Genomic DNA, 72,089 nt, shown 5'->3' with positions numbered 1-72,089 from the left:
TCTGACGTCATCCCCCCTTTAGCCCATTTTTTGATTGGATTGTTTGTCTTCCTGGTGTTTAGATTTACAAATTCTTTATAAATTTTGGTTATTAACCCCTTATCAGATGAATTGTCAAATATATTCTCCCATTGTGTAGTTTGTTTTTTATTCTATTCTTATTGTCTTTAGCTGTGCAAAAGCTTTTTAGTTTGATATAGTCCCATTTGTTTATCCTGTCTTTTATTTCACTTGCTCTTAGAGATAAATCAGCAAATATATTGCTGTGAGAGATGTCAGAGAGCTTACTGCCTATGTTTTCTTCTAAGATGCTTATGGTTTTGTGGCTTACATTGAAGTCTTTTATCCATTTTGAGTTTATTTTTGTGAATGGTATAAGTTGGTGGTCTAGTTTCATTTTTTTGCAGGTAGCTGTCCAAATTTCCCAACACCATTTGTTGAAGAGGCTGTCTTTACTCCAATGTATGCTGTTACCTCCTTTGTCAAATATCAGTTGTCCATAAAAGTGTGGGTTTATTTCTGGGTTCTCAGTTCTGTTCCATTGATCTATATGCCTGTTTTTATGCCAGTACCAGGCTGTTTTGAGTACAATGGCCTTGTAGTATAACTTGATATCTGGAAGTGTGATACCTCACACTTTATTTTTCCTTTTCAAGATTGCTGAGGATATTCGTGTTCTCTTTTTGTTCCATATAAATTTTTGGAATATGTGTTCTATATCTTTGAAGTAAGTCATTGGTATTTTAATCGGTATTGCATTAAATTTATAAATTGCTTTGGGTAATATAGACATTTTAATGATGTTTATTCTTCCTAACCATAAGCACGGTATATGCTTCCACTTGTTTATGTCTTCCCTGATTTCTTTTATCAATGTTTTATAATTTTTCTAGTACAAGTCTTTAATCTCCCTGGTTAAATTTAATCTCCCAGGTACATTATTTTTTTGGTTGCAATGGTGAAGAGGATTGCTTCCTTAATTTCTCTTTCTGACAGTTCATTGTTAGTGTATAAAAATGCCTCTGATTTCTGAGTATTACTTTTATATCTTGCCACTTTGCTGAATTCATTTATTAGGTCCAGTAGTTTTTTTACTGAGACTTTAGGGTTTTCTGTATACAATATCATATCATCTGCAAATAATTATAGTTTTACTTCTTCTTTTCCAATTTGGATGCCTTTTATTTCTTTTTCTTGTCTGATTGCTGTGGCTAGGACTTCCAGAACTATGTTGAATAAGAGTGGTGAAAGGGGGCAACCCTGCCTTGTTCCTGATCTTAAGGGGATTGCTTTTAATTTTGCCCATTGAGTATGATGTTGGCTGTGGGTTTGTCATAGATGGCCTTTATCATGTTGAGGTATGTTCCCTGTATTCCCACTTTGCTGAGAGTTTTGATCATGAATGGGTGCTGGATTTTATCAAATGCTTTTTCTGCATCTATTGAAATTATCATGTGGTTTTTCTCCTTCCTTTTTTTTATATGATGAATCACACTTATTGATTTGTGAATACTGTACCAGCCTTGCCTCCCAAGAGTAAATCCCACTTGATCATCATGTATGATTTCTTCCATATATTGCTGGATCTGGTTTGCTAATATTTTGTTGAGGATTTTAGCATATAAATTAATCAGGGATATTGGCCTATAATTTTCTTTGTTTGTGTTATCTTTGCCTGGTTTTGGAATCAGAATTATACTAGACTCATAAAAGGAGCTTGGAAGTCTTCCTTCCTGTTGAATTTTTTGAAATAGCTTGAGAAGGAGAGGAGTTAGTTCTTCTTTTAATATTTGATAGAATTCACTTGTGAAGCCATAAGGCCCAGGGCTTTTCTTTTTTGGGAGTTTTTTGATAACTGTTTCAATTTTATTTGTTGTCATTGGTCTGGTGAGGTTTTCTGATTCTTCCACATTTATTTATTTTTAAATTTTAATCTAACAGGCCTTGGCTTGTTGGCTCAGCAGTAGAGTGTCAGCCTAGTGTGTAGAAGTCCCAGATTTGATCTGTGGTCAGGGCACACAGGAGAAACACTATCTGTTTCTCTATCCCTTTCCCTCTTTTTTTTTTCTCTCTCCTTTTCTCTCCCCCACCTACAGACGTGGTCCTATGGTTTGAACAAGCTGGTCCCGGGTGCTGGGGATGACTTCATGGCCTCACCTCAGGTGCTGAAATAACTCAGTTGTCAAGCAATAGAGCAGCTTCCCCAGATGGGCAGAGCATCACCTGTATAGGGCTTGTTGGGTGAATCCCAGGTCAGGGCACATGAAGAAATCTGTCTCTCTGCCTCCCATTTCTCACTTAATAAATTTTTTTTTAATATAACAGTCTATTCTGGGGAGAAAAATATTGTTTTTGTGATTTTAGTTCTTTTTCAGAATTTTTCAGAGCAATGTTTACAACGTGAAAATATATCTGGTTAGATCTATTAAACTAGAACTAGATATTTGTAATGTAAAATAATGCCTGAAGGTTTTGGATGATCAATCATTTTTGATACCATTGATTTGGCTTATTTCATTTATAGATGTGAAAATCTTTCCACTCTCCCAAGAAGGCTATTTTATCTTTGTATAGAGCTTTCCAATTATTGTAAGCTCACTTTAAACCAATCTGAATCATGCTGCTTTCCAAGAACAGAATAAAGTAAAGCTGGGAAGAGGAAAGTAGTATGGCCTCGATGTTGCCGTTCCAGAATAGTCTATGTGAATGGTAAATCAACCATTGGTTCTGACACACATAGTGGCTCTATTTCTCCTCTTACTCATCTTTGTGTCCCCAGCCTTGTATGTGGCACACCTAAGGTGCTCAGTACTTCTGTGTCACTTAGAAAATATAATTAATGAAGGCATCATCCAAGTAAAAAGGTAAGAAACTTTTATCAGCAATCCAGTTTTTATCTCCTTTTTTTTTTAACCCAATGCTTCCTAATTTTAAGACACTAACATTATCTGCTTTTTCTATGGATACTGTGGTAGCATTTTGCTTTCTTTTCTTAAGTCCACTTTTGATCTTTTCTTATAGTTTCCATTTCTTAATGATTCCCTTCTTGATCTTCTTTCATAGGCACAGCTAATCAATTAGCCAGTCTCTCTTGAACTCCCCCAAAGACTCTGAATCCTTAGAGTATAGAAGCCCTCCTGATGCTGCTCCCAGACCGTGACCATGCTGGCAGAGCTTCTGCTCCCATGTGGCTCTATGTTTCATGACGAGAGCTACTAAAATGCAGGCAAGCACAAACTCTTAATTGCTTGCTAGTGGGCACTCAGCCAATAAGCTGTTAGCAGAATGAAACCCAATCTTAAAGAAAAAGTGCTGAACCCCTGCTCTGGATCACCCAGCCCCATATGGAATGCATGTGTTTTCTGAGATCTGGGCATGATGATCTTTTTTTCCACTCTTGCATGGGCATGTCAACCTATGGATGGCTAGAACATTTTATTCTTAATGTAATAATCCTGGCTGCAGACAACTTCAAGAAACAACTCTGCACCTCCTCTCCCATGACATGGACAATTAATATATTCTTATTGTTGTGTTCCTCTCTGAAAAGACTACTTTCAGTGCTATTTCCAACAAAATTGTTACTTTTAAGCATTTCCACTGAAAAATTTTTTTAAGATTGTCACTTCCTGGTTTTGTTGTTTGCTAAGTAGTCTTTGCTAATTAACCTCCATAAATCATAGTTTACTTATCTCTGTAACGGCAAAAATAATAATGCTTTCCTGGTATGTTGGCTATGAGGGTTGCATGCGATCAAAAGCTCTTGGCTTTGCTCAGCAAAAATAAAATGTCCAATAAACGTTGGATCTTAATACTATTGGTAAAAATAATAGACTAAAGCTTACTCACTGTAAAAGCATCTCAATATATAACATAAATATTTAACACATGCGTTTTGGTGTTTGGAGCCTCAGCCTTTTTCTCTTTGATCTGTCATAGTCAGGGTTACAGTCTGAAATGTTTCTATAGCATCCTTTTTTCTTTTCTTTCTTTCTTTGTTTTTTTTTTCTTTTTTTTTTGTATTTTTCTGAAGCTGGAAATAGGGAGGCAGTCAGACAGACTCCCACATGCGCCCGACCGGGATCCACCCGGCACGCCCACCAAGGGGCGATGCTCTGCCCATCCGGGCCGTCGCTCTGTTGCGACCAGAGCTACTCTAGCACCTGAGGCAGAGGCCACAGAGCCATCCCCAGCCTCTGGGCCATCTTTGCTTCAATGGAGCCTTGGCTGCAAGAGGGGAAGAGAGAGAGAGAGAAAGGAGAGGAGAAAGGGTGGAGAAGCATATGGGTGCTTTTCCTGTGTGCCCTGGCCGGAAATCGAACCTGGGACTTCCATATGCCAGGCCGATGCTCTACCACTGAGCCAACCAGCCAGGGCCAGCATCCTTTTTTCTAAAAAGATTAAGAACCTCTTTTCAAGTTACAGATAACAAAAAAATGGCAAATGAGACTTAGACAAATATTCGTCTCTAAACTTTCTCTAAATTGTAATATTACAGTGCTAAGCTCCAAAAGTTAAGGCCTGTTTCCCTTTTAAATCCTAGAATACTACAAATTTTTTATTACTGTTAGATGATCAAGATGAGGTGAGCATGAACTTTATTAGCTCCTGCAAGACTTGAGAGAATGGGATGTTCAAAGTAATCATTAAAACTTAGAGTGTTAGGGTACGTTTTGCATTTCACTTTAAATAAGATTCCCTCCAAGTTTGTAATAATCCTTTGCCACATATCTGTCTGGAAAGAATTGTTTCTAACAACCCAAGGCTCTATCCACCAGTATCAAAGTCCTCTTTTTCATTTCCCTCAGGAGTCTTGAATGTCTTAATGCAAACGGGATACCTGGTAGCCCACATCAATATACCAGAATTCTCCAAGGAGTAAAAACATTATACTTTTCCTAGGATAAGTTTTCCATTTAATATAATAAATTAAAACTAAAAAAAAAAAGCAATGCCAGTGGCTTCTATTGTCAGTTTATATAATATTAATTTATTTATTGATGTAGCAGTTTTTAGCACAAGGAGACCTCATCTCACAGTTCTCATTAATATCAGCTGCTCATACACATAAGTACTATATCCAACATCAAAAATTACCTTTGTTGCCTGACCAGGTAGTGGCACAGTGGATAAAGCATCCTACTGGGATGTGGAGGGCCCAGGTTCAAAACCCCAAGGTTGCCAGCTTGAGCACAGGCTCAGCTGGTTTGAGCAAGGCTCACCAGCTTGAGCCCAAGGCCCCTGGTTTGAGCAAGGAGTCACTCAGTCTGCTCTAGCCCCTGGTCAAGGCACATATGAGAAAGCAATCAATGAACAACTAAGCTGCTGCAACGAAGAAATTGATGCTTCTCATCTCTCGCCCTTCCTGTTCATTCCTCTCTCTGTCCCTCTCTGTCACAAAAAAAAAGAAAAAAAATTACCTTTGTCATTTTCTTGGTAAACAATAAGAATTAGATCTGATGAGAAAGACATCATCCATATGGTAATTTGATATCTTCAGAAATCAGGGAAAACCATTTAAATTGCTAAGTTCAATAAAATGTAATTAAAGATATTTTATTCCCTTCCTCTCAATCAATTTTAAACCTAAGAAAGGGTTACTAAGAAAGCCTGAATAGTGTTTTAACTTTGAATCAGATACGAATCCATGTATTTCTTCTAAAAATGATAAGAATTAATTATATTAATCTATAATCACATTGATGGGAAAATTAATATAATTTTAATAAAAATATAACCTTAACAGAATTTGAAATTGTCCTTTAGACTATAAAGCCAACACTTTATCCACTAAGCAACTAGTCCTCTGCTACCAGCTGATGAAATTATAAAAATTAACTGCAGAATGATTCTTCTTTTGTTCTCTATGCATAAGAGAAGAGGTTTGAGAACTAAAAAGAAAAAGACATTAAAAATTAAATTTAGACATTGACTAGCCCATTCAAAATTTTCACATTTTTAGATGATATATTTGTTAAGGAACTAGGATGCTTATTCTCCCAAACAGATTTTCTATTTTTAACCTATCAAGGCCTGCACTTGTATTTTTTACACTTATAGTTTCAGAAAATAACTTGACAATTCTAAATAAATAGGTCAAATTATTTGACAGAAGATTTGAGAACTATAAAATGACAGGTTGGTATTTGGTTCATTAAATAATTTTTTAAGGAAAAATTGCATATGTGCTAAAAATCAATGTAATATTAAAATTATAATTACAATGTTAAACCTTTTTTTTTCTGAAATATGGTCATATTCATTTTTTTCTATTTATTATATATTATATAATATTTACCAAACTAATCCTTATATGAGTCACTTATTAAGTAGATGAGTGAAAGTTGAATCTTTTTCAATATTTATTGAATGTTTATAACATTAGATACTATGCATTATACAGAATACAATATTATGTATAATATAGACTCTTATTTTCACTATTGTATTCATTTAGTGCTTATCAATATTTCAATGCCAGTACTGAATGTTAAAAGCTATTTTTCCTGGCATTATATCAGCCAGAAATCCTTATCAGAAAGCACTTCTGCATGGCTACAGAATAATAATATCTTAGCATTATAATGATAACCCTAACACAAACAAAATATCTTAAAATCCCTTTTAAATTATCAAAGAAAAAAGTAATATGAGAAAAAATATGGTAATAAGTAAATTTTTATTATAACCTATTAACTGAAAATTGATAATTCATATATATATATAGTTTCTCTCTGTAAAGCAAAATTTTTTATTAAAACAATGAATCCCTGACTACATCTAATGACAGAATTGACAGTCTTAGCATGATAATTAGACTCACTTGTGGATATCACAACAATGCAGGAACAAGGATCCTGACTTCTTTCCTGTTTATTATTACAATTCAAGTCATGTTTATAATCAGTGATGTGGTAAATAATCTTGACCCTTCCTTCCTTTCAAATACCTGATTTCCTGGAAGAAGACTCTTTATTTTGAAAGTGTTTGGGGATTGGAAAAGTAAAATTTACTCACTGTTGGAGGGAGCAGCTTTTGTCCTGAAGTATTCCTCAGTTTATATATATATTTAACACTAGGGAGAAATTAGCCCAGAGCTGTAGACCTCCAGGAGCCTGTGACCCAATAGGAACCTGTAGGAGCCAATTACTCTCCTCAATAGACTTAAGACCTTTCTCTTAAAAGTCTGGTATTATTTGACTCTTAATATTTCCCATTTAATTTTCTTGTCAATATAAAATGTGTGAAATAATATTTCAGATGCAACATGCTTACATACTGTAGCCATGACTGCAAAGTTAAGCATAAAAATGAACAAACATAAATGAAGTATACTGTGAGGCAAAATGTACAACGGGTGTCTGGAAACTAATACATATTGGATATTGACAAAGCCAAGTAATATAACTTAATTGGTTAAAAGAATACGTGTATATTCAAGAATTCATTCCGTTATATCAGTGATTCTCAAACAGGAGACATTTGGTTATCACAACTCTCTGGGGATTGGATGCTGGCTTCTAGTAAGTAGAGGCCAACCATGCTTCCAATCATCCTACAGTGCCCAGCACAGTCCCAACAACGAAGAATGATCCAACACACAAAATAATATCAACACAACTGAGGTTGAGAAATCCAGTTTTATACCCTGTGAATTTTGGATAAATCCCCCTAATGTTATTCATCTTCAATTTTCTGAATCATTTCTTTCTTGACTCAATTCAAATAAAGAAAAAAAATACAATATAGTTCTTCAAATTAAAAGAGCTTATGCATTACTTATTTTGCATGCAATATTGCTGTGTCTAAGAGTACACAAAAATACCTGAAACAGTTGTTCAATGTAAACCACTGTTAGCACTCTACCACAGATACTGCATGTGCTGCAGTCTGATACAAATAATAATGGTGGAGTGTTGTTGCTGTCTTGACTATAGTCATTACTGTGATGTTATTTTAGGACTAAGTAGTGTTTGCCCATTGGACCATAAAAAGTGTGTCATGTAAATACAGGTTTTAGAACACACAATAGTCTGTCCATGTGTAGAAATATGCAGAAAAAATGTCTCATAAAATGCTTTTTAATAGTATTTGCTGAGCATGTGAAGTAATTCCTTTTCAAAGTTAAATCACTTGGAAAAAAAGGGCCTTCTCTTTTCAAAGACCCCATAAGTAATTATACTGCATTATACATCATTCAGATGTCAATGCAAATTTAGTTTTTAAATGGAAGGAGTTTTGAATGACATAGTACCAAGCAAATGTCCAACATTAACCAAACCTTTTATTTATTTATTTACTTTCACCTGAATTGCTCTTTGAAATTGAATTGGGGGTAGGGGTTAGTATTTCTGTAGCCAGCAACCTCATATTTGACACTTTATCCTAAAATTAAATTCTGAACACTAGAATGTCTCATAGCCAAGAAATTTTAAATGACAACAACCTTCACACACACACACACACACACACACACACACACACACACACACCCTAGCAGCCATTGAGATACATTTTTCAGTAAATATATTCACACTGACAGAAAAAGAATAAAATGGGAATAATAAAGGGCCAACAGAGTATTTAAAAATTCTCTGCTTTGAATCACATATGTAAGTGTATACTTAGAAGAGTGTGATTATATTGTTGAAAGCTTGAAATCTATGCTTTGTTGAGTTTTCTTTTTCATTCTTATAATAGTAATGTACATTTTCATATTGAAATAAATTTATTATAATAAAAGTTAGAGAGCAAAATTTATATGATGTAAACTGAAACTCTCTACGTTGGACAAAGTGACTTGATGGTACACAGAACAATCAGAGTTATTAAAATGGTGGGTGGCCTAGATACCCTCAGATGTTTCTCAAAACAAATCATCTTGACAGTTAGAATGAAATCTTACAAAATGAAGTGTACATGCCTTCTAGTATTTGAAGACATTTTTACATTGAGAAACAATTCTAGAAATATATTTGAAGTTTTATTTTTTCAAAAATAAAAATTCATAGATGTTTATTAAAGTCAGAATTTATTTGATTCTAACATCTGAAAAAATGAGTGTGGAAGATATCAGGAGATACATTTTTCTTTTTCAGATATTCCTTTATCACTTAAAAGATAGGTAAAGCCACTCTAGTTAGAATCAGTTTTACATTTTACTTTATTAACAAATATTCAGGTCAAACTAGCAAGTGTTTCAAAGTGATTACTCAATTCTATTACATAGGTGTTTAAATTGAAAAGAAAATGTGATATGGATATCAGTTTACCTGAGTCAGTGACATACTCATAGTTATCAGAAATATGACCAATTTCATGAATTTTTATAACATGCATATGTTTCTTTGATGTCACACGAGAGATTACTGATAAGAATTTGACTCAAGACCTACTCCATAACACAATACTTTACATTAGAACTGGTTTTATTAAAGAAAAGTACCAACCAGTGGGAGCTGAGATTGTGGGTTCTAAAACAAAAATAGTCTCATTTAAATTCCAGTTTACAGCTTACCTCCTGTGCATCTTTAGATAAGGAACCACCTGTGATTAATTTTCTCATCTCTAAAGTGGTGATAACAAAAGTACCTGCTTCAAGGGATTGTGTAGGATTAAGTGACAATATATGTATATGAAAGTTTGTAACAGTACTTGGCAGATAGCACACTATATGATTGCCTACTTTTGAAACTAATTAATTTTTTTTTCATTTAAAGAATATATGTGTGATCTTTAGGTGGACTTATAATCTATTCATTTTGTATTTGCTATGTGTACCAGAATAAGTACCATAAGCAACCTGGGGTCCAGATATGTACATTTTTTTACTACACTAATAAAAACACTAGCAGTAAAATAATTAAATTTAGTTTTAAAGTTTGTGAAAATTTTAAAAACAAACCTTAAATAACCTTCAGGGTTTTATTTCCAAAGATTTCTGTATATTAAGTTTGTTCTTAACATGTTATAATTCACATAAGAGCAAGGGTATATAAAAGAATAAACACAAAGAATTTCCACTTTATAAACTTTAATTTAAGGTATGAGCATGTACACAAATATGAGATTTGTATGTGTTTCTTTTCCTTGTAATGTATCAAATATACTGTCTCTTTTCCAAACATTTTTTAAATTTTATTTATTTATTTATTTATTAATTACAGAGACAGAGAGTGAGTCAGAGAGAGGGATAGACAGGGACAGACAGACAGGAACGGAGAGAGATGAGAAGCATCAATCATTAGGTTTTCATTGCACGTTGCAACACCTTAGTTGTTCATTGATTGCTTTCTCACATGTGCCTTGACCACGGGCCTTCAGCAGACCGAGCAACCCCTAGCTGGAGCCAGCGACCTTGGGTCCAAGCTGGTGAGTCTCGCTCAAACCAGATGAGCCCGCACTCAAGCTGGCGACCTCGGGGTCCCGAACCTGGGTCCTTCTGCATCCCAGTCCGATGCTCTATCCACCGCACCACCACCAGGTCAGGCCAAACTCTTTATTTTAAAATTGTATAACATTAATTATGAAAGCTAAGTTTCTTTTTTTTTTATAAATAAATTTTTATTTTAATGGGGTGACATCAATAAATCAGGGTACATACATTCAAAGAAAACATTTCCAGGTTATCTTGTCATTTAGTTATGTTGCATACCCATCACCCGAAGAGAGATCGTCCTCTGCCACCCTCCATCCAGTTCTCTCTGTACCCCTCCCCCACCCCTCCCCCTCTCCCTCCTTCCCTCCCTCCACCCCCCATAGCCACCACACTCCTGTTCATGCCTCTCAGTCTCGCTTTTATGTCCCACCAATGTATGGAATCCTGCAGTTCCTGTTTTTTTCTGATTCACTTATTTCACCCCGCACAATGCTACCAAGACTCCACCATTCCGCTATAAGTGATCCGATGTCACCATTTCTCCTAGCTGAATAATATACCATGGTGTATATGTGCCCCATCTTCTTCATCCAGTCCTCTATTTTTTTTACAGTGATTAAAAGCCTTTAGGCAAACTCTTGGCCAATACAGCAAGAATCCATAAATGAGTAGTGTCCTTAACATGTTCCCCAAGTCCAAGTTGGCCCCCTCACCATGCCAAATCCCTGAAAAATGCAACCCAACCACAGTTCAGTCTGTTAGGAGCTGTCACAGGGAGCAGGAGTCCAGGAAAGTTCCCCACAGGAAAAGTCCGTATGGCACTGGAATTGTTGTCACCATTCTATACTTTGCAGCTCATGTCCAAGTCCCAATGACCGCTGCTTCTAGCTGGTAATGATTCAGGTAGACTGGAAAAAGCCATTTGCAGCATGCGTGGATATGGAGCTTCTATTCTCCTCTGCCTGGAGAGTTGAGACCAGGTTGCTTTTCCCTGGAGCTCTGTGACTGTGGCCTGGTAAAGAGAACCTTGGGATACACTAAGCTGGGTGGCAAAGGTAAATTCATAATACAAGTTGGCAAAAGGAGGAAAGAGATCTCTAAATTAAGAGTAGGTCCCAGCCTGAAATATGAGTGGGGCATTGAGGTAGGAGGAATAAAGGAAACACTATATATTAAGCAAAGCAGCAGAAAATAGGACTATCAACACCCACAACAGAGATCTTTGAGGGAAGAATAAAAAACCTGACTATTCAGGCAAAACAAGTTAAGTGGCCCTTGTGCAAATGAGATCAGTTTACCTACTTCTTGGAAGAAATACCCTAGTCTCGTCCACAGTGTCGTAGATGGGGTCGATGGCCCTGGGCACCTTCAGCCTTCAGTGGCAAACCCCAGCTTTCTGGGCAAGGTTAGGTCATAGGTGGCTGGAGCAGGGCTGGAAGAGACTGAACCCTCCCTTAGAGGAGCGAGGGGGAAGCCCACCTTCCAGTGTCCCTGTTTCCTCACAGCAGAGGTATGTAAGCCTGGCAGGCTTTAGCTCAATGACCTTCCTTTCCACTATTGAAGCAGGACCCAGATGGCATCCTATGAGACCCCTTTGAGGTGCTGGAGCCTTTAAGGGTGAATCCTAAAAGCTGGTAGTTCCCCCTGATCTCTATTGGGCTTTTTCTGCCTCTAGGTATCTTAAAAGCCATTCTCAGAAGATTTCGCTGAGGGGTTTGAGGATCCCCATCCACCTATATAAATCTTTTCCATATATCTGGAGCTATTTGGAAAAAAGAACAGTGTTATTAGCTAGATCTAATAAAGAAGGTAGATTTGGTGTCTCCTGTTCATCAGCTTTCAAAAGAAATGTAAATTTTTTTTTTTTAAGTAAAAAGCATGATATGGTAGACCCGTCGGAGTCATTGGCCTGGTGTGCAGGATTCCCGGGTTTGATTCCCGGACAGAGCACACAGGAGAAGCGCCCATCTACCTCTCCACTCCTCCCCCTCTCCCCCCTCCCGGTCCCTCTCCTCCCGCCCGCAGCCAAGGCTCCACCGGAGCAAATCCACCCTGGGCACTAAGGATGACCCCATGGCCTCCACCCCAGTTGCTAGAATGGCTCCGGTTGTAACAGAACAATATCCCAGATGGGCAGAGCATTCCCCCCAGTAGGCATGCCAGGTGGATCCCAGTCAGGCGCATGCAGGAGTCTGTCTGCTTTCCTCCCCATCCCCATCCTCAGAAATATACAAAAAATAAATAAATAAAAGAAAAAATACAAAAAAAAATACAAAAAAAAAGGGGGGGGGGCATTCCCTTGAGCTAAAGCTCCAGGAAGCATGGAGTGAGCTTGAGTATGTCCTATGAAACATGGAGCTCTATGTTTACTTATAAGTCTTTGAAGAAGGAGGAACTGCTGAAATAGTTTGTCAGCATTTGTCCCTAAGACAGCAGTCTTTATAGTGGGAACACCATACGTAAATATTTGCTGTCTGTCTATAGATTAAGGGGAAAATATGGCCAATGCTGAAAAGCTATGATCTTTGTGCCCCTCCCCTCCCCCCCACCCTGTAACCCCAACACTGTTGTTCATGTCTCTGAGTCTCATCTTTATGTCTCACCTATGTATGGAAACATATAGTTCTTAGTTTTTTCTGATTTACTTCTTTCACTCAGTATAATGTTATCAAGGCCCATCCATGTTGTTGTAAAAGATCCTATGTCATCATTTCTTATGGCTGAGTAGTATTCCATAGTATATATATACCAAAGCTTTTTAATCCACTCATCCTCTGATGGACACTTGGGCTGTTTCCAAATCTTTGCTATTGTGAACAATGCTGCCATTAACATGGGGGTGCATTTCTTCTTTTCAAACAGTGCTATGGTGTTCTTGGGGTATATTCCTAACAGTGGTATAGCTGGGTCCAAAGGCAGTTCGATTTTTAATTTCTTGAGGTATCTCCATACTGTTTTCCACAGTGGCTGCACCAGTCTGCATTCCCACCAGCAGTGCAGGAGGGTTCCCTTTTCTCCACATCCTCGCCAGCACTTATTCTGTGTTGTTTTGTTGATGAGCGCCATTCTGACTGGTGTGAGGTGATATCTCATTGTGGTTTTAATTTGCATTTCTCTAATCATTAGTGATGTTGAACATTTTTTCATATGCCTATTGGCCATCTGTGTGTCCTCTTTGGAGAAGTGTCTATTTATTTCTTTTGCCCATTTTTGGATTGGATTGTTTGTCTTCCTGGTATTAAGTTTTACAAGTTCTTTATAAATTTTGGTTATTAACCCCTTATCAGATGCTATGTCAAATATATTCTCCCATTGTGTAGTTTGTCTTTTTATTCTGTTCTTATTGTCTTTAGCTGTGCAGAAGCTTTTTAGTTTGATAAAGTCCCATTTGTTTATCCTGTCTTTTATTTCACTTGCCTGTGGAGACAAATCAGCAAATATATTGCTGCAAGAGATGTCAGAGAGCTTACTGCCTATGTTTTCTTCTAAGATGCTTATGGTTTCATGGCTTACATTCAAGTCTTTTATCCATTTTGAGTTTATTTTTGTGAACGGTGTAAGTTGGTGGTCTAGTTTCATTTTTTTGCAGGTAGCTGTCCAGTTTTCCCAACAACATTTGTTGAAGAGGCTGTCTTTACTCCATTGTATTGTCTTACCTCCTTTGTCAAATATCAGTTGTCCATAGAGCTGTGGGTTTATTTCTGAGTTCTCTGTTCTGTTCCATTGATCTATGTGCCTGTACTTATGCCAGTACCATGCTGTTTTGAGTACAATGGCCTTATAATATAACTTGATATCTGGAAGTGTGATACCTCCTGCTTTTTTCTTCCTTTTCAGGATTGCTGAGGCTATTCGTGTTCTTTTTTGGTTCCATATAAATTTTTGGAATATGTGTTCTATGTCTTTGAAGTAAGTCATTGGTATTTTCATTGGTATTGCATTTCATTGGTAAGCAATTTATAAATTGCTTTGGGTAATATAGACATTTTAATGATGTTTATTCTTCCTAACCATGAGCACGGTATATGCCTCCACTTATTCGTATCTTCCCTGATTTCTTATATCAATGTTTTATAATTTTCTGAGTACAAGTCTTTAATCTCCTTGGTTAGATTTATTCCTAGGTACTTTATTTTTTTGGTTGCAATGGTAAAGGGGATTGATTCCCTGATTTCTCTTTCTGACAGTTCATTATTAGTGTATAAAAATGCCTCTGATTTCTGAGTATTGATTTTATATCCTGCCACCTTGCCAAATTCTTTTATCAGGTCTAGTAGTTTTTTGACTGAAACTTTAGGGTTTTCTATATACAATATCATGTCATCTGCAAATAATGATAGTTTTACTTCTTCTTTTCCAATTTGGATGCCTTTTATTTCTTTTTCTTGTCTGATTGCTGTGGCTAGGACTTCCAGAACTATGTTGAATAAGAGTGTTGAGAGGGGGCAACCCTGCCTTGTTCCTGATCTTAAGGGGATAGCTTTTAATTTTTGCCCATTGAGTATTATGTTGGCTGTGGGTTTGTCATAGATGGCCTTTATCATGTTGAGGTATGTTCCCTGTATTCCCACTTTGCTGAGAGTTTTGATCATGAATGGGTGCTGGACTTTATCAAATGCTTTTTCTGCATCTATTGAAATTATCATGTGGTTTTTCTCCTTTCTTTTGTTTATGTGATGAATCACATTGATTGATTTGCAAATATTGTACCAGCCTTGCCTCCCAAGAATAAATCCTACTTGATCATTGGTGTATGATTTTTTCCATATATTGCTGGATCCGGTTTGCTAATATTTTATTGAGGATTTTTGCATCTAAGTTCATCAGGGATATTGGCATATAATTTCTTTTTGTGTGTGTTGTCTTTGCCTGGTTTTGGAATCAGAATTATGCTCGCCTCATAAAAGGAGTTTGGAAGTCTTCCTTCCTCTTGAATTTTTTGAAATAGCTTGAGAAGGATAGGAGTTAGTTCTTCTTTGAATATTTGGTAGAATATTGTGAAGCCATCAGGCCCAGGACTTTTCTTTTTTGGGAGTTTTTTGATAGCTGTTTCAATCTCATTTGTTGTAATTGGTCTGTTTAGGTTTTCTAATTCTTCCAGATTGATTTTTGGAAGATTATATGATTCAAGGAATTTGTCCATTTCATCTAGGTTGTCTAGTTTTTTGGCGTACAGTTCTTCATAGTATTTTCTTACAATATTTTGTATTTCTGTTGTGTCAGTTGTTATTTCTCCACTCTCGTTTCTAATTTTATTTATTTGAGTCCTCTCTCTTTTTTTCTTGGTGAGTCTTGTTAAAGGTTCATCGATCTTGTTTACCTTTTCAAAGAACCAGCTCCTAGTTTCATTGATCCTCTGTATTGTTTCTTTAGCCTCTATGTCATTTATTTCTGCTCTGATCTTTATTATTTCCTTCCTTCTACTAGCTCTGGGCTTTACTTGCTGTTCTTTTTCTAGTTCTTTTAGATGCAGGGTTAAGTTGTTAATTTGAGCTTTTTCTAGCTTCTTGAGGTATGCCTGTAATGCTATAAACTTCCCTCTCAGGACTGCTTTTGCTGTGTCCCATAAATTTTGGGTTGATGTATGCTCATTATCGTTTGTTTCTAGGAATTTTTTAATTTCTTCTTTGATCTCAATGTTAACCCATTCATTGTTTAATAACGTGCTATTTAGTTTCCAAGTGTTTGAATGTTTTTCAATTTTTCTATTGTGGTTGATTTCTAGTTTAATGCCATTGTGATCAGAGAAAGTGCTCGATATGATTTCAATCTTCTTAAATTTGTTGAGCCCGCTTTTGTGCCCTAACATGTGGTCTATTCTAGAGAATGTACCATGAGCGCTTGAAAAGAATGTATATTCTGCTGTTTTAGGGTGAAAGGTTCTGAAGATATCTATTAAATCGAGTTCATCTAATATGTCCTTTAAGTCTGCTGTTTCTTTGTTAATTTTCTTTCTTGAGGATCTATCTAATGATGTTAATGGGGTATTGAAATCTCCTACTATTATAGTATTGCTGTTGATCTCGCCCTTTAAGTCTATCAAAGTCTGCTTTATATATTTAGGTGCTCCTATATTAGGTACGTAGATATTTATAATGGTTATATCTTCCTTTTGGATTGCTCCCTTTATCATTATGTGGTGACCTTCTTTATCTCTAACTATGGTCTTTGTTCTAAAGTCCATTTTGTCTGATATAAGTATTGCTACCCCAGCTTTTATTTCATTTCCATTTGCATGAAATTTTTTTTTCCATCCTTTTATCTTCAGTCTGTGTGCATCTTTTGATTTAAGGTGTGTCTCTTGTAGACAGCATATGTATGGGTCCTGTTTTCTTATCCACGCAGCTACCCTATGTCTCTTGATCGGATCATTTAATCCATTAACATTTAAGGTTATTACTGATATGTAATTGTTTATTGCCATTTTTTTTTCTTTAAAACTGTTTTTCTCTTTTGCTATATTCTTTTTTTCCTTTGATCTGTTTACAACAGGTCCCTTAGCATTTCTTGCAGCCTTGGTTTGGTTGCAGTGAAATCCTTGAGGTTTTTTTTTGTCTGTAAAGCTTTTTATTTCTCCTTCAATTTTAAATGATAGCCTTGCTGGATAAAGTAGTCTTGGTTGTAGGTTCTTGTTCTGCATTACTTTAAATATTTCTTGCCATTCCCTTCTGGCCTCAAGTGTTTCTGTTGAGAAGTCAGAAGTCATCCTTATGGGGGCTCCTTTGTAGGTGATTGTCTTTTTTTCTCTAGCAGCTTTTAATATTTTCTCTTTATCATTTAGCTTTGGTAATTTAATTATGATGTGTCTGCCTTAATTGGGGGAAGTTTTCCGCTGTAATATGTTTGAACAAAGTCTCTATCCCTTGTTCTTTCTCTTCTTCTTCAGGAACCCCTATGATGCGAATGTTATTTCTCTTCATGTTGTCACAGAGCTCTCTTAGAGTTTCCTCAGACTTTTTGAGTCTCTTTTCTTTTTTCTGCTCTGCTTCCGTGCCTTTATTTATTGTGTCTTCTAACTCACTGATTCGATTCTCTGCTTCATCCATCCTGCTTTTAATTCCTTCCATTGTATTCTTTATTTCAGATATTGTATTTGTCATTTCTGTCTGATTCTTTTTTATTATTTCAATGTCCTTTTTTATATTTGTTATCTCTTTATTTAGGTTTTCGTAATGGCCATCTATGGTGGTTCTAATATCTTTGAGCATCCTAACAATCATTATTTTAAACTCTGCATCTGGTAATTTGGTTATATCTGATTCACTTAGGTCCTTTTCTGGGGATTTCTCTTGGTTTATTTGTGTTGTATTTCTCTGCCTCCGCATTTTCTCTTCACGAGAGTGGCTGTGATCATGTGCTCGGGTGCACAAGGGTTGGTGGCCTTGGCCTTTGCCCCGCCCCTGTGTGTGACGTTATGCTTGGTCCTGAGGGCACTGGCGAGCACCTTTGCTCAGCTGCGGGTCTCCGCCTGTTTCCAAGCTTTCGCCCTGCCTTTGCAGGATGATCCCACTCAAGGAACAGCTGCTAGCCTTGGCTCTACTGCCAGGCAAGGCTGCGTGCCCAAGCTCAGCTTCGTAGCAGAACTCCACCTCTTTTAGGCTTTTGGCTCTACCCTCGTGGGAGGAGCCATCTACCAAGTCAGACCGCAAGCCTGGGTTGCACAGGCGGGGCAGGGATGTGCTCCTCTGCCCTTGCTCCGGGGCTGGTTTCTACCCTTTCTGGGTTTCCCGCCCTTCTCCCGGAGGCTGGATTACAGGCTGCCGGCAGCTGAGTTTAGCCGCTTTTGCACGCCCCCTTCTCCCTAGCCGGGCAAGATTGAGCTCACACCTGAGCCCACTGGTGGCCAGCCAGCTTCTGCCCCTGCCAGCAGAACCACGCTTTTGTCTCCCCCTGCCGCCCGCTCTCCGGTGCGCCCTCAGCCACGTGGGTGGGGGCGTTGCAGCTCGGACCCTAAGACTCACTACTGTAGACCCGAAAGCTCCCTCTTTCTATGTGACTCTGCTCTGAATGCTGCGGGGGAGCTTGTTTGACTGCTTTCCTGCTTCCTTTTGCTGGTATTGCTGTTTCCGGGGGAAATATTCACTTCAGCTTTGGGGAGTGACTCGTCCCAGGGGTTAGGGTGGCTATCTCCCAAAAATGTTTCTCCCTATGCCCCCTAGATTGCACTCTCTTCCTGTTACTGTGGTTCTCTCCCCTCTCCCTCCGTCTCCAGGAGCCCCGGGTGAGTGTTTGTGAGAGAGATGTTCTGCATGGTCCCTTTAAGAAGGATCCTGGGTCTGAGAAATCAGACTCTCTCACAAACAGTATCCTGACTTGTTTCCAGCTAAATACTGTCCTTATGCTTCTTCTGGGCTCTGGGGCTGCAGGCTGGGGCTTTGTTCCTGGGGCTCAGGACCCTTTCCCCTCTGCTAAACTCACTTCCCGCCACGCGAGTCTCTCCCTGCTGCCGTTCGCTCCGAGGAGCTGGGCAGCCCTCTCGGCGTTTCCGCCTTTCTGCTTTTCCTACCAGTCTCTGTGTGGCTTCTTCAGCATTCCTGGATTGAAGAGTCCTTTTAGTTTAGTCCAAAGTTGGTTTTTCCAGCTGATAGTTCATAAAATTAGTTTGTAATCCACATTGGTTCTGGGAGGTAGATGCTGGTACGTCCGCCTACTCCAGCGCCATCTTGTCTCTCCTCAAAAGCTAAGTTTCTTAACTTTATTTCCCAATGAGGCTGAAGTCTGTGAAGTCAGGCATTATTAATTTTCAACGTTGAGTCACCTAGCAATGTGACTATTACATAAGTGTTAAATAAATATTGGATAAATTAATGAATATCAGAAAATGGGTTTGTATTTTTTAAAACTTCCCAGGTGATTTTAATATTCTAGATTTACAAAACAAACCATTGGAATAGCAATAGCTAGTGCTTTAGATTATAAAGACAATAATTAGTAAAGCTAATTTTTAGCTATTTAATTCAGTTATTATATAGTAATTAGGAACTCATAATATACTTATGAAATACATTCCTTTGCTGAAGGCTGCCTAACATTTGTACTGCTAGTGTTTTATTTTCTTTCAGATATCACTTTAAACTTGATGAGGGCGACCAAGTAGCCCTCCCTTTTTTTTTTTTTTTTTTTTTTGTATTTTTCCAAAGCTGGAAATGGGGAGGCAGTCAGACAGACTCCCGCATGCACCCGACCGGGATCCACCCGGCATGCCCACCAGGGGGCATCGTTCTGGCTGCAATCAGAGCCATTCCAGTGCCCGAGGCAGAGGCCACACAGCCATCCTCAGCTCCCGGGCAAACTCCGCTCCAGTGGAGCCTTGGCTGCGGGAGGGGAAGAGAGAGGCAGAGAGGAAGGACAGGGGGAGGGGTGGAGAAGCAGATGGTCACCTCTCCTGTGTGCCCTGGCGGGGAATCGAACCCAGGACTCCCACAAGCCAGGCCGATGCTCTACCACTGAGCCAACCGGCTAGGGCCTAGTCCTCCCTTTTTAAAGCTCAAACATGAACTACTTTACAGTGAACCAATTCACATATAATATTGCATTTGAGGACAGAAAGTATTTCCCAAGAAAGTGCTTCAATGCTTTCTCATTATCAGATTCTACAGAAGAACAAATTCTTTTCTACAATTTAAACATTGAGTATTTCTGTATGTTTAAGAACTTCAATTGGAATAAGATCATTTCATGGAGTGTTTTAACATTAAATTGCTTTTGTTTTAGATCAGAGGTTCTTGAAGTTCTATATACCTGGCTCTGATCTTTTTCTATCTAATTTCTGCTAAATTTACTTTTAATATCTTATTTTCCATCTCATTTGATATGGAATATTTTCTTATCTGTGTTCAGATGTTTACATCCATTTAATATTCATCTGCCTAAGCAATTTTGTTCTGCAACACATTCTCTAACATAACTTTTATCAAAAAAAGTTTATATTTTAAAGTATACTATGTTGACAGAGATAAATAAATAAATAAATAAATAAATTCGTTAACTACTATAGCATTCGGGGTCATGAATAATTCTCATATATGTTAGGTATTTTGTTGTTGTATTTTTCTAAAGTTAGAAGTGGGGAAGCAGTCAGACAGACTCCAGCATGTTCCCGACAGGGGCCCACCCATCATGCCCGCCAGGGGGCAAGCCCATCTGGGGCATTGCTCCACTGTGGCCGGAGCCATTCTAGAGCCTAAAGAGGAGACCACAGCCGTCCTCAGTGCCCGAGCCAACTTTGCTCCACTGAAGTCTTGGCTGTGGGAGAGGAAGAGAGAGATAGAGAGAAAAGGGGGGGGGAAGGGTGGAGAAGCAGATGGGCGCTTCTTCTGTGTGCCCTGACCAGGAATCAATCCCGGGATTTCCACATACCAGGCCAACACTCTACCGCTGAGCCAACTGGTCAGGGCCTTTAGGTATTTTTAATGAAATTATTTCGATAAAATTCTGTGATGATTGAGAAATGTGTATATGTATGTAGGCATGTATATATGTAAAGAAAGTTATGGATAACCATATATATAGATGAATAATGGTATACTTTTTATTTTTTTGCTCCAGTTAAAACTGCAATGTAAGTAGAATACTTAATTTACTATAAATAATTGTGTAAAACAATTTACTGGAGAAATTTTCTTATGTTTGCATATAATGTTTCTTATATTCTGCATATAAAGGGCATTAGCTCTAACACCTAAATTTCAGTATTTCCATTAATAGGTTGTACTCTCCTGTTTCTTTATGTATTAATATTTATCCTAAGTTGTAATCAAATTTCTATATTTATTCTCTAGCAATGCTGGAGGTTGAAAACCACAAGTATATATAAAGTTTTAGTGGTTGTTTTTAAAAGTGATTTTATAAAAGTTGAGGTATTTTTCTATTAGAGTACCTAATAGTTGAGTTCTATACTTAAATTAATACCATTGAGATTTATAGAAAATTTATGATCACAAATACTGATTTTGAATTATCCAGTTCCTACCTCCTCCTCAATGTGGCTGATATCTATATCTTCTGTTGCTGTCCCCATTGACTCTACTACATATTTAAGGGTTAGATATTTTGGCTTATTTTGCAGTTTCTTAATTGAATTGAAGCATATGTATCCAATCATTTTAATATGATTGTATTTTCTACAAAGGCAAGGTAATGTCTTATGTGCCTTGTATCTCTCACAATTTCTATCACAGGTCTAAACGAATAAATATTTAATAATTACATATTTATTTACTTCAGATATTTATGCAATCCCAACTTATTACACTGGAGAACAAAGTTTTTTTTCATTTTCTGTTGCATAAGGTTTTAGAACTGTTTCTATATATGTCTACATCGCTGATTCCAAATCTGAAATCCATTTTTTGATGCATGCTCTAGTTTTTATGCAATTTTAATTTCTTTTTGTTACAGATAATCTCATGCTTTGGTTTTAAATAGGAGTTAAAGGGCAACGACTCTTGGATTGAACATCAACACAAGGCAATTAATGTTTTACAAACATCACTTTAACATAATTGTAGTTGTTTTTAAATGTAAAAAAATATTATCTGATAAAAACACCCTCTTATTTCATTTTAAGATTGAATCATGGCTTCTTTGAGTATGCGGAAATGTAAGAATAGTCCTGACACCTTCTGTTATATATGTGGCTGTTACACACTTCAACATCAAAGGCGCAATATTTCATCATTTGTGACACGTGCATATATTGCCTATTTTCAAGTTCCCCTTGGCGATCAAGACAAGAATTGGGCTCCTCATATTGTGTGTCATAATTGTGAGGAAATGCTGTGTGACTGGACAAAAGGAAAATGCAAAGGAATGCCTTTTGGTATTCCCATGGTTTGGCATGAACCTAAGGACTACAGCAGTGACTTTTTTTTATGTGTGATCCATACAAAGGGCATTGGCAAGAATAAATGGCATATGATCGCATATCCTAATATTCCTTCAGCAATATGACCTATCCCACACTCTGAGACATTCCCGGTTCCAGTTTTCAATGGTTTTATTTCTTCTAATGATGAAGAAAGTGAACGTGGTGATCAAGTGTATTTTGATAAGATGCATGAGGAAATGGTTGTAGATTCTGAAGGGTATTCTTCTGGTGCCAGGCAGTCATTAACCCCTCAGCAGTTTAGCCAACCTGAATTGAATGACTTAGTAAGAGATTTGGGCCAATCAAAGAAAGCAGCTGAGTTATTAGCCTCCAGGCTTCAAGAAAATAATGTACTTTGCTGGTCAGCTAAAGTATCCCATTTCAGGAAGCGTGAACAAATTTTTGTGGACTGTTTTTTTTTTAAGACAAACACTTTGTTTACTGTCATGATATCAATAGCCTTCTCAGACAGCTAGGTGTTACCACTTATAATCCAACAGAATGGCAGCTATTTCTTGACAGCTCTAAATGGAGTCTCAAATGTGTTCTCCTACACAACGGTAATTTTTTTTTTTTGTATTTTTCTGAAGCTGGAAATGGGGAGAGACAGTCAGACAGACTCCCGCATGCGCCCGACTGGGATCCACCCGGCACACCCACCAGGGGCGACGCTCTGCCCACCAGGGGGCGATGCTCTGCCCCTCCGGGGGGGGTCGCTATGTTGCGACCAGAGCCACTCTAGCGCCTGGGGCAGAGGCCACAGAGCCATCCCCAGCGCCTGGGCCATCTTTGCTCCAATGGAGCCTTGGCTGCGGGAGGGGAAGAGAGAGACAGAGAGGAAAGCGCGGTGGAGGGGTGGAGAAGCAAATGGGTGCTTCTCCTGTGTGCCCTGGCTGGGAATCGAACCCGGGTCCTCCGCACGCTAGGCCGACGCTCTACCGCTGAGCCAACCGGCCAGGGCCACAACGGTAATGTTTATGCAGCAGTTTCAATTGGTTATTCAACTCATCTGCGAGAAGATTATAATGACATAAAAATTGTCTTCGACTTTCTAAAGTATGAGGAGCATAACTGGATTATTTGTGTGAATCTTAAAATGGTAAATTTCCTGCTAGAACAACAGAGAGATTTCAACGAAGTATCCTTGCTGTCTGTGTTTGTGGGACAGCCAAGTTCAGGAGAAACACTGGACACAGAAGGAGTGACCAAAATGTAAAGTAGGGATGCAAAATATTATGAATGAACCTGTAGTTAATCAAGACAGGATCATTTTTCCTCCACTTCACATCAAACTTGGCTTAATGAAACAGTTTGTTCAGGCTTTGAATAGAGAAAGTGAATGCTTTCAACATATTATTTCTGCTTTTCCTGCCATGTGTTTTGAGAAGATAAAAGCAGGTATATTTGATGGACCTCAAATTTGAACTTTCATACGTGACAAAGAATTTGGCAGGAAGATGAATAAGGAGGAGAAAGCAGCATGGTGGTCTTTTGTGGCAGTTATAAAGAACTTCCTTGGCAACAAAAAAGCAGAAAACTATGAACTTCTGGTTCAAAGGATGCTGTTGGCTTTCTGCAACATTGGAATGTAATGTGAGCATTAAGATTCACATCCTGAACAGTCACCTTGATTAGTTTCCCGAAAATCTTGGAGCTGTTAGTGATAAGCAGACTACTGGTGAAGCATCAAACGAGATTGTCCTCAACAAGTACACAAACACAATAGCTACAAATGCAAATTTTTGCCTGAATAAAATTTAAATAAGTTTTGTGCAAATTTTATGATTAAAATAAGTGTTTTAATATGTTTTATTTTGAAATTGTAGACAAATTCTGATGCAATCTTTTAGTGTATTAGTGTATTTACTGCATTATATAAATTATTATATTTTCACAAAAATGATGCTCAAGAAGACATTCTACGTCATTATGTTAAGCTAAATGTTGAAATTTTTACAATAAGATGAAAAACCTAAATATTAAATTTCAAAAAAACTATAGCTTACAGAGAAAAACTAATGTCAGATTTGAGATCAGCACACTCAAATTAGGTAAGAACAAGTGTTTTTGTGGATGCAACAAAAATTTTGTTCCCTAGTGTTATTAAGAAATATTATACATTTCATTTAACAGTTCTGTAGGTGATAAACTAGAAATAATCCTCTGTCATTGCCTAAAGGAAAATATTAATATTTATTTACTTAGGGGATCTATTTTGCTGGATCTTTACTCAGTATTAGATGTGATTAATATCCCATGACTGCTAATGTGAGAAATAAGATTACTATCATTCAGGTTGATTCTATTAGTTAATGGTATCATCACATTATGACTTCAAAATGGAATAAACAAAAATCTTGAAGCCAGGTACATTCCATCTTGTTTAACTCACCTATGCATCACAAGAAATGATGACTAAAAGGGGAAGCAGATTTCATATCAAACACTGAAATTCCACAATGTGAGGTCTTTGTCGTTTTTGGTACATTTTTTAAGAACATAGACTGGATTTTAATTTTAAATTACTAAACAAATATTCATTGAGTATTGCTCTATTAAGAAAGTGTTAAATTTTTATAGTATATAATACATTTCTCAATTTTAGATTATTTTAATGCTATAGATATTTGAAGGAACAAAAGCCTTCATCCTTAACTTGATCTTGATAACAACTGAGTAGTGAAAAATTGATGTTCCAAAGACATCAATGTTCTATCTATACAGCCTTTTATCATAAAATTGGCATTACAGTTTTAGGTATTCTACTTTGTCTTAAAAATAAATGTATATATTAGGTCTTGGGGAAGAACAAAATTTAGGAAAACATGCTAAAATATAGCAAATAACATTAATGATTATTTATCTACAAATCTTAAAAAAAGTTTTTTTCCAGTCATTATAACACATTTCTAACTGCCGAGGACCTGCTCTTAAGCTTGAAAGAATCTACAAGGGAATGATTACAGTTCTATTTCATGTGACGTGAAACCATTATTTTATATAAAAAATATTATTAGATTCTCAGCCATTTGAGTACTTTCCATTGCAAATTCTCAGGAAGTTCCAGCGATACTCTAGAGTGCATAGTGCTTGCACACTAGCTATGTAAAATATCATGAGATATAAAATTAAGGAAGTAATCTGAATAAACAAGGTTTCCTATATTGCAGTTGATTCTATCTAGAAATTATAGCAAAGACTAAACCTTTATTAAGAGAAACTTATACTTGAGAATCCCAGACCAGATGAAGAAATTTGTAAGGAAGAGTTTAAAGATATATGTTATATTATATTTAGATTTTTAATTAATTTATTTATTTTTTAAATTTATTGAGATGACATGGTTTACCAATATATACTGAAAAATGAGAAAAGTTTTCTGAGTCAACAAAACATTTATTTTATTCAGATAGCCTGAAATTCTATAAAATTAGGCATAAATAAATAAAGATAACCTTTAACTTTACCTTATTATTTTGCACCCCTTCTTCACTCTTATCTAGGCCTTATTAGAGTGCATTTCCAAAGTAGAGTAAACATTTCACTGATAGTTGAGAAGGTGAGTTTGGACAATGCATGATGAACATATTTTATTACCTAAAAGTTGAAGTAGTTGACATTTATTTTAACATACATTATATAAAACAGAATCAATGCATTAAAAACATGTTAGTTATTATTGTTTAGAAATGTATGTAATATAATGATTTAATGTTTTTAAAGAAGATGATTGAAGTAAAAACATTAAATAAATATTACTATAAGTGGTATATAGTTGTAGCAAAATGAAAAAGTGAAGGTGGAAATGTCTCAAATTGCAGAGACACTGTCCATGGTACTCATTGTTTTCCTTCTCAAAGACACGCAGTCTGATTTTGCATGCAGGTAGGTCTATCGTGCTTTGAATGGTTTTACTGTTTCAATAGAAATATTTTCAATCATCTCTAATGATGCAATATTCCAAGTCAAGTTGTTTGCTACATCAATAACTTTGATACTGTCAACTGCTATGTGATGGTAGAAAATAGTACTAGTGAAATATTTTGTCTTTCATCCTTTCTATTAGTAAAACCTATTAATTATTTTTTCTAAAACATGTGCCTCTATACATGTGCTGTGTAGATTTTCCTTTCCACCCTGGTTTTGAGATTTCATATATTCTGTCAATGGCTTCCATACAGATTAATCTTTAAAAAAATTCTCTTCTGCTGAAGCTCATTAAATATTTTAACAGAATTGTTGGCAGCATTGGCTAAATCCCAGGACCTAGCTAAAGCTTATCTAATTGTCATCATCTCCTTATACCAACCTTTGTAAATACAGATGATGAGAAAACTGGGACAATAAAAAGTCAAAAGTCAAGTGGTCACCCTGGAAATCACACTCAATCTCTTTTGAGAACCCAAAACTTTTGACACTACATTAAATTATTTTATATATAAATCTAATTTTAATAGGTATAGTGAAAATGTTTTCTTTCATATTTATCTTTAGAATATGTCACCATCAATGCTATTTCAATTTTGAGTACCTATTTTGCTTGGCCTTGTGACACTTCACCTTATTGGTTTTCTTTTCAGTTTTCTCAAAAATTATATTCTCCTCTACTGATTTATCTGTCTCATTGTTTCTATAAATGATCCTGGCACAGGATAACATAATTGACCTATATCTATACCCTGTATACTCATTATTCTTTAGATAATTAAAATCACCTCAACAACTGAAACAATAGAATAAAGATATTATGAAAATGAAGTTATTCACCTTTGCAGAGTCTGCAAAATAAATATGTGACTAAGGTTATCTTCACTTGGGTACAACATATTCTTTTTTGTTTTTTAATTAATCACTTAGGTTCATATATGTCTAGTAGAAACTAAAGACACTACTTTCCTTGTTTTACTGTACTTCTGAACATCTAGAGAGAGAGAGAGAGAGAGGGAGAGAAAGAGAGACAGAAAGGAGATATTAAAGGAGAAAGAGAGAGTAAAGGAGAGGGAGAGAGAGAGGAGAGTAAAGAAGAGAGACTAAATTATTCTTTCATTGCTACCTTAAAATCTATGCTAGATTTGAAACCACAATGCACAATGGCAGCAGTACTATTACTGGTCCTATTCTTTACTTAAGTCAAAGGACACTCCAATGTATGTTACTAAAGTTAAGATAAAATTTAATATTTGTTTATACTCAAAAGTTTATTCTTTCAAAACATGAACATTAAACAAGGGTCTCAGGACCTTCTGCCTCATCCCAATATGAACAGTTATATTCTAATTTCTGAGTCCAGTTTGCCACTTTATATTTCAACTTCTCACATGATAATTTTTTCTCTATGGATTGAGTATCCTTTCCAGGACAGCAAAATTTAATTAGGAATGTTACAGTCATTCAGAGAAGTCCAACAAGCATTTTTTCTCAAAAAGAAGTATGTCAGGGTCTTTATCATTGTCACTCAAGAGGCTCACGGATCATTATAAAATTATAACAAATTTTGTTTCAAATAGCAGAGGGGATTGATAGAGGAATGCTATGCCAGACACAAAAGATCCCATTACCTACTCCTCTGAGGCAATGGAAGTCATTCAAATGTTGAAGAAAAAAATCAAAGAATATCTGTTCCAATATGGTGGAGTGCATTTGCTCAGTATCTCTTAGCATTGTCTCTTGGAAAAAAAAATGTAACCCTTTTTTATCAAGATCTATCATAAAAGATTTATATCAAGTAAGGAATGCTTGTATTATACAGACAGCATTGTAATATTGACTGTCACCTTGGAGGTTTTCTTTATTGGGCTAACAAACTTTGATTAGGAAACACTTCAAAGACATACATTATTATAAATCAGGAAAAAATAAATAGATAAACTGCTCAGTTTTTAAAAAAAATTAAGATAAATTAAAAGGTGAATATGGGGAGTAAAAGAAGAGTTTTGGAGAGAATAGGTAAGCCATTACACTTACTGGAAGATTAGGGTCTCTGGTGGAATATAGCCTGATGAATGCTTCTACTCATGGAAATATCTGAAAACTTTTCTCAGCAATTTGTGCTGGAGAAAATTTGGAAAAATAACTCATTTTGTATTTCCCTTAAAGCAAAGCCTAAATGTAAAATACTTATGTCCATGTAGGTTATTTGTTTAAGATGTAATTCTAAGAAGTGAAAGTGAAGGAGCATGAAGAATGAGAAAATGAAGGGGAAAAACAATAAGAGTACATCACTGAAATTTTTATTGTAGGCTTTCATTTCTTCATGGTTTCAGAGAAATGTACAGGATGCCTCTGAAAGACTGAAATCTGGATTACTATGGCCACTAGTTCCTACTTTTCAACAATTAACAGTCAGTCCTAGAGATGTTAAATCTTCTCTATTCATGGACTGCACTTGTGTTTGGGTTAATAAGCCCCACATCATCAAAAAGATCTTGTGACAGTAGCAAAAAGAGTCAAAGTGGGTGCCTGGAATGGGACAATGACAACTTCTGGTGATGGTTATGGAGATGTGATGTGGATCCCAGAGATAAATTAGGATGAGTAAAGTTATCAAGATATGATACAGTATGGAAAAAATGACCAAGCATCAGGACATTATATGAATCAGTTTAGTAAAAGCAAGAATTCAGAAATAAATGTGTCTAGAGGAAATGTTAACACTGTGCATGAAGGTCTGTGGAGTTTCATTAAAATACTGGCTCTTGCCATCGTACCCAGCATGATGGCCATCATGAGTGTCTCTAACTAGGCGACATTCAAGTTCTCTAATTGTAGAATTCAGAGATAGTTTCTTTCTTCATACAACTCTTACTAGAAACAAGTAATTTTCTCTATTAAAAATAGATAAAAGGACAATTAGGGTCAGTGATATTTCTAAATTTATTATATCTCACTAAATAATCTGAGTTCCAAGAACTTTGAGCATGTCTCAAGTTCTACCATACTTCTAGTTCTGTATGTGTTGACTCATTTAATCCTCATAACAATCCTCTGAGGTAGGTGCTATTATTACTCCCACTTGTTCAGATAAGAAAATTAAGGCACAGTGAAGTTAACTAATTTGGCCAGCTAATAAGTGGCAGAGCTGGAATTGAGACTTGAGAATCAGAATGCACATCAACCTCTAAAACACTGCATGCTTATACCTCTTAGGACAAGACACAAAGTTCTTAAGACATCAAGACCCACATTCTTGTCTACTGTGTTTATTATAATACTACCCACATTTAAAAAAATACACCTAAATAATTTTGTTTTATGGTCAAAATATTAACTTTTAAATGATCTAATATTCCTCAGCAGATATACATGCAAAATGCACTTTCATTGATTTCTTTAAAAAAAGTAACAATACAAAAAATAGGTCAAGCACCTTCGTTAATTAACTCCATTTCATTAAAATCATGACCTCTGGTTTAAAATGCCTTTACTCTTGTGTGTTAAATTTATGTGAATGGTCCATAAACAGTCCCTAATTAGTCACATGTGTATTCAGATGTGGGCTCTTGTGTTATAAACTAACACTGAAGTGTATAAGGAACTGTCAGTCAGATCAAAAGTCAACTGAAATCATCCCGTTTGCAAAGCTGAGAGCCTGTCACAGTTAGTTAGTCATAAATGTTTAAAACAGCAACCAAACTTTTATTCTAATTGAGCATGAGTTGAAAGGCTACCCACTTTGATGTCTTTGCTTTTATCATTTGTATATAGCTAAAAGAAAAAAAACCCTACTATTATGCTTTTTTTTTAAATCCCCCCTTGGAGTGGTAGACATTACTTGGTTCTGAAAATATACAGGTAGATCAATCTATAATTGCAGGGAGTTTGTACAGTTTCCAGTTATGCCTATAATTTCCCACGTGCAAATGTTCAAAAGTAAAATTCTTTCCTCTCTTTTTTCTTCATTTGATCTTTTTCTCAACATATTTGTGATTCAAGACATACGGAACACATCTTTACAATGATATTTAGGGAGAAATTTTTTTTTCTATAGATGAAACACCAGATTCAGAAAGGTTAAATTATTTGCCCAAAGTCACATAGCCAATAAATGATAGAACAGGGAAACAAAACCAAATGGGCTTGGGTTTGAAGTCTTAGCTCTTAAGTACAAAGTGCTGTAAAGGGTTCTTGGTCTCTCTGCCTCAACTTCTCTAAGCTACTTCTTAAAAAAAAGTCCTGTATCCCAATGACACAGCAATTCTGTGGTCTCACTTATTTCTTCCTATTAATATTGAGCTGTATTACAACTAAACTATAGGTTCTATAGGTGGTGCTACTTTTCCAAATTGGTTACTTTGAGTGTAAACATGCTCAACTACACCTGTCTAGAGCTTCAGTTTAAAACCAGAATTTGTTCCAGATGGAGTGCAGCATTTTATGAGCATAGTATTCCACTTACTCAATTTTCTTCAACCTTCACAGAAGTTGAATCATAGATTTTTTTAAACACTAATATTGAACATTTTATTAGTAAAATTCAGGAACATTAATTAATGGCCTCATTTTGGAGACTTAGATTTTAAGACCCAGAAGTGAAGTATCTATTAAGGCCCTAGGGCATTTTATCTGGCAACATAACAAAGATCTCAAATTGTCAGGCTTGTAGACATTTCCATTCTTTTAGTTTAAAATTTGAGTAGAAGGCCTGCATTTATCCTATAATTTTCTTCCAAGATTATTATCAGGATAGCTAAATCTGGAAACACTGTCTAGACAAGCCAAAGGATCTCATTTTTGTATTTCATTGTTATAAGCTCCTCCATAAATTATTATTATTATTATTTGTACACATGCATGAGAGAGAAAGAAAGAGAGAGAGAGAGAGAGAGAGAGAGAGAGAGAGAGAGAAAGATACAAAGAATCAAGGCATAGTTATGGCACTTTTGTCGATCACTGATTTTCAGAAGTGCCTTCGCCAGGAGGCTCAGGCCAGCCAGTGACCCGTTGCTCAAGCCAGAGACCATTGGGTTCAAGTCAGTGACTACTGGGCTCAAGCTGGCGAGCCTGTGCTCAAGCCAGAAACCTCCGGGTTTCAAACCAGGAACTTTACTTTCCCAGTCAATGCTTTAACAATCAGATTTATTTTTCTTCTTGTTCAGTCAGTTATCCTTTAAAGATATTTAAACAATATTTTAAAATATTTACCCATGTGGTTTCCATTTTCTAACTGCTTTACTTTGTGTAAATCTTGACGTCCTTCTACCATCAGCTACCTTCTGTCTATAAGAATTACTGTAATAAACCTTGTAGGATGGGTCTGCCAAGTGATTATTTTTTTCATGTTTTATGTGTCTAAAAATGTTTTTATTTTGCTTTCATTTTTGAAAAATATGTTTGTGAGTTACATAATCTTAAATTGACAATCTGTTTTTCAATACTGTAATGTTCTAACTCTATTATATTCTCACATGCTTTATTTCAGATGAAAAATCTAATGCCATTTTTATTTTTGTTCTTTTGTACCTGTCATGTATATATCTTTTCTGCATGTTTTTAAGAGTTTGTTTTTATTCAAGTTTTCAGAAATTTTATAATAATATGCTTTAAGATAGCTTTTCTTCATGTTTGTTTTGCTTGAAGTTCTTTTGAGCTCCTTGGATTTGTGAATGTATGAGTTTTATTAAATATGACAATTTTGGGACATTTATTTCTTAAAATATGTTTTTTCTCTCCTCTCTTTATCCTTTGTATGGGATACCAATTATCCCAAACCAGGCCAATTTAACTTGTTCCACTGATCACAAATTATTTTTATTTTTTAAGTCATTTTTTCCCAGTGTTTTATTTTGAATAGTTTCTATTGCTAAGTCCTCATGTTCACTAATATTTTCTTTTGCAATGTCTAATCTGTTTTTAATCCCATTCTGTGCTTTTTATTTATTTTTTTCTTTTTTTAATTTTAAACATTTTAGCTTCCACCCCTTAGATGATATTCTGGATCTTCTTATATATTTCATGTGTCAACATAAAATTTGAACATGAAGTAGAGTTGTCATGACTGTGTTTTGGGTTTTTTTTTGTGGTAACATATTTTAATGACATTCCTATTAATGATTTGATACCCCTGTTTATTCTGGATACTTTAGTTGACAAATTACTTTTCTAATTATAGGTTATATTTTCTTATCTGTTGTATGCTTTTTGATATTTGCTTAAATGCCCAACATCATGATTTTTACTTTGTTGAACGCTGGATATTTTTCATTCCTATAAATTTGTGTTTTGTTCTGGGATGCCATTTAGTAATTTGGAAACAATTTGAATCTTTCAGTTCTTACATTTATAATTCATTAGTCAGGTCCAGAGGAGAACCTGAAGCAAGGCATTCTTAAGTCTTTTTTTTTTTCAGGGAAGTATGCAAACACTGTTCCCCACTACCACAAATTATACAGTCAAGTTTCTCACATTTGGGAAAATTGCAAGGGTATACACATATAGAAAGCTTGCTGTGGAAAAAGCACCTTCAAAATTATGTTATTTCCCCTGCTAGGTAGGTAGGAGTAATCTCTCTAATGCTTTGTGGATTAATAGTTTTCCCAGTCTATTCTAGGAGAACAAGCATTGTTCTTGTTTCTGTAAGCATACCAGGGACTGTTTCCTCTAATTTTTTTAGATGATTTTTTTTTTCCTGCAGCCTTGGGTGGTTTTTACATATGCATGTGTTGATCACTGTTCTGCTGAATCCTGGAGGAAGACCTTCTACACATGCCAGTGTTCTCTTTCTGTGCTACTTTCTCCTTCTGGTACTTTGTCCTATGAACTCTAATTGCCTTGGTTTCCTTGTACTCTCAGCTCAATAATTCTCTTGAGCTCTAACTCAGTTTTTCTTTATAAGGCAGTAAATGAGGACAAAATTTATGGCTCACTTGGTATAGTTTCTGCCTCTCAAGGAAATCTGACTTTCATCACCTAATAACCAGTGCCTTAAAGCTTATTGTTTCATTTATTTTGTCTGATTTTTTTAAGTTGTTGTGTATTTCATATTAGAGACTAAATCTAGTTCCTATTTTTTATCTGGTCTGAAGATGAAAAACATAAAAATGTATTAAACACTCACTATATCCTAGGCCAGTGGTTCTCAAACTTTTTGAAGTCAGGGTGCATTTAAAATCCTACAAATAATTGTAGGCTCACTATATACAAATTTCTGAGAAATATGTTTTAATAATTAAGTCAAATATTAAAGAAAAAATATAAAGTCCAAGCGTGCTTTTATGATAATTAAACAAAATAAATATGACAAAATTAAATTTATTCTGACATTAAAAAATATTTTTGGCCCTGGCCGGTTGGCTCAGTGGTAGAGCGTCAGCCTGGCGTGCGGAAGTCCCGGGTTCGATTCCCAGCCAGGGCACACAGGAGAAGTGCCCATCTGCTTCTCCACCCCCCCCTCTCCTTCCTCTCTGTCTCTGTCTTCCCCTCCCACAGCCAAGGATCCATTGGAGCAAAGATGACCCGGGCGCTGGGGATGGCTCCTTGGCCTCTGCCTCAGGCGCTAGAGTGGCTCTGGTCACAATGAGCAACACCGCAGAGGGGCAGAGTATCGCCCCCTGGGGGGCGTGCGAGGTAGATCCCGGTCGAGCGCATACGGGAGTCTGTCTGTCTCTCCCCATTTCCAGCTTCAGAAAAATACAAAAAAATATATATATATATTTTTTATGTTACATTTTTGTTATGCTCTTTAGAATTCGTAAAAAAGAGAGATTAAAAAATTAAAGAAATGACAAAAAAAGTTATCTTTTTATATATATAGATACTTTCTTAGTAAGATTTAGTAAATTCAGCAGGTCCTGGCACTAATGTGTTAAGTTTTTTCATTTTTGTGTTTATGAGATTCTAGCGATTTCTTCAATGTTTGGCCATATATTTGAAAGGCAAACTCTCATTTCTTCATCAATACATTGAAGAATTTTTCTGTTTTTACATAAATGGGATTTGAAAATTGTAGTAAAATGTTCAAAGCATTTTTAGATATTGCCAAATACTCTTCTTTTATAGAAATCCATAAGAGACAATTCCTTATGTTTAATCATCAGTCCACAATCAGTGAATATAGCTGCCAGTTCTTCTCTTAATGTTAAACTAAAATCACTTGAAGCTTCCATGAATGGGTTTCTAATCCAATCACATTGTTCCTTGTTAAGTGATGGAAAATGCTGTAAATTAAATTCTGCCCATCAGTCTTCAAGTCTTATTTTATTTACACCTAACTTTTGCTCACTTCCAGAATTGGATTCTTCAATATCATGCTTCTTTTTGAGAAATCTATCCATTTTATTTGGGTGTATTTATCTAAAAATAGTATAATGATGTATTAATAATAAACATAATAATGATGTGTTAACAAAAAGAGTGATATTTCAAAAAAAAGAGTGATATTTCCATAATGAAATGGTATAATAGAGTAACTATACTTATTTTTATATCTGGGCACATGCCGCAAACCAGTGCAGCTAGTAATTCCAGTTCCCGTGTGGGAATGGTGGGGAATTAAGAAAATATGCGGAATTAAGAAATTACAGGGTCAGGGGTTCCCTGTGATTGCTGCTGGCAAAAACAAAGCATGCCACAAAACTGCATCTTGCTTTATTTATAGGGCAAAAATGGGCCATTAGCAAATCATTGAGATCTTTGATCACGTATCCAAGGTAACGCAAGAATTTTATCAAGTGCAGAAAACACCCACCATACATATCATCAGAACTTTACACCAAACAAAGGGTAGAAGAAACTTGCCTCCAGTCTTTCTAGGGAACATGGGGGATAGTGTAAACAATCCAGCACCACAGCTTAATAGCCTTTTGCAACCTAATCATGCAAGCAAGGTGGGGGGTTGGGCAGACTGTCAGCTTACAGCCAATTTCCCACACCTATGTCCCCCAAAAATCTAAACTCCAAAAACTCTCTTGGTTTTTTGGTCCCCAACAGGCACATATTTCTCTGGAATACCATAGGTCGCACCTGGAAATCTTCTAGGGTACACCAGTGCACCCTGGCGCACAGTTTGAGAACCACTGTCCTAGGCATTGATCTAAATGTCTTACATATACTAACTCATTGAGTGCATATACTAACTCATGAGGTAAACATTAGTATTACCTCCTAGTGACAGACATTGTTGGTCATATGTACAATATCATTAGTACCTCCTTCTTCACTAATTATAAAAAAGTTCAGATTAATTCCTAGGCCATCATTTTGTTTCTGGTGTATTTCTATTGGAAATGACATCTACTCTTATTTAAATGCATATCTTATCTCCTAAATCTGTTCAATAGTATATTTCAGAATCTTAATGAAGAGAGCAGAATTTTTCTAAGATTATTTTTTAAAGGCAGAATAAAATCCTCAGGTGGTAACTTTTAGGAACCAGAATTACTGTTAAAGCATAGTCCTCAAAATCCATTTTAATATTATTTCTTAAGATTTGTGTATAAATGACATACAAATTTCTTTCTTATTTTTTAATCAAATTATCAGCTATTATCTTGCTTTTTAAAATATTTTTAAACTATTTTAACAAAATAACACCTTTTTAACACAAGATGATGTACTATATAAGCCATCAAGAAAGTAATGTTTTAGTGCTGTAAAATCTACTCTGACCTAATCCCACACTCTAAGACAATATATATCAATAACTATAAAAATGTAAAAGAGTTGAAAGATATACATTGAAACTTGCACCATTCTGATACCTATTAAACAACAAAAGTAGAGAAACAGAGATAGTAAGAAAAATATTAAAGTTCACCTGTTAATATTTGAAGGTGCTTTTCTGGTTTCTCCTTCTAGAAAACAACCTTAAAAAGAAAATCTAGAATAAATGCAGAATATCTCAAAAGAAAAAAATACCATAAACCAGTTAAAAAGATAATTTGTCATAAAATTAAATATATAGAGAAAACTTTAACAAAAATCATAAGGTAGATAATGTTAAATAATAATATAGAAAAATTGCTCAACAATGTAAGTCCCAGTGTGAAAATATTTGTTCAAAGCTTTTATATTAAATTTGTATATGTTGCATTTAAGTAAATGAAACAGGAAATTATATATAATTTTTGGAATGAATTGGTAGCTTCAGTTAAAATGACACCTGAAAAGAAACTATATATTCAGGAATTAAATGGTTTTGTGCGCATCACAGTCTTGCATTTGGAATTAAAATGAGAAGATTATAAAACTGTGACATAATATAGAAACAAAGATGATAAAAACAGAAATAAAATTACTTCTAAATTCTTTGTTATAAGGCTCTGATATTTATAAGTGTTGACCTTAGTCAATAATGAGAACAAATAATTTTTTATTACTAATTTTAATGAGGTGACATTGATAAATCAGGGTATACATGTTCAGAGAAAACATCTCCAGATTATTTTGCCATTTGATTATGTTGCATACACCTCATCCAAAGTCAAATTGTCTTCCATCACCTTCTATCTGGTTTTCTTTATACCCCTCCCCTCCCCCAACCCCTCCCTTTCCTTCCTCCCCTCTACCCCCCCCCCGCCTCCAGTAACACTCTTGTCCAAGTCTCTGAGTCTCATTTTTATGTCCCATCTATGTATGGAATCATACAGTTCTTAGTTTTTTCTGATTTACTTATTTCACTCAGGAGAACACATAATGTCTTGAAGAGAGATGCTGACTTAAAAAAAATGTTGACTTCTAGTCCCCTCTATTTATGAATTGATATGCTATGACCAAAGGCAAAGTGGGGTGTGTGATCACATTACCACACTTCCCTGCATTATCCAAGCCAAGTAAATCAGTTGCTTTACCGGCATGTTTACTTTTAGTGAAATTGGAGAAAAAATGACTCTGTTGCATCTTTCATCACCATAATACAAATATATAGGTAGGACTATCAATATTTTTTTTCTAAACAAGTGGGTGAAAGCTAATGAAGCCACAAACATGTAAAAGAAATGAAACTAAAACCGTGAGAAATATTGATGAAAAAGTAGTTTTATCAGTATTGAGTTTGTCTCTGGTCGAGATTCTGGATTTTTTCTGATTCAGTTTTCCTTTTGATTTAATGACTTAAGCTGCTCTGGTGTGAGTTGAATTTCTGTTACTTAAATTAAAAGAATTTTGGATCAAGAGAAAGCATGAGCTGAGTTGATCAATTTTTTACTCAATCAACAGCATGAAAATTTCTAGAACATTTAAGAATTAGAATTTTATAATAAACTGCTAATAGAATTCCGCTATGGACCAAGTCAATTTCAAGTAACTAAATATTATTCTAATGAATTTAATGTACGTGTTCTTCTGAAATCTACACATTTAGTGAATTGTATAAAACTTGAGAAATCAGGAACTAGAAATATAAACTAAATACATTATTTTGACGTGTTCTTTACATTTTAGCTGTACTAAAATAAAGGATTCATATACCATATAAATAGAAGTATTGTCTTCTACAATAGAGTTTTACACTAAATAATTATTGAAAAACATTATGTTCTGTAGGTAGTTAACTCTAGAGATTGAATAGAATTGTTAAGACAAGACCAAGGTTTTGTGTTGTTATATTTTTATCTCTCCACATCTCATTGTTCTTATGTGTAAGAGGAATCCTAGAAAAATTAGGCATGGTAATGTATGTGACTCTTGGTGCATTATAATATCCAGTTAAATATATTTTCCTCTCTTTATTCTAAGACTTTGTACTGGAGAAGTGCCTAATGGAATATGGTAGCTGGAAGAGATCAAAAAAAGATTTTTGAACTAGAAAAGATATTGCTAAACTGCTTCTATAAATTTATATACTGAAGTTCTTCATAGTAACAACAAAAGTGTTTGACTACTAAAACTGTATTTGAATATCTCTAGTTCCGGTCCAACCTTGCTTTACCTGTGAAACCTCAGCTCTCACTCAACCAATCTGTCATGACAGAGACAGATTAACTTCCCATTCAAGCCACATTCTTATTAATGAAAGTACAGCTTAAAACCAAACCTTGATCTTTCAATTTGCATAATATAATATAGAGAAAAAAAATAACATTTTAGCGGCACCCAAAATTGCTCCAAGGACAATGAATCAGTGTTAGAGAAGAGGGTAAATTTTAAATCCTGTTTGGGCTAGGGTTTTTGTTGTTCAGATTGTCCTCTGGCTTATTGGCCTTATGCCTGTCTCCCAGGGAAGTGGGAGGAGATTATGAAGCTTGAAAGCTGAAAGAATTTTTCATAATAATCTCTGAGAGATTTTGGAAGCCCAAGGAAATACTAGTACTTTAAAATCTCTGTCCTAGTGGGATCAAAGGGGATAGGGGTGGATAGAAAAGTGTGGAGTATTTTTCCTATTCAGGGTTTCTATTGAGCATGAAAATGTAACACAGTGCCTGAACAGTGGATCAACTGACAACTGGAATGCAGAATTGGAGATGATATTTACTGTGGCGAGTCTTGGATATTTTGTTGTAGCACTGAAGATCTGGGATAAACTCAGAAACATAGTAGGTAGTTGGAGATGGAGGACCTTACAATGGCTTTGACATCACTGAAAAATGTATAACAATAGAAAATGAAGTAGTGATATAAGCAGTAGCTGTGAGGACTTCTTTGCACAATAAGATAATTTGAGACCTATTTTGGAGAAGTGATTATGTTGTAAAGGGTCTGTGATCCACTAAAGCCCCGAAGAAGTTGAATTGTGTGCTGGGACAAAAAAGAATAAAATCCCATGAATATTCAAAAGCAAGAGCTTTAGCAGAATTTTGCAGAAGCTGGAGTTGGTGGAATTCAGAATTCTTAAAAACTGTTAAGACGTCAATTTGGGCATCTTTACTGAAAAGCCTCCAAATTTAAATTATTGTTCATATTCTTAAGGATTTCTTATTTCTATCCCACCACCAAGTAGATTTCCCTGATACAGAAACTTGTAGTGGTTAAGAACTCAGTCTCCTCATCAGACAAATTTGGGTTTGAATACTAGGTATCTTACTTACAAGCTCTTGACATTGAGTTAATCACTTACAGCTGTGAGATTCCACTTCCTCATCGCAATATATGAAATTATCATTTTACCTACAATGCAGGATTTTTGTGAGGGTAAAAAGGGGTCGAGTATATTATAAATGCTCATTTTTTTTTTTTTTGAGAGAGAGAGAGACAGAAAGACTGGAACATCCATCGAATTGTTCCTCTATGTGCCCTGACTGGGCATCTAACTGGCACCCTGTATGCTTTGGGAAGACGCTCCAAACAAACAAGCTCTCTGGCCAGGGCTTTTGGGTCTTTCTTACCTTTTCTATATCATAATCTTTCCATTTCTTTCTCACTAATGAATGTGACAATGATTCTGTATTTTTTACTTTATACTTATAAAAGAAATTGTGATTGGCTTGAATCATATTTTCAAGGTTCATAAATGACTTATTTTTGAAATAGCTTGGCAGTTTCTTAAATTTATGTAATTACTCATAGTGGCAATTAAGTGAGAAAAATGTACATATATGTATTTTATTATGTATTTCAGGGGTCCCCAAACTTTTTACACAGGGGGCCAGTTCACTGTCCCACAGAACGTTGGAGGGCCACCACATACAGTGTTCCTCTCACTGACCACCAGTGAAAGAGGTGCCCCTTCCAGAAGTGCAGCAGGGGGCCGGATAAATGGCCTCAGGGGGCCGCATGCGGCCCACGGGCCATAGTTTGGGAATGCGTGAATTCATTGTTTAGATCTATGTATCTCTATTTATATCTATCTACTTATCTATCTTCTTTTTTTTTTTTATAAATTTTTATTAATGGTAATGGGATGACATTAATAAATCAGGATACATATATTCAAAGAAAACATGTCTAGGTTATTTTGTCATTAAATTATGTTGCGTACCCCTCGCCCAAAGTCAGATTGTCCTCCGCCACCCTCTATCTAGTTCTCTGTGCCCCTTTCCCTCCCCCTAACTCTCTCCCTCCCTCCCTCCCATGTCCTCCCTCCCCCCACCCCTGCTAACCACCACACTCTTGTCCATGTCTCTTAGTCTCATTTTTATGTTCCACCAATGTATGGAATCATGTAGTTCTTGTTTTTTTCTGATTTACTTATTTCACTCCTTATAATGTTATCAAGATCCCACCATTTTGCTGTAAATGATCTGATGTCATCATTTCTTATGGCTGAGTAGTATGCCATAGTGTATATGTGCCACATCTTCTTTATCCAGTCTTCTATTGAAGGGCTTTTTGGTTGTTTCCATGTCTTGGCCACTGTGAACAGTGCTGCAATGAACATGGGGCTCCATGTGTCTTCACGTATCAATGTTTCTGAGGTTTTGGGGTATATACCCAGTAGAGGGATTGCTGGGTCATAAGGTAGTTCTATTTGCAGTTTTTTGAGGAACCACCATACTTTCCTCCATAATGGTTGTACTACTTTACAGTCCCATCAACAGTGAATGAGGGTTCCTTTTTCTCCACAGCCTCACCAACATTTGCTATTACCCGTCTTGTTGATAATAGCTAATCTAACAGGGGTGAGGTGGTATCTCATTGTAGTTTTGATTTGCATTTCTCTAATAACTAATGAAGCTGAGCATCTTTTCATATATCTGTTGGCCATTTGTATCTCTTCCTGGGAGAAGTGTCTGTTCATGTCCTCTTCCCATTTTTTTATTGGATTGTTTGTTTGTTTGTTGTTGAGTTTTATGAGTTCTTTGTAAATTTTGGAAATTAGGCCCTTATCTGAGCTGTTGTTTGTAAATATCATTTCCCATTTAGTTGGCTGTCTGTTTATTTTTATATCAGTTTCTCTTGCTGAGCAAAAACTTTTTATTCTGATGTAGTCCCATTCATTTATCTTTGCCTTCACTTTTCTTGCCATTGGAGTCAAGTTCATAAAATATTCTTTAAAACCCAGGTCCATGATTTTAGTACCTATGTCTTCTTCTATGTACTTTATTGTTTCAGGTCTTATATTTAGGTCTTTGATCCATTTTGAATTAATTTTAGTACACGGGGACAGGCTATAGTCGAGTTTCATTCTTTTGCATGTGGCTTTCCAGTTTTCACAACACCATTTGTTGAAGAGGCTTTCTTTTCTCCATTGTATGTTGTTGGCCCCTTTATCAAAGATTATTTGACCATATATATGTGGTTTTATTTCTGGGCTTTCATTCTGTTCCATTGGTCTGAGTGTCTATTTTTCTGCCAATACCATGCTGTTTTGATTATCGTGGCCCTATAATATAGTTTAAAGTCAGGTATTGTAATGCCCCCAGCTTCATTCTTTTTCCTTAGGATTGTTTTGGCTATTCGGGGTTTTTTATACTTCCATATAAATCTGATGATTTTTTGTTCCATTTCTTTAAAAAATCTCATAGGAATTTTGATGGGAACTGCATTAAATTTGTATATTGCTTTGGGTAATATGGCCATTTTGATTATATTTATTCTTCCTATCCAAGAACAAGGAATATTTTTCCATCTCATTGTATCTTTTTCGATTTCCCTTAACAATGCTTTGTAATTTTCATTATATAGGTCCTTTACGTTCTTTGTTATGTTTATTCCTAGGTATTTTATTTTTTTTGTTGCAATCGTGAAGGGGATTATTTTTTTGAGTTCGTTTTCTAATATTTCATTGTTGGCATATAGAAAGGCTATGGACTTTTGTATGTTAATTTTGTATCCTGCGACCTTACTGTATTGGTTTATTGTTTCTAATAATCTTTTTGTGGAGTCCTTCGGGTTTTCGATGTATAGGATCATATCATCAGCAAAAAGTGATAGCTTTACTTCTTCTTTTCCGATATGGATGCCTTTTATTTCTTTGTCTTGTCTGATTGCTCTGGCCAGAACTTCTAGCACCACGTTGAATAAGAGTGGAGAGAGTGGACAACCCTGTCTTGTTCCTGATTTAAGGTAGAAAGTCCTCAGTTTTATGCCGTTTAATAGGATGTTGGCTGATGGTTTATCATATATGGCCTTTATCATGTTGAGATATTTTCCTTCTATACCCATTTTGTTGAGAGTCTTAAACATAAAATTGTGCTGTATTTTATCAAAAGCCTTTTCTGCATCTATTGATAAGATCATGTGGAATTTGTTCTTTGTTTTGTTGATATGGTGTATTACGTTAACCGTTTTGCGTATGTTGAACCATCCTTGAGATTCTGGGATGAATCCCACTTGATCATGATGTATTATTTTTTTAATATGTTGTTGTATTCGGTTTGCCAGTATTTTGTTTAGTATTTTAGCATCTGTATTCATTAGAGATATTGGTCTGTAGTTTTCTTTCTTTGTGCCATCCTTGCCAGGTTTTGGTATGAGGGTTATGTTGGCCTCATAAAATGTGTTTGGAAGTATTGCTTCTTCTTCAATTTTTTGGAAGACTTTGAGTAGAATAGGAACCAAGTCTTCTTTGAATGTTTGATAGAATTCACTAGTATAACCGTCTGGGCCTGGACTTTTATTTTTGGGGAGGTTTTTAATAGTTTTTTCTATTTCCTCGCTGCTGATTGTTCTGTTTAGGCTTTCTGCTTCTTCATGACTCAGTCTAGGAAGGTTGTATTGTTCTAGGAATTTATCCATTTCTTCTAGATTGTTGTATTTGGTGGCATATAATTTTTCATAGTATTCTACAATAATTCTTTGTATATCTATGATGTCTGTGGTGATCTCTCCTCTTTCATTTTGGATTTTATTTATTTGAGTCCTGTGCCTTTTTTCTTTGGTGAGTCTTGCCAAGGGTTTGTCAATTTTGTTGATCTTTTCAAAGAACCAGCTCCTTGTTTTATTGATTTTTTCTATAGTTTTTCTGTTCTCTATTTCATTTATTTCTGCTCTGATTTTTATTATCTCCTTTCTTCGGCTGGTTTTGGGTTGTCTTTGTTCTTCTTTTTCTAGTTCCTTAAGGTGTGAAGTTAAGTGGTTTACTTTAGCTCTCCCTTAAACAAGAGAGATAGGCCTGAAGTGATATGAACTTTCCTCTTATTACTGCTTTTGCTGCATCCCAGAGATTCTGATATGTCGTATTTTCATTTTCATTTGTCTGTATATATCTTTTGATCTCTGCGCTTATTTCTTCTTTGACCCATTCATTTTTTAGAAGAATGTTGTTTAGTTTCCACATTTTTTTGGGTTTTTCCCCCTCTTTTTTGCAGTTGAATTCTAGTTTCAAGGCTTTTATGATCAGAAAATATGCTTGGTACAATTTCAATTTTTCTAAATTTGCTGATATTGTCTTTGTGGCCCAACATATGGTCAATTCTTGAGAATGTTCCATGTACACTAGAGAAAAATGTATACTCTGTCGCTTTGGGATGAAGTGTCCTGTAGATGTCTATCATATCCAGGTGTTCTAGTATTTCATTTAAGGCTGCTATATCTTTATTGATACTCTGTTTAGATGACCGATCTAGAGCCATCAGCGGTGTATTGAGGTCTCCAAGTATGATTGTATTTTTGTTAGTTTTTGTTTTAAGGTCAATAAGTAGCTGTCTTATATATTTTGGTGCTCCTTGGTTTGGTGCATATATATTAAGGATTGTTATGTCTTCTTGATTCAACTTCCCCTTAATCATTATGAAATGACCATTTTTGTCTCTGAGTACTTTTTCTGTCTTGTAGTCAGCATTATTAGATATGAGTATTGCTACACCTGCTTTTTTTTGGGTGTTGTTTGCTTGGAGTATTGTTTTCCAGCCTTTCACTTTGAATTTGTTTTTATCCTTGTTGCTTAGATGTGTTTCTTGTAGGCAGCATATAGTTGGATTTTCTTTTTTAATCCATTCTGCTACTCTGTGTCTTTTTATTGGTAAGTTTAATCCATTTACATTTAGTGTAATTATTGACACTTGTGGGTTCCCTACTGCCATTTTATAAATTGCTTTCTGTTAGTTTTGTATCTAGTTTGATTCTTCTCTTTTGTTTTTCTATCATTTGTTTTTGTTTGTTTGTGTTCCATACTTCTTTCCTCTGTTGCTACCTTTTTTAAGTCAAGTGTTTTTGTGGTGGTTTTTTTAAGGGTGGTTACCATTAAGTAATGAAAGGGGTACCTACCATATTCATTGTAGTACCCTATCTTATAAGTATTTCTGCACTTCATCGTCCTTTGCTACTGTTAATCTCCATCCTCTCCCCCCTTTTTTTCCTTTGTTGTCACAGTTTAAGTTTGGTTTTATTGTGTTCTTGGTGGAGCTGTTACTTGTGGTGTTGTTTTCTTTTGTTCTTTGAATCTGGTTGGAAAACCCCCTTTAGTATTTCCTGGAGTGGGGGCTTTCTGTTGATAAATTCTCTCATCTTTTCTGTATTTGTGAATGTTTTTATATCTCCTTCATACTTGAAGGATAGCTTTGATGGGTATAGTATTCTTGGCTGAAAGTTCCTCTCTTTCAGGGCTTTAAATATTGGGGTCCACTCTCTTCTAGCTTGTAGAGTTTCTGCTGAGAAGTCTGATGATAATCTAATAGGCCTTCCTTTATATGTTGTACTCTTCTTTTCCCTGGCTGCCTTGAGAATTTTTTCTTTGTCATTGGTTTGTGTCATCTTTATTATGATGTGCCTTGGAGTGGGTTTGTTGGGGTTAAGAAAACTTGGTGTTCTGTTTGCTTCTTGAATTTGAGGCTTTAGTTCTTTCCACAGGCTTGGGAAGTTCTCGTCTATTATTTGTTTGAGTATATTCTCCATTCCATTTTCTTTCTCTTCTCCCTCTGATATACCTATTTTTCTTATGTTATTCTTTGTGGTGGAGTCAGACAATTCCTGTAGGGCTTTCTCATTTTTTATTATTTTTGAGTCTCTTTCTTCTTCTCTCTGTTGTGCCTCAAGTTGTTTGTCTTTTATTTCACTAATCCTATCCTCAATCTGGGCTGTTCTGTTAGCTAAGCTTGTTACCTCGTTTTTCAGCTCATGAATTGAGTTTTTCATTTCTGTTTGATTTGTTTTAATAGTTTCAATTTCCTTGGACATATATTCTTTGTGTTCATTGAGTTGTTTTCTGATCTCCCTATATTGCCTTTCTGTGTTTTCTTGTATATCTCTGAGTATTTTTAAGATTTCTATTTTAAATTCACTGTCATTTAGCTCCGAGGCTTCCAATATGTTAAGTCTTTTCTCCATAGATTTTTCCACATCTATTTGTGTTACCTCTCTTTCTTTTGTATCCATAATATTCGATTTCCTCTTTCTTATTGGCATCTGAGGGTGGTCTTGTTGATAGCACTAATTAGAATTAATAAAGAGTAAAAAGTAAAAAAAAAAAAAAAAAAAGGTAAAACACCCCACCAAAATACAGTAATAATTTATTATTTCCCTCTTTTTTTCTTTCTTCTCTTTCCCTCCTCTCCCCTCCTCAGGGAAATATCATGCCTATAATGGAGGGCCTGATTTGGGGTGAAGAGTTCAAGGGGCAAAAAAAGGGAGTAGGGACCTACTAAATGCAAAAAAAAAAAAAAAAAAAGGAAGAAAATTTTAGACAAGCATAAGATGATTTGCTTGTAAGTGATGGTAAGAGATATAATGAGAGGGATAAGAGGGAACCAGAAAAAAGGACCAAAAAAAGAATAATAAAGAAGAAAAAAATAAAAATAATAAGTAAAAATCTGTTGTATTAAGTGGAGCGAAGACTAAATACAATGGAGACCTTGGGTTGGGAGGACCCAAAATGCCACAAAAATAAACAAACAAGAAAAAAACAAAAACAAAAGCAAAAAAGAAAAATAAAGCCAAAAAAAGCCTTGAGTCCCAAATTAACTAATTTGTTCGTGATTGAGGATTAAATGGGAGGAAAGTAAAACGAGAAAAGAAAAAACGAATAGAAAGGAAAAAATAAGAAAAAGAGAAAAACGAAGGAAGTAATAAAAAAGGAAGAGAAAAAAACAAAATAAAGCAAATCAAAAAAAACAAAACAAAAGAGGAGAGAGTGAGAGTTAAGTGTTTTGGAGTATAACCTTAAAGGAGGGTGAGGATGAAGAAGAGAAATAAAATGTAACAGTTATGGGTAGTGTAGTTCAAGAAAAGGGAAGCATAAGATGGGCAGAGAATAGAAGGACCGAGGTGGAGGAAATAAAGGCAATAAGATAGAAGAAACAAACAACAACAACAAAAAAATTAGTGGAACAAGTTGTAAAGTTTGTGGATTTTTCTTGATTTTGAGAGGTTAACTTCTTCCTTTTTCTTTTCTCTCCCTCTTCCTGGTCGGTGACTCTGTACCCCAGGCTCTGCCCCTGTGTCACACTTAGGTAGGGATTTGCAGTTGATGGGATTCTATGGCAATGTCATATAATTGGCTTTAGTCTTGCTGGTAGTCAAGGCTTGTTGGCGTTTGCAGGGACCAACGATGAGAGAGTTTGCTTTCCTGAATTCTCTCTCCTAGTCCCCCCTTCCTGAATTAGCAGCCTGGTGATCCAGCTATAAGGCTGCAACTGCTTCTGCCTGGGGAGTAAAAGGCTCAAAGAGCTGGGAAATCCCCACTCTATCCCCACTCAGTGCAAGGCTTTGGGAAAGGCTCTGACAGTCAGGGCCTCCAGTATAATCAGGCGGGGGTGGGAGTCAATTGTTGTCAAGGTGACTGTTCAGCGCCTATCATTTAGTTGGACCTCTCAACCCAGGCTTTCCACACTTTGTAGCCTGTTTTGGCTGGGAAGAAGAGGCACTAGTCTCTGCTTGCAACTAGTGTAGTATAGATCTTATTATCTGCCAAGTCCCTCTTGTTAGCATTTATCCCTGAATATGGAGGCTCTATCAATCAGAAGTTGCCCCCGCCCCTTTAGCGAGAGGCACTAAAAAATATCACGCCTCTTGTCTTGGGTAGCTGAACTGAGAGAGATCTTATCAATTAGAACCAAGGGTGCGCAGATTTCATGGGTTAAGCTAATTTCAGTGATTGGGTCGCAGCTGTGCTCCCGAAGGTATTTTAGGATGCCTGCGCGCGCCCCTCCCCCAACGCTTGATTGTTAGCTTGAATGGCTGGGTGAGGTGCCCCGCCCACGGAGAGAATCTCCCAAGTAGAAGACCACCCTGGTGCCTCTCCCGCTCGCCCTGCCGCTGGCGGCTGAATCGCACCAGGTGCAGGATAATGGGGCACCCTGGGTGTGCGGGCCAGTAAGGCGCTCTGGGCGTGTGGAATGCCCAGGGCACGCGCGCGAATGGGGTGCTCCGGGCACCGGTGGCTGGCGAGTCTCACTCGCAGTGCGCGGGCCGCTGGGAACGTTAGCGGTGCTCGCTCTGCAACCGTACCGGGCGCGCGCCCGAGGCTGCTCGCGGCTCCTGAGTGTGGGCTGACTCACCACAGGCGCACTCCCTCGCGGCTTGAATGAACGTCACTGCGGTAGCTTCCTCCACACCCTCGTCTCTCAGATTCAAGTGATAACAGTCCTTTCGCTTTCAGTTTGTGTGGAACTCTGGAATGCTCCGAGGATAAATTTTTCTGTTTCTAGTTGATAAATTTGTTGTGATTTAGGGGAGATCTGTCGGACGCGCTGCTCACGGCGCCATTTCCGTGACGTCACTCTACTTATCTATCTTCTATCCATCTCTCTATCTTACTGCTTACCTTAATGGTCAGCAAGCCAATATTTATTTTGTATTAAGTAATATACTAAGTCCAAGGGATATAACTCTGAGCTCAAAGTACAGTGTGTCATCCTGGTCAATTTGGGATACATATTTAGAGTACTTTTAAACATTGTTGTTAATTTGATCTTATAACCCTGCAAGCACTGGTGACCTAGAGAAACAGATTTCATTTTACAAGGTTGAGGAAGAGTGTATTCTGAAGAAAGAAAGGTTTGTGTTTGGAACATTAAGGCATGAACTCAGAAGAGCATGCTTACACTTGAACATTGAATGAGAACTTGGACAAAATGAGGCATAAGACTCATGGCTCTAGAGGAGAAAAGTGATGAAATTGGGACTTGCGATGGATAATACTATAAAATTTTGCTAGTATTTAGAGATGTGCAAGTCTCTAAATACTATTAGTGTCTAAAGAGTAGTAAAAGACATGTATTTTGTTATTGGTTAATATATGACAAAAAAGTACTATTAAAAAAATATATCAACACATTATTTTTTATGGAATATACTAGAGTAAAACCAGCTCTGGCTTCCAATTGTTTAAGTTAATAAATTTTGCAAAATAAACTAAACTATATTCTGCTAGTTTACTAATTTAAAAAATATCTCAGCAATTCTAACAATATTACTAGAAGAATGACTGGATGTTCTTATGGCATAATGAGGTGAATAATATATCAAAAAATTAAATGACTTAAAAAAACAAGATATACTCAAATTTTAGGATCTGATTTGTTTTATTTTTATAGAATGCATATTTGTCATTCATAAAAGATTTATTTACAAAAAAAAAAACTAATAAATATACAAACTAACCCAATATCAGGATGACTTAAATGCCAAAATGTTTGGTATTGTCCACTGCTTCTCAAAACTTTATATTCACATCAATTGGGAGACGATTTTGTAAAAGTTCAGTTTCTAATTCAGTAGGTCTAGGATCTGGCCTAAGACTCTGCATTGTAAGCATGCTGCCAGGTGATGCTGGTTCACTGATCATAATTTTGTTTTATTAAATTTTTTATTCTATATTCACATACATTTGTAAGAAATAATAAACAAAGAGCTCATATACCTTCTATCCAGATTGTCTCAACAGTAACATCTTGTACCTTTTTAAAAAATCAGCTGGGGATATTTACATGGGCTTATTTATGGATTCTCTCTTCTATTTTATTAAACTATACATTTTTTCCTTCATCAGTATCATACAACCTTGTTTACTGTAACTATGGAATAAATCTTGAAATTGGGTAGACCGATTTCTCCCATTTTTATCTTGCTTTTTCAAAGTTGCCCTAAGCTATTCTAGTTTTTTTACTATTTCAGATACATTTTAGAAAAAATATTGTCTATATTTTAAAAAAATATTTTCTGATATTTTGATAGAATTTATATCAAATCTATTTAAGGACAGTTTACATCTTTAGTTTATTACATCTTCTAAACCATAAATACAATGTGTCTTTATTTATTTAGAGCTTCTTTGACTTCTTTTATCAGAATTTTGTAGCTTTAAATATAAAAGTCTTTATGTAATTTGTTAGATTTATACCTAACCATATCTTTGGTTTTTATGAGCAATCATAAGTGGTATTGTATTTTTAATTTCAGTATTCACTTGTTGTTGGTAGATTATAGAAATACTATTAATTTTTGTATATTTATCTTATATTGTGCAGCCTTGCTGTAATCACTTATTAGTCAAGATTTTTTTTTTGGAGATTCTTTGAAATTATCCAATCATGTACCCTGGAAACAGGAATATTGTACACCTCTGTATGCCTACATCTATATGCCTTTTCTTTCTTTCCTTTCTTATCTTTTAACCTGGTTTTACTGGCTAGAATTTCAGAACTATGTTGAAAAAACAAATGGTAAGAGAGACATACTGTCTCATTCCTAGCCCTAGGGGTAAAATGTGCAGTCTCTTACCATTAAATATAATATTAACTATAGATATTTTATAGAAGCTTTTGATAAAATTTAATAAATTTGCCTCTCTCCTTATTTTCTGAGGCTTGAGGAGTCCACAAAACTTGTCCAAGGCCATACTTGTAAATGTTAGAGTCTTATTGAGAACATATTCTTTCTCTTCAAATCCCATTCTCTTCAGGATTCTATTGCATTTGTAAAACTAAGAAGGTTTAAAAAATATAGTCAGAAAGTGGTGGGTATATGATATGGCTAAAACATAAGTGTGTCTATGAATGTAGTAGTGGAGAGTTCACTGCTTATGATTTCTAGTTAGTTCTAAATAAAATTAACTTTAATATCTTCAAAAAATTACTTAGGATAGAAGTAATAACTGTAACAAATACACCCATACATTTCAGTTCTTGAACAGGAGAGATTATTTTTGACTGTATAATAATAGCCTAGTGTTCATAGTTAACATTGTAGCTTTCTGCTATGATATGATTCAGAAAACCAGGCTGCTTGTAGAGAAGGGCAACCAGTCTGTGGAACTGGAAAGAAGAAGGAGAACCAAATTGCTTCTCACAAAGCTTTGGCCAGGAGGTGACATGAGTGACTTTTAAACGTATTCCATTTTCTCAAACTCAGTTACATGTTCATATATAGCCACAGAGGAGACTAAGAAATACATTTCATGTAGTGCCCAGGGTGTGGGTGGGAAAGGGATGTTGAGTGTGGTAGCAGACACAGTTTTTGGGAAAAGTATTTGGAGAGAAGTCTTTGCCACAAAAAAAAGAAAGCAAGAAAGGAAGGAAGGGGGGAGGAAGGGAAGGAGGAAAAGAATGAAAGAAAAGAAAGTAAAAAATTTTCTAGAACATATAAATTCCCCAAAATCTAAAGAGTTATTGTTTTAGCACATATGTTAGTTTCCTGTTGCTGCTGCAAATAATGCCACAAACTTGATGGCTTAAAATGACACATTTATTACCTTATAGTTCTGAAGGCCAGACATTAGACATGGGTCTCACTGAGCTCAAATCAAGGTGCTAGCAGAGCTGCAGTCCTTTCTGGATATTTTGGGGAGAGTCTGCCCTTTCTGTCCCCCTTCTTAGGCACCCATGTTCCTTGGCTCATAGTTCTCTTTCATCTTAAAAACCAATAATAGCTGGTCCAGTCTTTCTCATGATGGCATCTCTCTGGTTCTGACTTCTGTTTCAATCCTGCATCTTAAATTACCCATGTGGTCATAAACCAATCAGGAACATCCAGGATAATTTTCCTATTTTATAGATACATGGTTAGCAGCCTTCATTTCATCTAAAACTTTAGCCCCTCCTCCTTGCCCTAACATGTAATTTATGAAATATTCTGAGGATTAGTGCATTTTGGGGATTACAACATTAAGACATGTAGATAGTTGAGTTTTATAAACAAATATAAATGATTATTATCACTTTATTATGTTTTCTATCAAATTAGAATATGCAGCCTTGTACATAAAAAAAAGAGTTAAGTAGCTGTGCACCCAAATTTAGTAACCATGTAAGCTTATTAGTTCAGGTAAAATATATAACATCTGCCTATTTTCTTATATGTGAAAAAAGGGATAAGTAATACTTTTACCATAGATATGTTGTTAGGCTTAAAAGTGCTACCATATGTTTGTGTTACTTCCTGACATATTGTTTATTAAAAATAAGCTGATTAATTTCAATGCACTTATTTTTATCCAGGGTTAGAGAAGACCAGTAAAGCCTTAAATAAAGGCAACATTATTTTCAACTTTGAGCTTCAAAGCTGGCTGTTTTTGAATTCACAGTGAAATGGTGGTTACAAAGAGTCAAGAGACGGAAAGGCATCTAAACTTCAAAGCACCTTTTACTTATCAAATGCATGTGGTCCTAAACATAGAAATTAAGAAACCTAGAAAGTTTCTACCCACTGGGAGGGACGTTAGAATGCCTTGGAGCTCTGGGTGGGAGGGAAGAACTGTGCCCTGTGGGAGGAAAGACTTGGAATATTAAGAATCAGATGAAGATGATACTAGTCATTCAAGGAGGTTGTCTCCGATAGGAAAATTAACAATTTTAAGAGAAAGTAGAACATTTTCTATCTCCACATTCATTGGAACTCTGAGATAAAATTGTCTTAGATTGTATCCTGATGCTTTGCCTTGTAGGAGGTAGACATTAAGCAATTCTTGCATGCCTACACTAGGAAGGTAGTATTTAGATTCACCAGTAGCCCATGAGATCTTTGTGGCAAGGGGTAAATTAACAGGCTAAAGTCAAGGACTAGTTGGAGAATGCATTACCAGTGAAAGTGGAGGTGCGAGTCAACAAGGTTGGGACCTCTGCACCCAAATCATGCTAAAAAACAGACTTCTCATTATATCACCAGTGAGAACTTAAGCAGTAACTACAATTAGAACAGAGTCAGCACCAAAGACAGAGAAGAGCAGCTACATCCAGAGATCAGTGGAAACCATCAGACATGACTTGTTCGAGTTAAAATCATGGCTGTCATACAAACATAAAATAAACATGTGCTAAATATTTTATTTAATTAATTACTGAGGGAATGAGGAACATATTACAAGTATTTGAAGGAAGAATTCAAAAAGCACACAATTTTGGCTCAGCGGTAGAGCGTCGGCCTAGCATGCGGAGGACCCGGGTTCGATTCCCGGCCAGGGCACACAGGAGAAGCGCCCATTTGCTTCTCCACCCCTCCGCCGTGCTTTCCTCTCTGTCTCTCTCTTCCCCTCCCGCAGCCAAGGCTCCATTGGAGCAAAGATGGCCCGGGCGCTGGGGATGGCTCTGTGGCCTCTACCTCAGGCGCTAGAGTGGCTCTGGTCGCAACATGGTGACGCCCAGGATGGGCAGAGCATCGCCCCCTGGTGGGCGTGCCGGGTGGATCCCGGTCGGGCGCATGCGGGAGTCTGTCTGACTGTCTCTCCCCGTTTCCAGCTTCAGAAAAATGAAAAAAAAAAACCAAAAAAACAAAAAAAACACAATTATTTAAGTAATCAGAGTGGCTGAAATGAACGTGAAATAAATGCCAAACTCTTCAATACTGGGGCAATAATCGATTTCATTCCACCAGACAAAATATAATTTTACAAAATTTGCATTTTTATGGACAAGAAACATTCACATTGCTATCATTTTCTACAAGTTACAGGGTTACAACTCAAACACAATGGACTGACGGGTGTGGGGTGTTACTGAATCATATAACCCAGAAAGGTGTACTACACAGAACAGGTACCCAAGAATATTTTTGGCCATTTCCATGTCATTTCTTTAACAGTCTTGCCTGACTGACAACACACAGACTACTTTCGTGAAATTTTGTCAGTTTTCTCCAACACATAATATTTTGTCAATTTTCTATGCATGATCATGAAAAAAAATATGAGAGTAAGAGATGCTGAGTCTGAAGAGACTGTGTCTCCCAGAAGAACACTTGTTTAAATGAAAATAAAATAGCATTTCTTGGCCCTGCCTGGTTGGCCCAGCGTTAAAGCGTTGGCTCAGTGTGTGGATGTCCTGGGTTCGATTCTCGGTCAGGGCACACAGGAGAAACTCCTATCTGCTTCCCCACCCTTCCCCCTCTCACTTTATTCTCTTTTTCTCTGTCTCTCTCTTCTCCTTTCCTCCTACAATCATGGCTTGATTGGAGATAGTCGGTCCCAAGTGCTGAGGAAGGCTCCATGGCCTCTGTCTCAAGTGCTAATAAATCGCTCTGGTTGTAATAAAGCAAGAGCCCCAGATGGGCAGAGCATCGCCCCCTAGTGGGCTTTCTGGGTGGATGCCAGTCTGGCCGCATGCAGGGCTCTGTCTCAGCCTCCCCTCCTCTAACTAAATAGAAATAAATAAATAAATAAATAATAAAAATAAAATAAAATTTAAAAAATGAAAACAGTATTTCTTTTTTATTTTTAATAAATTTTTATTAATGGTAATGGGATGACATTAATAAATCAGGGTACATATATTCAAAGAAAACATGTCTAGGTTATTTTGTCATCAAATTATGTTGCAAACCCCTCACCCAAAGTGAGATTGTCCTCCGTCACCCTCTATCTAGTTCTCTGTGCCCCTCCCCCTCCCCCTAACTCTCTCCCTCCCTCCCTCCCATGTCCTCCCTCCCCCCCCCCACCCATGGTAACCACCACACTCTTGTCCATGTCTCTTAGTCTCATTTTTATGTTCCACCAATGTATGGAATCATGTAGTTCTTGTTTTTTTCTGATTTGCTTATTTCACTCCTTATAATGTTATCAAGATCCCACCATTTTGCTGTAAATGATCTGATGTCATCATTTCTTATGGCTGAGTAGTATTCCATAGTGTATATGTGCCACATCTTCTTTATCCAGTCTTCTATTGAAGGGCTTTTTGGTTGTTTCCATGTCTTGGCCACTGTGAACAGTGCTGCAATGAACATGGGGCTACATGTGTCTTCACGTATCAATGTTTCTGAGGTTTTGGGGTATATACCCAGTAGAGGGATTGCTGGGTCATAAGGTAGTTCTATTTGCAGTTTTTTGAGGAACCACCATACTTTCCTCCATAATGGTTGTACTACTTTACAGTCCCACCAACAGTGAATGAGGGTTCCTTTTTCTCCACAGCCTCTCCAACATTTGCTATTACCCGTCTTGTTGATAATAGCTAATCTAACAGGAGTGAGGTGGTATCTCATTGTAGTTTTGATTTGCATTTCTCTAATAACTAATGAAGCTGAGCATCTTTTCATATATCTGTTGGCCATTTGTATCTCTTCCTGGGAGAAGTGTCTGTTCATGTCCTCTTCCCATTTTTTTATTGGATTGTTTGTTTGTTTGTTGTTGAGTTTTATGAGTTCTTTGTAAATTTTGGATATTAGACCCTTATCTGAGCTGTCGTTTGAAAATATCAGTTCCCATATAGTTGGCTGTCTGTTTATTTTGATATCAGTTTCTCTTGCTGAGCAAAAACTTTTAATTCTGATGTAGTCCCATTCATTTATCTTTGCCTTCACTTCTCTTGCCATTGGAGTCAAGTTCATAAAATGTTCTTTAAAACCCAGGTCCATGATTTTAGTACCTATGTCTTCTTCTATGTACTTTATTGTTTCAGGTCTTATATTTAGGTCTTTGATCCATTTTGAATTAATTTTAGTACACAGGGACAGGCTGTAGTCGAGTTTCATTCTTTTGCATGTGGCTTTCCAGTTTTCCCAACACCATTTGTTGAAGAGGCTTTCTTTTCTCCATTGTGTGTTGTTGGCCCCTTTATCAAAGATTATTTGACCATATATATGTGGTTTTATTTCTGGGCTTTCTATTCTGTTCCATTGGTCTGAGTGTCTATTTTTTTGCCAATACCATGCTGTTTTGATTATCGTGGCCCTATAATATAGTTTAAAGTCAGGTATTGTAATGCCCCCAGCTTCATTCTTTTTCCTTAGGATTGTTTTGGCTATTCGGAGTTTTTTATACTTCCATATAAATCTGATGATTTTTTGTTCCATTTCTTTAAAAAATCTCATAGGGATTTTGATGGGAACTGCATTAAATTTGTATATTGCTTTGGGTAATATGGCCATTTTGATTATATTTATTCTTCCTATCCAAGAACAAGGAATATTTTTCCATCTCATTGTATCTTTTTCGATTTCCCTTAACAATGCTTTGTAATTTTCATTATATAGGTCCTTTACGTTCTTTGTTATGTTTATTCCTAGGTATTTTATTTTTTTTGTTGCAATCGTGAAGGGGATTATTTTTTTGAGTTCGTTTTCTAATATTTCATTGTTGGCATATAGAAAGGCTATGGACTTTTGTATGTTAATTTTGTATCCTGCGACCTTACTGTATTGGTTTATTGTTTCTAATAATCTTTTTGTGGAGTCCTTCGGGTTTTCGATGTATAGGATCATATCATCAGCAAAAAGTGATAGCTTTACTTCTTCTTTTCCGATATGGATGCCTTTTATTTCTTTGTCTTGTCTGATTGCTCTGGCCAGAACTTCTAGCACCACGTTGAATAAGAGTGGAGAGAGTGGACAACCCTGTCTTGTTCCTGATTTAAGGTAGAAAGTCCTCAGTTTTATGCCGTTTAATAGGATGTTGGCTGATGGTTTATCATATATGGCCTTTATCATGTTGAGATATTTTCCTTCTATACCCATTTTGTTGAGAGTCTTAAACATAAAATTGTGCTGTATTTTATCAAAAGCCTTTTCTGCATCTATTGATAAGATCATGTGGAATTTGTTCTTTGTTTTGTTGATATGGTGTATTACGTTAACCGTTTTGCGTATGTTGAACCATCCTTGAGATTCTGGGATGAATCCCACTTGATCATGATGTATTATTTTTTTAATATGTTGTTGTATTCGGTTTGCCAGTATTTTGTTTAGTATTTTAGCATCTGTATTCATTAGAGATATTGGTCTGTAGTTTTCTTTCTTTGTGCCATCCTTGCCAGGTTTTGGTATGAGGGTTATGTTGGCCTCATAAAATGTGTTTGGAAGTATTGCTTCTTCTTCAATTTTTTGGAAGACTTTGAGTAGAATAGGAACCAAGTCTTCTTTGAATGTTTGATAGAATTCACTAGTATAACCGTCTGGGCCTGGACTTTTATTTTTGGGGAGATTTTTAATAGTTTTTCCTGTTTCCTCCCTGCTGATTGGTCTGTTTAGGCTTTCTGCTTCTTCATGACTCAGTCTAGGAAGGTTGTATTGTTCTAGGAATTTATCCATTTCTTCTAGATTGTTGTATTTGGTGGCATATAATTTTTCATAGTATTCTACAATAATTCTTTGTATTTCTATGATGTCTGTGGTGATCTCTCCTCTTTCATTTTGGATTTTATTTATTTGAGTCCTGTGTCTTTTTTCCTTGGTGAGTCTTGCCAAGGGTTTGTCAATTTTGTTGATCTTTTCAAAGAACCAGCTCCTTGTTTTATTGATTTTTTCTATAGTTTTTCTGTTCTCTATTTCATTTATTTCTGCTCTGATTTTTATTCTCTCCTTTCTTCGGCTGGTTTTGGGTTGTCTTTGTTCTTCTTTTTCTAGTTCCTTAAGGTGTGAAGTTAAGTGGTTTACTTTGGCTCTCTCTTGTTTGTTCATATACGCCTGAAGTGATATGAACTTTCCTCTTATTACTGCTTTTGCTGCATCCCAGAGATTCTGATATGTCATATTTTCATTTTCATTTGTCTGTATATATCTTTTGATCTCTGCGCTTATTTCTCCTTTGACCCATTCATTTTTTAGAAGAATGTTGTTTAGTTTCCACATTTTTGTGGGTTTTTCCCCCTCTTTTTTGCAGTTGAATTCTAGTTTCAAGGCTTTATGATCAGAAAATATGCTTGGTACAATTTCAATTTTTCTAAATTTGCTGATATTGTCTTCGTGGCCCAACATATGGTCAATTCTTGAAAATGTTCCATGTACACTAGAGAAAAATGTATACTCTGTCGCTTTGGGATGAAGTGTCCTGTAGATGTCTATCATATCCAGGTGTTCTAGTATTTCGTTTAAGGCCACTATATCTTTATTGATTCTCTGTTTGGATGACCGATCTAGAGCCGTCAGCGGTGTATTGAGGTCTCCAAGTATGATTGTATTTTTGTTAGTTTTTGTTTTAAGGTCAATAAGTAGCTGTCTTATATATTTTGGTGCTCCTTGGTTTGGTGCATATATATTAAGGATTGTTATGTCTTCTTGATTCAACTTCCCCTTAATCATTATGAAATGACCATTTTTGTCTCTGAGTACTTTTTCTGTCTTGTAGTCAGCATTATTAGATATGAGTATTGCTACACCTGCTTTTTTTTTGGGTGTTGTTTGCTTGGAGTATTGTTTTCCAGCCTTTCACTTTGAATTTGTTTTTATCCTTGTTGCTTAGATGTGTTTCTTGTAGGCAGCATATAGTTGGATTTTCTTTTTTAATCCATTCTGCTACTCTGTGTCTTTTTATTGGTAAGTTTAATCCATTTACATTTAGTGTAATTATTGACACTTGTGGGTTCCCTACTGCCATTTTATAAATTGCTTTCTGTTAGTTTTGTATCTAGTTTGATTCTTCTCTTTTGTTTTTCTATCATTTGTTTTTGTTTGTTTGTGTTCCATACTTCTTTCCTCTGTTGCTACCTTTTTTAAGTCAAGTGTTTTTGTGGTGGTTTTTTTAAGGGTGGTTACCATTAAGTAATGAAAAGGGTACCTACCATATTCATTGTAGTACCCTATCTTATAAGTATTTCTGCACTTCATCGTCCTTTGCTACTGTTAATCTCCATCCTCTCCCCCCTTTTTTTCCTTTGTTGTCACAGTTTAAGTTTGGTTTTATTGTGTTCTTGGTGGAGCTGTTACTTGTGGTGTTGTTTTCTTTTGTTCTTTGAATCTGGTTGGAAAACCTCCCTTAGTATTTCCTGGAGTGGGGGCTTTCTGTTGATAAATTCTCTCATCTTTTCTGTATTTGTGAATGTTTTTATATCTCCTTCATACTTGAAGGATAGCTTTGATGGGTATAGTATTCTTGGCTGAAAGTTCCTCTCTTTCAGGGCTTTAAATATTGGGGTCCACTCTCTTCTAGCTTGTAGAGTTTCTGCTGAGAAGTCTGATGATAATCTAATAGGCCTTCCTTTATATGTTGTACTCTTCTTTTCCCTGGCTGCCTTGAGAATTTTTCCTTTGTCATTGGTTTGTGTCATCTTTATTATGATGTGCCTTGGAGTGGGTTTGTTGGGGTTAAGAAAACTTGGTGTTCTGTTTGCTTCTTGAATTTGAGGCTTTAGTTCTTTCCACAGGCTTGGGAAGTTCTCGTCTATTATTTGTTTGAGTATATTCTCCATTCCATTTTCTTTCTCTTCTCCCTCTGATATACCTATTATTCTTATGTTATTCTTTCTGATGGAGTCAGACAATTCCTGTAGGGCTTTCTCATTTTTTATTATTTTTGAGTCTCTTTCTTCTTCTCTCTGTTGTGCCTCAAGTTGTTTGTCTTCTATTTCACTAATCCTATCTTCAATCTGGCCTGTTCTGTTAGCTAAGCTTGTTACCTCGTTTTTCAGCTCGTGAATTGAGTTTTTCATTTCTGTTTGATTTGTTTTTATAGTTTCAATTTCCTTGGTAATATATTCTTTGTGTTCATTGAGTTGTTTTCTGATCTCCCTAAATTGCCTTTCTGTGTTTTCTTGTATATCTCTGAGTATTTTTAAGATTTCTATTTTAAATTCTCTGTCATTTAGCTCCAAGGCTTCCAATATGTTAAGTCTTTTCTCCATAGATTTTTCCACATCTATTTGTGTTACCTCTCTTTCTTTTGTATTCATAATATTTGATTTCCTCTTTCTTATCGGCATCTGAGAGTGGTCTTATTGATAGCACTAATTAGAATTAATAAAGAGTAAAAAGAAAAAATAAAGGGTAAAACACCCCACAAAAAAAAAACAGTAATAATTTATTATTTCCCCCTTTTTTTCTCTCTTCTCTTTCCCTCCTCTCCCCTCCTCAAGGAAATATCGTGCCTATAATGGAGGGCCTGATTTGGGGTGAAGAGTCAAGGGGCAAAAAAAAGGGAGTAGGGACCTACTAAATGCAAAAAAAAAAAAAAAAGGAAGAAAATCTTAGACAAGCATAAGATGATTTGCTTGTAAGTGATGGTCAACTAAGAGATATAATGAGAGGAATAAGAGGGAATCAGAAAAAAGGACCAAAAAAGAATAATAAAGAAGAAAAAATAAAAATAATAAGTAAAAATCTGTTGTATTAAGTGGAGGGAAGACTAAATACAATGGAGACCTTGGGTTGGGAGGACCCAAAATGCCACAAAAATAAACAAACAAGAGAAAAAAAAATAAAAACAAAAACAAAAAAGAGAAATAAAGCCAAAAAAAAGCCTTGAGTCCCAAATTGACTAATTTGTTCGTGATTGAGGATTATATGGGAGGAAAGTAAAATGAGAAAAGAAAAAACGAATAGAAAGGAAAAAATCAGAAAAAGAGAAAAACGAAGGAAGAAATAAAATAGGAGGAGAAAAAAACAAAATAAAGCAAGACAAAAAAAAACACACAAAAAAACAAAAGAGGAGAGAGTGAGAGTTAAGTGTTTTGGAGTATAACCTTAAAGGAGGGTGAGGATGAAGAAGAAAAATAAAATGCAACACTTATGGGTAGTGTAGTTCAAGAAAGGGGAAGCATAAGATGGGCAGAGAATAGAAGGACCGAGGTGGAGGAAATAAAGGCAAAAAGATAGAAGAAACAAACAACAACAACAACAACAACAAAAAAATTAGTGGATCAAGTTGTAAAGTCTGTGGGTTTTTCTTGATTTTGAGAGATTAACTTCTTCCTTTTTCTTTTCTCTCCCTCTTCCTAGTCTGTGACTCTGTACCCCAGGCTCTGCCCCTGTGTCACTCTTAGGTAGGGATTTGCAGTTGATGGGATTCTATGGCAATGTCATATAATTGGCTTTAGTCTTGCTGGAAGTAAAGGCTTGTTGGCGTTTGCAGGGTCCAACGATGAGAGAGTTTGCTTTCCTGGATTCTCTCTCCTAGTCCCCCCTTCCTGAATTAGCAGCCTGGTGATCCAGCTATAAGGCTGCAACTGCTTCTGCCTGGGGAGTAAGAGGCTCAAAGAGCTGGGAAATCCCCACTCTATCCCCACTCAGTGCAAGGCTTTGGGAAAGGCTCTGTCAGGGCCTCCAGTGTAATCAGGTGGGGGTGGGAGTCAATTGTTGTCAAGGTGACTGTTCAGCGCCTATCATTTAGTTGGACCTCTCAACCCAGGCTTTCCACACTTTGTAGCCTGTTTTTGCAGGGAAGAGGAGGCACTAGTCTCTGCTTACGACTAGTGTAGTATAGACCTTATTATCTGCCAAGTCCTTCTTGTTAGCGTTTATCCCTTAATATGGAGGCTCTATCAATCAGAAGTTGCCCCCGCCCCTTTAGCGAGAGGCACTAAAAAATATCACGCCTCTTGTCTTGGATCGCTGAACTGAGAGAGATCTTATCAATTAGAACCGAGGGTGCGCAGATTTTATGGGTTAAGCTAATTTCAGTGATTGGGTCGCAGCTGTGTTTCCGAAGGTATTTTAGGCTGCCTGCGCGCACCCCTCCCCCAACGTTTGATTGTTAGCTTGAATGGCTGGGTGAGGTGCCCCGCCCACGGAGAGAATCTCCCAAGCCTCTCCCGCTCGCCCCGCCACTGGTGCTGGACCGCACCAGGCGCAGGATAATGGAGCCCCCTGGGTGTGCGGGCCAGCAGGGCGCCCTGGGCGTGTGGAATGCCCAAGGCACGCATGCGAATGGGGTGCTCCGGGCACCAGTGGCCGGTGACCCCCACTCGCAGTGTGCGGGCCGCTGGGAACGTCAGCGGTGCTCAACCCGACCGGGTGCGCGCGGCGGCTCGTGGTGGCCGCTCGCGGCGGCTTGCGGTTCCCAAGTATATGGGCTGACTCACAGCAGGCGCACTCCCTCGCGGCTTGAATGAGCGTCGCTGCTGCGGTAGCTTCCTCCACACCCTCGTCTCTCAGATTCAAGTGATAACAGTCCTTTTGCTTTCAGTTTATGTGGAACTCCGGAATGCTCCGAGGATAAATTTTTCTGTTTCTAGTTGATAAATTTGTTGTGATTTAGGGGAGAGCTGTTGGACACGCTTCTCACGGCGCCATTTCCGTGACGTCAAAACAGCATTTCTTAAATGAGTAAATGTAAAGTTTTGTGTTCCTCAGTGAAATTTGGGTCTTTTAGAAAATGTAATTCAGTTATAGAGAAATAATGAAATTTATAGATTTTGTACATTTGGATGGAGACCTATAAATTTTAAACCTGATAAACATGTCAATGGATAATATAGCATGTCACAAAATAAAGTGCTCCAACAAGAGTATCTTATCATAGTGGACTCAGGAAAGACAGACTCTGGTCCCTCATGAGTAAGGATGCAGATGAGTAGAACTATGTTTGAGAAAGTAATAGGATTATTCCTTTTTTTTTTAAACAAGTCTCTTTTACTGAGTCAAAATAGCAATATTTTGTATTATTCTGCCACATAATTAAGTTCTCTCTACAGTCCAAAGTGTGAATTTAATTCTTAACAATCTAGAAGGGACTACGACTCGGCGAACTTTGGAAACAGTTGTAGCACTTTCTTTCTCTCTCTTTGACATTCTTTTTTGTCTCCACCTTTCTTGTCCCACAATAAAATAAAACCCTTTATACAGCTTTCAGATTGCCAGAATTAACCAGAGACACGAGCCATCAATTACTTGTGTTTTTAACAGCCCTGTTCATTCACACTCTTCTACAGTATGATCCACAGCACCAGACATAGGTTAACTTTCAGTTTTCAAATGGTGTATAAACTTATTCCACTACAATAAGAATGACGGATAAGAGTTTAAAGGATTATTCTAAACTGCAAATAAATGTAAGATGAAGAAAATAAATTGTTCTGAAGGGATGAAATCATAATGGTATGTTCTGGAAGGCATAGGCTAGAGAGGATATGGAGGATATTTGTAGTATTCTGTGGACTCTACAGGTGATGCTTAAATCACAAATAGGCTCTGTCATTCTCTGATGTGCAAGAATAATCCATAAACTGTGTGGGTATTTAAGTATCACACATTACATGAGGATACTTCCCATTAGCTAGACCATGGATTATGTGGTGAATCTATAGCTACATCATCCTCAAGAGCAAAGCTTGTATGTGTTTGCCAGATAATTAGAAAATGTTCCACTGCCTCAAAGTTCTCCTATATAACACATAGTTAAATGATTATTTTGGAGCTTATTTTGGAGTATTATTACCTTTGAGAAAGCATTGTTATTGGGCACTTTTTTCTAGAAGACATTAATGTCTATAATTAAAAACATACAATTCAACCTCTCTGCAGGACATCTATGAAACCATTTACGGGGTTTTTTTCTTGTCCTTCTAGGTGTTGCTGACTGTGGGCTCAAAGTAATGAGAAGAAAGTTATTTTTAGGTTCACATAAGTGTTTTGGTTTTTCTAAACTAAAAGGCCTTATTTAGAGTTTGCATACACTACTACGGTACATTGTGTTTTATACAAAGCTAATTGCTTTCCTTAGTGTTGCCATTATCCTTTTTTTTTCTAATAAGCCTTCCACACTAAAGAAATGAAATGGAGTCAATTTGTATTTCTTGTTGGGGAAAAATTAAAATGTTCAAAGTAAAACAATATATTAAAAACATTTCCCTACCAGTACCAATGCAGTTTATAAAAACTTTACTTTTCCATCTGTTCTAAAAATAAAATATATATGCTGATGTGACTAGATAACAAAAAATGATCATTAGCTCAGTGGTAGAGCATTGACCTGGTGTGTGGATGTCTTGGGTTCAATTATGATTAGGGCACACAAAAGAAATGACCATCTACTTCTCCACCTTCCATCCTCTCCCTTCTCTCTCTTTATCTCTCTTCCTCTCCCACAGCCATGGTTCTATGGGTTTGAGCAAGTTGGCCCAGGGTGCTGAGGATGGCTCTGTGAAGCCTCCACCTCAGGATCTAAAAATGGGTTGATTGCTGAGCATCCACCCTAGATAGGCAGAGCATCACCAGTAGGGGATTTGCAGGGTGGATCTCGGTCGGGGTACATGCAGGAGTCTGTCTTTCTATCTCTCCTCCTCTCACTTAAAAAGAAAAAATATGATCATTATCTGCCCATATATTTGCAAAGACTGTAGGTGAGAGAAATTTTTGTGTAACCTGTCAGCTCACAGGTATCTCAATATTCATAATCATTTTTACATCTTTTTTTTAAGCACTTACTTTTGCTCTCATCTTTGTTGGTTGCTGAACAAAGCAATGTAATTCCTTATAGACCTTGAACTTAAGAGCTTACTATCTAAAACAATAAAATGAGAGACTATTGGTTAAATAGTTGCTTGAAGTCTTACCACTGAGTTTCAAGCCCGATTTATCCTGACAAATGAATACTAAGCTGAATATTGAATCCAAACCACCATCCCCAGGCCACTGAACATTTGATAGTATATGGAGATGGGGTTCTAAATAGCCAATTCAGGATACGATTGCATTAGCCACTCAGATATAAAAATGGTTGTGATTCATACTCTGGTTTCTCTTCAGATCACATAAATCTTTCGCCTTTTCAAAATGGTTGTGATTCATTTGAACATGAAGCTCACTTACTACCAGCCATAGACAGATGAGAACTATGTCAGTCATAAGGCGAACACATAGATATTTTTTTATAAAATGGAGTTTAACACTTTATGGTAAGTTGAAGAGCCATATGCAGTGTTATCTCTGAAGAGTTTGTACATGAGGGGAGAGGGGAGCAAAAATGTAAAAAGAGGATCAGGAAATATTTCCCTGTGGTCAGTCATCCTTTTATCAATTTTCTGATACTAATTAATTTGAAAAGATCATTCAGAATGTGCTTTTTCTTTTTGGATGTTTCTGATGTATTTGGAGTTTTCTTTTAGGTTGGAAACTTCAAAATGATGAACTGTGTGTTAGAGAAAGTGAGGCTGAGCCTAGAAAAAGCATAATGAACACGGGGGATATTTGTAAGCATCTGCCCTCTGTCAGAAGGGAAAATGTTCTTTCCCTTTGTAGTTGTCATACCAATGTGATCAAGGAATTTGTGCTACCATTCCCTCCTTCCCCAAATTCTCATTGGTACCTTCCTATAGCCCCCTTCTTATGCTAAAACTTCTGTAGCCTCATGACCCACTCAGAGATAATCACTGAGCCAAATCTGCCCACTATCCATTCTACCAGCCCAGCCTTAAACTGCTTCTGTAGGAACTTCACTCCTCCAATGGGAGAGACAAGACTCTATTCCCAGTTACCTCAACCAAGCCCTAGTTGAAAGTAGCAAGTCTCTTGTATTTATAGTGTTAAAGAAAGAGAATGCCTGACCTGTGGTGGCGCAGTGGATAAAGCGTCGACCTGGAAATGCTGAGGTCTCCGGTTCGAAACCCTGGGCTTGCCTGGTCAAGGCACATATGGGAGTTGATGCTTCCAGCTCCTCCCCCCTTCTCTCTCTCTGTGTCTTCTCTCTCTCTCTCTCCCTCTCTGCTCTAAAATGAATAAATAAATTTTAAAAAATTTAAGAAAGAGAATGAAGAGAAGTTTAAGGAAGCCAGGAGAAGGTGTTTTATAAGACCATTAGAAAAACAAGCACCAGCCTGACCAGGCAGTGGCACAGTGGATAGAACATCGGACTGGGATGCGGAGGACCTAGGTTTGAGACCCTGGGGTCGCCAGCTTGAGTGTGGGCTCATCTGGCTTGAGCAAAAAAGCTCACCAGCTTGGACCCAAGGTCACTGGCTCAAGCCAGGGGTTACTTGGTCTGCTGAAGGCCCACAGTCAAGGCACACATGAGAAAGCAATCAATGAACAACTAAGGTGTAGCAATGAAAAACTGATGATTGATGCTTCTCATCTCTCTCAATTCCTGTCTGCCTGTCCCTTTCTATCCCTCTCTCTGACTCTCTCTCTGTCCCTGTAAAAAAAAAGGAAAGTCTAAAAAAAAAAAAAAAAACAGGCACCAGAACATTCTATATCTCACTGTAGGGCAGATAAAATATATTATGCTCACTTTGTTAAAGATGGTGCTGGCTACATGGAAGCCCGTCGCCCAGGTGATATTAATGTATGTTGGGGGCGGGCTGTGGGCAGGCAAGATGCTTGTAGCCTGGGGCTTGGTTTTTAGACTAAGCCTTTCCCAGACTTTTTGATATGGGGTGGTGCAATCCCATCATGCCTCAGATAAGTGACTTCGTATTAGAGACTTCCCTATTTTGTATATTGGATTAAAGGTTTGATTTCTACACTATAAAATGGGGGCAGAACAGGAGCTTGCTCTCTTGGTTCCTGAAATTAATATCACAGGAGAGAGCAGAGAGGAGAGCAGAGAAAGGCCACATGGAGGAGGCCAGGAGAAGCAGCCAAGATGGTGGAGTGTTGAGTGAGAAGCCAGTTTGTGCAGAGTTTGTGCAGGGAGAAGGAAGGAGATGGGGAACAGAGGTGAATAAGTCTGGTGAGCTAGAAACCTTTGATTCTAGGAAACCCGAATGAAGTCAGTAGCTTTGTGAGCACTGAATGTGAGTGGGTTTTAAAGCCCAGTGTGTGTTTTTACTTGCCTGCTGGGTGAAAGCTAGGATTAAAGATGATGGCCCACCAGTTTTTGGCTCCATTGTTTCTTTACTGACTGTCCTAATCCAATGCGAACCTGCATGGGCCAGGCGGCTGTGATGGTGGCCATGGCTACTGGCTTTACAATCACACACAAACACACACACACGTATACATATATACACATATATATGGTATAGGTGTGATTTTCTAAAGTTAGTGAAAGGAAATCTTGATAGAGAAAGTTTTATTCTACACTGTGGCAGGAGAAGTTTAGTCCTCACAATCTTTGCTCTCTTGATCACAACTCTGGTTCTTACATTATATGGCAAAAGGGATTTTGCATATTGTTAAGCCAGTAGGCATGGCCACCATCACAGCCGCCTGGCCCATGCAGGATCGCATTGGATTCGGACAGACGGTAGTAAAACAACAGAGCCATGAACTGGTGGGCCATAATCTGTAATCCTAGCTTGCACCCGGCGGGCAAGTAAAAACACACAATGGGCTCCAAAACTCACTCATTCAGTGCTCACAAAGCTACTGACTTCATCCAAGTTTTCTAGAATCAAGGTTTCTAGCTCACCAGACTTATTCACCTCCATTCCCCATCTCCTTCCTTCTCCCTGCACAAACTCTGCACAAACTGGCTTTTCCTTCAGCACTCTGCCATCTTGGCTGCTTCTCCTGGTCTCCTCCACGTGGCCTTTCCCTGCTCTCCTCTCTAATGCTAATCTCAGGAACCAAGAGAGAGCAAGCTCCCAGTCTGCCCCACTTTATAGTGTAGAAATCCAAACTTTTAATCCAATATACAAATAGTCTCTGACACAAAGTCACTTATCTGAGGCATAATGGGATTCCTCATGAGAGTGCCCCACCCCACATCAAAAAGTGTGGGAAAGGCTTAATCCTAAAACCAAACCCCGGGCTACAAGGATCCTGCCTGCCCACAGCCCGCCCCCAACACACATCAATATAATTACGCCCATTCCAAGCATAAGTGCAACTAATATCATCACCTGGGAGATGGGCTTCCACATGGGTTCCATCTTTAACAAAAGTGAGCATAACATATTTTATCTGCCCAACACATATGTAATTAAGGTTACCATTCTGCTGACCTTAAGCTGGGAAGATTATCCTGTGTGAGCAAATCTAATCACATGAGCCTTAAAAAGCAGGGACTTCTTTTGGCTGGAGTCAGAAGAGATGCAGCAAAACAGAAAGTCAGAGATGGAAAACATAAACATGACTCACTTGTGCTGGCTTGAGAAGGAGAGGACAGCATGACAAAGAGCATGGGTGGTCCGAGTTGCTGAGAAGCTGTTGGCAGGCAGGGAGCAAGGAAAGGAGGACCTGGCGCTCCCAGCTGCTCAGAACTGAGGGTTGTTTACAAGCACATCTCCCTACCTTTATCTCACAGGCTTCAAGACAAGAGCCCTGGCTGGTTAACCCCTCATCTTAGGCTTTGTGAGCCTGTTGGTCAAATAAGTTTGTAAATATGATATATATGTTTGCTTGCTTATAGTTTGTACTGGGTATGGGGGATAGGCTGTAAGCAGGCCCAGTCATTATACCCTAAGGTAGGGGTCCCCAAACTTTTTACAAAGGGGGCCAGTTCACTGTCCCTCAGACCATTGGAGGGCCGGACTATAAAAAAAACTATGAACAAATCCCTATGCACACTGCACATATCTTATTTTAAAGTAAAAAAATAAAACGGGAACAAATATAACATTTAAAATAAAGAACAAGTAAATTTAAATCAACAAACTGACCAGTATTTCAATAGGAACTATGCTCCTCTCACTGACCACCAATGAAAGAGGTGCCCCTTCCGGAAGTGCGGTGGGGGCCGGATAAATGGCCTCAGGGGGCCGCATGTGGCCCGTGGGCCGTAGTTTGGGGACCCCTGCCCTAAGGCTTAGTTTTAAGACTAAACTTTTCCCCACACCCTTGACTGATTGCATGATGTAGGATGGTACACTCTCATGAGGAATCCCATTATGCCTCAGATAAGTGACTTTGTATCAGAAGACTTCCTTATTTGTATATTGGATTAAAGGTTTGATTTCTACACTATAAAATGGGGGCAGACCAGGAGCTTGTTCTCTTGATTCCTTTCTAATTAGCATTAGAAAGCAGAGAGCAGCCTGACCTGTGGTGGTGCAGTGGATAAAGCATCGAACTGGAAATGCTGAGGTCGCCGGTTCGAAACCCTGGGCTTGCCTGGTCAAGGCACATATGGGAGTTGATGCTTCCAGGTTCTCCCTCCCTTCTCTCTCTCTGTTTATTCTCTCTCTCTCTCTCTCTCTCTCTCCCTCTCCTCTCTAAAATGAGTTAAAAAAAAAAAGAAAGTAGAGAGCAGATAAAGGTCATGTGGAGGAGAGGAGAAGCAGTTAAGATGGCAAAATGCTAAAGCCAGTCTGTACAGAGAGAAGGAGATGGGAAGTAGAGGTGAATAAGTCTGGTGAGCTAAAAACTTTTGATTCTAGGAAACTTGGATAAGTCAGTAGCTTTGTGAGCACTGAATGAGTGGGTATTGGAGCCCAGTGTATGTTTTTACTTGCCCGCCGGGTGCAAGCTAGGATTAAAGCTAATGGCTCACCAGTTCTCGGCTCCGTTGTTTCATTACCGTCTGTCCGAATCCAATGCGAACCTGTGTGTACAAGTCCTGCCGGGGGTGAGGATGATGGAGATGCAAAGACCCAACTCCAGGAACCAGGTTCAGTGACGCAGATCCACTTTATTCAGGAAGTAAGCTAGCTTACATACATGGGTTCAGCCAATAGGATGTTACAGTGTGTCCTTCATAGCCAACGGCTGAAAAGATCAGGGAGCTGCGTGGTTGGCGCCAAATCACTTCCTTATACAGGCGAGCTTCCTTCCTGGGTGTGCCCAGGAGGCTTCTGGGAGCTGGAGTATTCTCACAGCATTGCATCAGCCACAGCTGCTAGGAATGTGCTCTACACTCCAGCCACAAACCTGCATGTGCCAGGCAGCTGTGATGGTGGCTAGTCTGGTGAGCTAGAAACCTTTGATTCTAGGAGAACTTGGATAAGTCAGTAGCTTTGAGAGCGCTGAATGTGAGTGGGTTTTGGAGCCCAGTGTGTGTTTTTACTTGCCTGCTGGATGCAAGGTAGGATTAAAGCTAATGGCCCACCAGTTCTTGGCTCTGTTGTTACAGTCTCTGTAAAGCCAGTAGGCAGGACCAGGGCCACCACTACAGCAGCCGCCTGGCTCATACAGGTTCACATTGGATTTGGACAGTCGGCAAAGAAACAACGGAGTCAAGAACTGATGGGCTGTCATCTTTAATTCTAGCTTGCACCAGGCAGGCAAGTAAAAATACACACTGGGCTCCAAAACCCACTCACATTCAGTGCTCACAAAGCCACTGACTTATCCGAGTTTCCTAGAATCAAAGGTTTCTAGCTCACCAGCCTTATTCTCCTCAGTTCCCCATCTCCTTCCTTATCCCAAATACAAACTCTACACAAACTGGCATCTCACTCAGCACTCCACCATCTTGGCTGCTTCTCCTGGCCTCCTCCACGTGGCCTTTCTCTGCTCTCCTCTGCTCTCTCTTCTAATGATAATCTCAGGAACCAAGAGCCCAAGCTCCCGTTCTACCCCTATTTTATAGTGTAGATTCAAAACCCTTAATCCAATATACAAAATAGGGAAGTCTCTAATACAAAGTCACTTTCTGAGGCATGATTGGATTGTACCTCCCCACATCAAAAAGGGTGGGAAAGGCTTAATCCCAAACCAAGCCCCAGGCTACAACAATCCTGCCTGCCCCCAACACACATTAATATCACCTGGGCGACGGCCTCCTTGTGTCATCTTTAACAAAGTGAGCATAATACATTTTATCTGCCCAACAGAGACCCAAAGCAGAAAAACCAGTAAAGTCTACCCAGGCTTCTGACCTACTGTTGGGCAGATAAAATATATTATGCTCACTTTGTTAAAGATGGCACTGCCCACATGGAAGCCCATCGCCCAGGTGATATTAATGTGTGTTGAGAGAGGGCTGTGTCAGGCAGGATCGTTGTAGCCTGGGGCTTGGTTTTAGGACTAAGCCTTTTCTACCCTTTTTGATGTGGGGTGGTGCAATCCCATCATGCCTCAGATAAGTGACTTTGTATTAGAGACTTCCCTATTTTGTATATTGGATTAAAGGTTTTGATTTCTACACTATAAAATGGGGGCAGATGGAAGCTTGCTCTCTTGGTTCCTGAGATTAATATTAGAGGAGAGAGCAGAGAGGAGAACAGAGAAAGACCACATGGAGGAGGCCAGGAAAAGCAGCCAAGATGGTAGAGTGTTGAGTGAGAAGCCAGTTTGTGCAGGGAGAAGGAAGGAGATGGGAACAGAGGTGATTAAGTCTGGTGAGCTAGAAACCTTTGATTCTAGGAGAACTTGGATAAGTCAGTAGCTTTGAGAGTGCTGAATGTGAGTGGGTTTTGGAGCCCAGTGTGTGTTTTTACTTGCCTGCTGGATGCAAGGTAGGATTAAAGCTAATGGCCCACCAGTTCTTGGCTCTGTTGTTTCATTACCATCTGTCTGAATCCAATACGAACCTGCAGGGGCCAGGCTGCTATGATGGTGGCCGTGCCTACTGGTTTTACACCTACAGAACAGTGAGAAAATAAATCTGTGTAGTTTTAAGCTCATAGATTTAGATAATTTATTCATTGATAGAAAAGCAATATTACACATGTGATGAACAATATCCTCTGAAAACATAACACACAAACACTATGATGACTGGGTACTCCATGGCAATCTACTGTTGAAATTTTATAGCTCATTGAGCACAAGAAAACTTGGGAGAAAGCCTTTACAAATTTATCTCATCCCTGATTTAGGCAGAGAAAATATTGGAAGAAAAAAATTCCCCCAATATTAATATAAAACTATAAGGTCTACTTCTAAACATTTTGTGAGGCTTAGTGACTAAAGAAAAGAAGTGCTTTGCACATTCTTTAGCATGTCTTTAGTATTGCCTACATGATATTGTCCCTTCTTCCTCCTCCTCCTCCTGCAGTCCAAATGAGCTTGTTACTTGGTATTACTTACTTTGTTATTACAGAACCTGTATGTTTCCAGAATTGCACACCCTGAAAAAATGCTGTACTATATACTGGGCAGGAAATCAGTGTCATCTGCGATGCTTGTTAATGACAGCCTCCTACAACACACACCAGAATTATTGACTGTAAGTCTCCAGGGTTGGCATATGAATGTCTAACACATTCCCAAGGTGAGTCCCATGCAGTTGCATGACATGCATGCCAAAATCCTGCAGCATGGGTGGGGCCACTCTTGATTAAAATAGACTTATTAACAGCTGAGTTATGGAAATCTTCCAGATGGGGAATGCAGCCCCAAAACATGGCCAAGGGCAGAGTCATTGCTTCTTCTGGCAGCAAGGCAGCCCACACTTTCTGTTCTTCATGGATTTTTCCAGTGAGCTAAGGGATACAAAGAAGCTGCGCTCTTTCTACCCCTTAGTTTAGAAGATTAGGTAGGAGGGCCCTGTTACAAGAGAAGAATGGATAACGCCATAGCCTGACTACACATAGTCATACCTGGAGCTGCTAAGTGGATTGCTGCCCTTGTGATTCAGCTGTGGTTGAAGTTGGAAAACCTGCCGGATTTATGGGAACTGGCCTCTAGTAGCAACTGTGACCATTATTTTTTTTCTTTTATATCTTCTTTTAAACTATGTTTGAAATCTTTGTTGTAGGCATATACCCTGGGGCACCAGTGGTGTGTAGAGACTTCAGTGATATACAGCTCATAAAAGGACACAGTCTGACTGTGATGAATCGCAATAACAAGGCTGAGTCAGAGGTAACTTGTGAATGATAATGTGAATTGAAAACTCTCTTCCAATGATAATAGAAAGGGGAGATGAGGGGCAACCTGAGGATATGGACTGTGATCTCTTCCCTGGAAAGTGTGCCACACACACTACGTACTCTATGCCCTGATCAAACACTCAAGATCTGTATTCACACTGTCCAAAATAAATATCTGCCATCAAGTGCACACATTAGCAATAGACTACATGAGTTAATCATTCATGAAGGTGGGGAATGTGGCATTGATCCAAGGTTGAACCATGTGCAAGTAAGATGAAGGAGCATTGCGTAGGTACTCAGACTAATGCAAATACAGTCATGTGACCAACAAAGCAGCAAACTCAGTTATTAAAGTCCTGCCTCTCATAGTAAATAAATA

The 72,089-nt window shown here is 37.3% G+C and overlaps 1 pseudogene; it reads right to left on the bottom strand.

Annotated features, from left to right (window-relative positions):
- Window positions 1-32,589: 32,589 nt before the first annotated feature.
- LOC136306983 (U1 spliceosomal RNA) lies at window positions 32,590-32,741 on the bottom strand (annotated as a pseudogene).
- Between the last annotated feature and the right edge of the window lie 39,348 nt (window positions 32,742-72,089).

Source organism: Saccopteryx bilineata, chromosome 5 (genome assembly GCF_036850765.1).
Source record: "Saccopteryx bilineata isolate mSacBil1 chromosome 5, mSacBil1_pri_phased_curated, whole genome shotgun sequence".
Lineage (NCBI taxonomy): Eukaryota > Metazoa > Chordata > Mammalia > Chiroptera > Emballonuridae > Saccopteryx > Saccopteryx bilineata.
Note: the sequence above shows the minus strand (reverse complement) of the source record. Positions and strands in the feature narration are given on the sequence as shown.